This window comes from Rhamphochromis longiceps, linkage group LG16 (assembly GCF_057381845.1).
Source record: "Rhamphochromis longiceps isolate RC_006_pf linkage group LG16, R_longiceps_female_GT1.1, whole genome shotgun sequence".
NCBI lineage: Eukaryota > Metazoa > Chordata > Actinopteri > Cichliformes > Cichlidae > Rhamphochromis > Rhamphochromis longiceps.
In genome coordinates, this window is record NC_140572.1 from 28,093,137 (window position 1) to 28,164,754 (window position 71,618).

At 39.0% G+C, this 71,618-nt stretch overlaps 4 protein-coding genes and 1 long non-coding RNA gene across 8 annotated transcripts in view; 3 read left to right on the forward strand and 2 right to left on the reverse strand.

Moving 5' to 3' along the window:
- The first annotated feature begins 10,230 nt into the window (after window positions 1-10,230).
- Window positions 10,231-11,430, forward strand: htr1fa (5-hydroxytryptamine (serotonin) receptor 1Fa). Its single transcript, XM_085384470.1, has one exon. It carries the CDS (start codon window positions 10,231-10,233, stop codon window positions 11,428-11,430), a length of 1,200 nt encoding a protein of 399 aa, XP_085240596.1.
- Window positions 11,431-15,111: 3,681 nt separating this feature from the next.
- On the forward strand, window positions 15,112-30,890 carry LOC146651321 (zinc finger protein 654-like). 2 transcript variants are annotated; one of them, XM_085383687.1, is made up of 12 exons: window positions 15,112-15,295; window positions 17,308-17,453; window positions 17,983-18,064; window positions 18,276-18,411; window positions 19,129-19,331; window positions 20,520-20,656; window positions 21,524-21,665; window positions 21,927-22,211; window positions 22,349-23,686; window positions 27,616-28,391; window positions 28,560-29,635; window positions 29,752-30,890. In XM_085383687.1, the coding sequence occupies exons 1-12, from the start codon at window positions 15,170-15,172 to the stop codon at window positions 29,754-29,756; spliced, it is 4,452 nt and encodes a 1,483-aa protein (XP_085239813.1). In that variant the 5' UTR covers window positions 15,112-15,169; the 3' UTR covers window positions 29,757-30,890. The 2 variants fall into 2 exon arrangements, with proteins under 2 accessions (XP_085239813.1, XP_085239812.1); XM_085383686.1 differs by lacking the exon at window positions 29,752-30,890 and having other exon boundaries at window positions 28,560-29,649.
- A 1,322-nt stretch (window positions 30,891-32,212) lies between these two features.
- On the reverse strand, window positions 32,213-42,304 carry LOC146651322 (uncharacterized). Of its 3 annotated transcripts, none has more exons than XM_085383689.1 (11): window positions 42,161-42,304; window positions 39,415-39,662; window positions 39,164-39,281; window positions 36,035-36,187; window positions 35,725-35,901; window positions 34,882-34,955; window positions 34,374-34,571; window positions 34,144-34,281; window positions 33,972-34,061; window positions 33,614-33,757; window positions 32,213-33,486 (listed from the first exon to the last, which is right to left on the reverse strand). In XM_085383689.1, exons 2-11 carry the CDS (start codon window positions 39,652-39,654, stop codon window positions 33,358-33,360), a joined length of 1,461 nt encoding a protein of 486 aa, XP_085239815.1. In that variant the 5' UTR covers window positions 39,655-39,662; window positions 42,161-42,304; the 3' UTR covers window positions 32,213-33,357. The 3 variants fall into 3 exon arrangements, with proteins under 3 accessions (XP_085239815.1, XP_085239814.1, XP_085239816.1); XM_085383688.1 differs by having other exon boundaries at window positions 35,725-35,913; XM_085383690.1 differs by lacking the exons at window positions 35,725-35,901; window positions 36,035-36,187.
- A 488-nt stretch (window positions 42,305-42,792) lies between these two features.
- Window positions 42,793-48,582, forward strand: lg16h3orf38 (linkage group 16 C3orf38 homolog). The gene is made up of 4 exons (XM_085385409.1): window positions 42,793-42,970; window positions 43,198-43,373; window positions 44,510-44,712; window positions 44,900-48,582. Exons 1-4 carry the CDS (start codon window positions 42,844-42,846, stop codon window positions 45,261-45,263), a joined length of 870 nt encoding a protein of 289 aa, XP_085241535.1. The 5' UTR covers window positions 42,793-42,843; the 3' UTR covers window positions 45,264-48,582.
- Window positions 48,583-69,342: 20,760 nt separating this feature from the next.
- LOC146651324 (uncharacterized) overlaps window positions 69,343-71,618 on the reverse strand; it is a 9,270-nt gene continuing 6,994 nt past the window's right edge. Inside the window, exon 3 of the long non-coding RNA XR_014907824.1 lies at window positions 69,343-69,954. This is a non-coding gene — a long non-coding RNA (uncharacterized LOC146651324). The remainder of the gene's footprint in view (window positions 69,955-71,618) is intronic.

A 71,618-nucleotide genomic window follows, 5' to 3' on the forward strand; every position in this document is an offset into this window, starting at 1 on the left:
TAACTTAAACAGGCCATTCATGTTTGAAAACCCTGAAGTATGGCTGAATTAAAACAATTCTGCAAAAGGAGAGTGGGCAAAAATTCCTCCACAGAGATATAAAACACTCATTGCCAACTACTGCAAACGCCTGATTTTACGTTTTTGCTGCCAAGGTGGGAAGAACCAGTTGTTAGGTTTAGGGGGCAAACCCTTTTTCCCCCCCACATAGGGCGATTTAAGTTTGGATAGATTTAATTAAATCAACATTTAGAAACTGCATTTTGTATTTGCCTGTGTTATCTCTGTATAATATTGAAACTTGTTTGATCATCAGAAACATAAGTGTGTCATGTGTAAAAATATTTTTCAAAAACTGCAAAAAGAAAGAGAGTGAAAAGAAAAGGGTCAAATACATTTACACAGAGCCATATATGGAGTATTTTCACAGATTCACTTTGCAGCATGACAAAAATACAGCCAGAGCCACGGAGAACAAGCAGAGGAAGAGTGAGGAGTCCTGTACCAGATGGTGTGACTCCCACAGGGCCCTGATCTCCACATTACCTAGTCAGTATGGCATTAAATTAAAAGAAACTGAGGCAGGATAAATCCACAGAAGAACTGTGTTAATTGTGTTGTCAAGTATTGAGAGAAACTATTGCGATTTTAAAGGCAAAGCGGGGTCACAATAAATATTCATTTGTTGAGGTTTTTACTAATGTATGTAAATAGAAGAGCCATTATACAATACATTTAAATTTCATTGTATATTTTACACAAGTACATATCCACAATTGATTTCCCATATTACAAATTTAACACTGTTTTTTATACAAGTGCCATTTCCAGCAAAAGCAATACTTAAAACTCCAAAAGTAATCAAATTAAAAATGAGCAAAAGTCTCCTCAAATTACACCCAATTTACTTAGTACTCAGCAGAAATTAACCCTAGTAATTCACCACTCAAAACTCTGGAGACGGCAAGAATATGTGATTAAATATTGTAGTTTTTTTCCCTGACTTGCTTGAAAATTTGTTTTGAAAGCTTAACACCTTAGAGTTATATTATTAATCATAGTAATTTTTGAACCCCCTACAGTTATGTCAGCCTTTTGATACTGTATTCAGATTTTAAAGCTGCATACAAAAGAATTCAAAGCTTTTTTTCACCTTGCAGTCTCAAATCACTTGTCTGTTTTCAACAGTGAAGAACATGCAGTTTGAGTCAGCAGGATGGAAGTTTCAGTAATTTCATGTGTTTCTGACAGTATATTACTAATACACACATCAATCTCTCAAGAAATGTGTCTATAATAGTCATGTATAAAGTGTACAAATAATTTTACATTGATTTATCCACTTCTGGTACTTCAGTAATAGATTGTAATAGATCTCTTTAATTAGGAGTTAATTCATGATCTATAGGAAAAACAATAATCTTATTGAAATGATTGGTCAGTTTTCAAACCAATTCTCATGTTGTCAAAAATGTGGTTTCCATATTTTTAGTTGTGCTGTTGTATTAATGTACATTTGAAATTAAAAAGTCAATGCCTTAAATTAAAAAAAAAAAAATTAAATAATCAGTATGAAACAAGTCAAGACTGCCATTGTTAGAAAAAGGACAACATATCTTTAAATAACTTACTTCCACATGAACACTTTTTTCTCAAAGACTTCCCATCACTTTAGCCATTTGCTTCCAATCTCCCACCCGGTCCATTTAAACTGTGTCGTGTTAGAAGGTAACTCTTGCAGAATTAATGAACACCGGCGGAGGATATTAGCTCCTGCTGGTTTGAGGAACTATGAATGCACTTGGATTCATTTCATTTGGCTGATTATGCAGTATTACAGCTACTTATTAATTATCTAAATATAGTTATAGATTCAGTATGCATATGTGGCAAAGTGTTCACAAATTCATAAGCACTCTTTAAAAGCTCTATGCTGAATTTCTCACCAAATTAGCTGTGCAGTGCAGAAAATGACATGAGAGATCTTAGAAAAGGCTCACCCCCACCAGGATTCAAAATAAAAGCCTTACATGGTGTTTTACTCAAGGGTATAGGCAGGAACTGAGGTGGTGAAATTGTAGACTGATTAACTGTGGCTGTAAACTTAAACACAAACAAAATGTGTTTAACCTCTTTAACCATTAGGACTGCGCAACATTGATCGTCCCGACAACGATATATAATGACAAAAAACCCCCACATTTTCTGTAAATTCGGTGAATCTTGGGCAACTTGACTTGCGTGAAGTGTTTTCAGCTGGGCATCTTGTACCTGGAGTTTAGTGTTACATACATTGAAACAGCAAAAATTTTCTTTGTGAGTATTTATTTCACGGCTACGGGGGTTAGCACCTGATGGCTCTTTTTAGCTTCTCATCCGTAAACACTCTGCATACTATTTCACGTGATTAAGTTTATTTTGAAAAATCTCAACAGAATCTATTGTGAAAGGTTTATGTGGAAAATAAAGATGCGGACGGCGGAGCCACGCAATGGATTTACTGTCATTGTTGCTAACGACAACGCATAAAAACAGTCGCTTGTCCGTCCGTAGTGTGGTTATATTAAATATAAGAAAAAGAGAGAACTTCAAGAAATTCTACAGTGACCATCAAAACGATGAAAAAATATTGCCGTAAACAGTTTATTTTGCAACACCACGAAACAAACGGTAGCGTAATATGAAATGATAGATGTTTTTATATCGTCATCCGATATATATCGTTATATCGAACAGCCCTATTAACCATGCTGACTAACTTTAAATTTATCTGGCCTTTCATTTAAAATATTTTTTTCAAGGCTTAAATAACTAAAAAAAAAAGTCATTTAAGTCACATAAATTTTAAAATTGTGTACTGCAATAAAATATCATAATAATATGTATTTTTTAAATGTACAAAGAAGCCAAGTAGTACTAAGTCTTCTGCAGTTTGTAAATATAATCAGCACATATCATGTTTAGGATCAAGAGCTGGTGAGACGAAAGTTATCACACTTCAGTCATCAGTTACACATTAACAATCACAGTGCTGTACTTTCCACTCTAAATGGAATTAAACCAGAAAAAAAAAAGTTTAACTGCTTGCATATTCTTTGAGAGTTTTCTAATCTTGCTTTTCTCCACAGCGTGATAAGTGAAATAAGAATAACTTTTTTCCTTTTTTGTCGTAACTACTCACCAGTAATGTTTACTTTTTCAATCAATGCTCTCATCAGCTCAAATAACATTTGGCTCTTCAGCTGTAAATTGATGAGAGATAAGCACTCTTGTTTCCTGGCAGTAGCTGTAGGCAAATCCACTCACTGGCCACTTCATTAGAACCTCACCAGCACTGTGCTGGATGCCTGTTTGTCTTCAGAAATGCATTAATCCTTTGGGGCACATATTCAACAAGGTGCTGGAAACTTTCCTCAAAGATTTTGGTCCATATTGACATCATAGCATCACACGGTTGCTGCAGATTTATTGGCTCCACATCCACGATGCAAATCTGTTCTGCCACATCCCAAAGTTGCTCTTTTCTGATCTGTTGATGGTGGGCCAAAAAAAACTTTTGAGTTTATTCAAGTTTTGTGAAATTGCACAAGTTTTCCTGCTGAGAGCAGCCATTGGAAGATGGGTATGATGTGGAGAATAAGGCATGCATATCGTCAGTCAGCAACAAAACTGTAGCATTTAACTGATACTCAGCTGGTATGAAGGAAGTGTGGCAAGAAAATGTTCCCCACATCGTTCCACCACCACAAACCTAAACCACTGATTCAAGGAAGGATGGATCCATGCTTGTGTCTTAAATTCTGACTCTAAGATTCAAATTTCACATGATACATTAGAACAGACAACATTTTTTCTGTCTTACATTGTAAATTTTTAGTAAATCTATGTAAATTTTAGCCTCAGGCTTTGTGTTCTCAATAGTAATGCGTGCCACCCAGTGTCGTCTGAATTAAATCTGCTTTGAGGGTGGATGTGTTGTATGTTCTGCATATTTTGGTTTTAACAATGAGCTACAGTTGCCTTCCTGTCATCTTGGAGCAGACTGGCCATTCTTCTCCGACCTCTGGTGTCAATAAGGCATTTTGGCCTGCAGCTCACAGGACATTATCTCTTTTTTTGCACCATTCTCTGCGAACTGTAGAGATGGTTGTGTGGAAAAAATCCTAGTGGATTAGCACTTTCTGAAATGCTCAGAGCAGCGCTACTGGCACTAACACCAACAACCATGCCATGTTCAAAATCCCCATTCTTCCTCATTTTGATTCTCAATTTGACCTTCTGCAGGTCGTCTTGAGCATATCTACATACCAAAATGTTGATGCCATATGATTAGTTGATCAATGAGCAGTTGAACAGGCGTACCTAACAAAGCCGCCATTAAGTTTAGATTTCTCTGAAGTAAATACTAGTGTCAGTCTTCAGTTTCTGACATTAAATCTAGGAAAAGAAGTATTATCCCCCACTTGCTCTCCTGTTTACTTCCTGTCATTGTATTAATGAAGTGCTCAATTTAGGTATGTCATACACTGTATTTGCTTTACCTCATAAACTAATAACAGTGACAGACTCACCTAATTGTCTCCTTCAGTAGCGTTCTAATTCGGATAAGGACACCAAAGAGGAGGGTTGGGCAGACAAGGTTGTGTTGCCAGGATGTTCAGTGATGCTGACAGGAAAATGCTGTAAATTGTCATGAGGCCTTGTGTCGCTCCCCCACGCTCAGATGTTTGTGTAGTTGTTTTGTAGTATCTTTGTGAGTGGAAGATACTAGAAACATTTTAAACATTTGTTGTGCACTTTCGTCACCCCCAATAAAACGTGCTACTAGCCATGTGTTCTTCAAAGGGACTGAATCTCCTGAAATGGATTACCTTCATTCACAATAAACTGTAACTGACAGATACAGGTAGAAATGACCCATTCATTTTTAACTAAGTGCAGACAATGTTGGCATTTATTGCTACAAATACTTCTTCAGGTTCCTATGATTAGGTAGCAATCTTGCCCTTTAGGGCAGAGAGTGTATATGGCTTAAGTAGGGGCTAGTCTACAACTAGTTTTGCCTGTTTGGGTTCCTATAAGGAAAGTCTGTAGGTAACAAATTGTGAAATTTGGAGCATGCCTGTGCCCCCCATTGTAGGGCTAGAATGTGCAGTACATTTAACCATCTGTGTGCAGACCGAGTGGCCCCACATGGGCCCCAAGCTGCCATGTTTACTTGATATGGATGCTCAACAAAGTATTTCAGGGTTATTCTAAAATGTATATATAAAAGGAAGTCCATAATATACACTTTAACTTCCAAGCCAACACTTCAGAAGTTGAACCTGATCACATAATATATTTCACATATCACATATATATTCACACATACACTTAGACGTGAGTGTGTGAATTATATTTGCAAGGTCATATGTTCATGAATTGTCCAATGAAGGAGAAGGAGTAGATATATGAGGTACTTTAAGATGGTAATATCACAAATTATTGTACCTATCGGTGTATTTTGTTTGTGTTTCTAAAAAAAATGTGTGGAGGTGATCTGTAACAGTGAACACCAAATAACCAATACTGCATTACCTGCCAAATGAAATGAAAACAACAGCAACAAATGCACTACAGCAGCTATATTTGCCTCTGGTGAGTGCTGAACCAGTTCCATCAAATTAAGTCCTCAGTGGGCATCTTGCCAGGTAATACATCTATCTCCATGAAGCAGGTAGGGAGAGCTGCCGGTGACATGGTGTGTATCCGCTTGTGTACAGAAACCCACGAGACACGTGGAGGACACAGGTCAGTGAGCGAGAACACTGCTGTAAAATAGAGATGACAGTAATTTAGTGTACTCAAAAAAATAAATAAAATAAAATCAATGAATTAGATCACATTAGTAGCTGGCACAAAATGTCCTTTAGTCTTTGTCACTGTTATCCTGAATGTTACACTTTTTTTACTGGTATTCTTTATCTAAATAAAAAAGTCTCGTCACTTGATTAAAAATAAGGCTAGAGCTGTTTAGTTTAGTTCAATGCCCTAAGCTATACAGGCTGTGCCCAGCAATGCTGTCCAAAGTCTGCCGGGATAGCCCCGTCCCACACCTTAGTAAGTTACTTTATCATTATAATATTGTAGTGGAAAGTATTTTTCTGTCCCAGAATGCAGAATTAATCTTTTAATTGTACTTTTATTCAACTTAGAAACAAATAAACAAACAGCAATAAAAGCAGTAATTAACCTCCTTAAACAGTTTCCTTTGCAGCGTTACTTCTGGCTAACTCTGTCATTTACCTCAACCCCAAAATTAAACAGATACAGAACAAGAAAATAAATAAACAGACAGATACTGCTCTGCCCTCATAGTGATTTATTTAGCATCTTTCCTGAGCTGTCAGTCACACAATCTGGTTTTTCACAACTCTCATCCTTCACAACAACACTTGGCAGCTTGATGTCCAGCCTGGGCCAAACTGTGTTTTAGAGATTGTAATCCACATGGTAAATGCAGCTTCCATGAAGCTGTAAGAAGAAAACAGAGAGAGAGTGAGAAGAGAAGGATTGAATGTCAGGGGAATGACACCTTTTTCACTGATTGCCATCCTTAAAAGTTGATGTTTGTGTGTATACATATAGTATACTGCACTGACTGTTTTGGTTTGTAAATGCTTTTACCGTATGTCTTTAAGTATTACTGAAAGACTCTGGTTAAGATTGGATTATACTGATCTCTATGACATCATCTGTGAAAGTTGGAGAACGATTTTAGCGCGTTTCTGCTTTGTCAGCCTCGAGGTGACAAAGCAATCTACATCCTGAATGTAGTAGACTGCAAGAGTACAATAATCTTGGAGCACAGTTTTATATAATAATTGGGTGCTGTGTAAATCGTCCAATATTAGCAAATGTAAAGATCATTAAAAGTAACTTTGCAGTGTTTGGGTCTCTTATATCTTATCGCAACTTATTCATAATATATAGACTGAAAGTAAATAACGAAAATAATGGAGCAACAGGGCAAACAATGGATTAAAAAGTTACTATGTAATTTTGAAACAATGTGGCTGTGATACAGTAAATTAAGTTCTTTCTGCAGTTTGCTATTTCTACAGTTTGCCAAATTCAAGCAAAGGGACTGGTATTTTTTTTTTTTTTAACAAAGCAGATCAGACTAGATTCATGCTGGCTCACTGGAGCTTATCTTCAGATGACCTCGGACTGAAAGCCTGTCTTATAGAACATTTCAAGGCAAAAGCAGATGTTTTCTTTGTTGCATATAATAACTGGCTGACACTGTTTTTGCATACGTCAACCATTGTGCATGCACACAGAAATGCCCATACTCTATGTCTAAATATACATTTTTGCAAAGACACTGAAAAAAATAAACTATTTTCAGATGCACAGCTGAAAATATGGCAGTGCTGTAACACAGAGTGCGACAGAAGTGCAGCGGTAATTATCATTTATCTAACTGAGTAATCTGCATATTAAGTACTGTTAGGGTTTCTTGCAAACTCATCCGTGGGTAAATGGGAAGGAGTGTACAATTGCATCATTAAGCAGAGGAAGGAAATTTCATTGCCATTAAAGACTGATATCAAAGGTGTGAAGGAAGTAGAGACCATCTTGTAATGGGATTATACCAGCTGCGATGCAAGTGAGTTTTTAGACCACCATTAAAAAAAATATACAGTCATGTGAATAAGAATGTTTCCACAAGACCCTACGCAGTCCTGTGAAAAATTAAGAATACTCTTAATGCTTCCATAGGAATTAAGAAGAGAAGTAGCAGCCAGACTGACAATCAAATGATTAATTAATTAATTAGCAAAGGGGAGTGAGCCAAAATTCTTCCACAATGATTGATTAAAAGACTACTTCACGTTATGGTATGGTATAACCTCTTGACTGCATAGATTCCTGCGAAAATGTTGTTTTTCTCATCACTGTATGTTGATTTACTAGACAAATCTAGTTTATAGGAAAAGTATCAAGAGGACAGAGGATGAATTAAGGTTCGTACTAGTGCCTGGGGGTATTAGCTACTCTATATTAAGGAGTCAAATCGCCCACCCATCATTTTTGATATCAGCTACACACCTGTAAAGTTTCATGACTGTGTCTTACACAGTTGTGACAGTTTCGTTGGACAAAATCTGTCCATAGTTAATCAGGATTTACTTTCAGTCAGTGTGGCAAAATTTGTTTTCTCAAACTCTGTTCCACCAAAAATGAGGTGTACACAATTTGTCATAAAATAACTATAGTTCACAAGGGGTTTGTGTCAGTGTGCTTTATCAATAGAAATCTGTACTTATCTTATGCAGTAAAACAATAACACTAAGCAGCAGTGGCACAGTCTGACTAAGGGATGGCCAGTGCCCACACCTTGGAGGATGCTGCAGTTGAAGAATACTCATCGCACAAGCCTGCCTCTGCACTGTTCTTAGTGAATTTCACCTACATATTATATCTTTATGGGGATTTCACCTAGATTACATTACAGTATGGCACTAGTAAGAGCTAACTATGGACAAGGTAAAGACACATTTGAAAATATTTTGTGCTAAGTCAGTAAGACTGAGGTATTGTGAACTGAAATCTCTTATCTCATTTACTCATTATATAGTCTTGCCACCCCACTCACCCACCCACAGAGCCCCGGACATACCGCCTGGGAATCGAACAGTCTCAATAGAGACCTGACAGTTAGAGTTTGGCTGCCTCTGCTGATTACCACATTAAGTGAAAGTACTGTACTTCTTGTGTTTCTATAGCAACAGTTTCCACTCTCGTCTTTGGGATACTGAGCAATTGGTGGAGGAGAGCTGCAATGGCAGCCAAATCTATGCTTTTTAATTTAATCACAGTGGCTGTTGCTAAATTAATGGCAGACCATTACACATTGGGTGTAATGGTCATACCTGCAAATAGGCCTCCATTTGGACTGAAGTTGCTGATCGTGGTTACAACTCTCTGATCATGCTGCTGGTGCTTTTTTATGTTTTATAAAACTTTTTAATCACATTAATTTTAAAAAGCCTTGATAACAACATATACACTAACAAATCATAACATGAAACATAAATTAATCATATTAACAACCAATGAACTGAACCATATTACTGTAGTAATCATTGGTGGTACTGTTGTTGCATGTTTGTACATGATTATGAGTGCTTGATAAGAAGGCAACTTAATTTTTTTAGGTTTGTGAAGGTTCGCTTATTATCCATGAGGCTTGTTCAGTTTTAAAACAAATAGCCTAGAGTCGCAGGTATTTAAACCCTAGTCGGGGGTGTTCCCCTAGAGGGGGTCCTGAGAGTTTCTGACCTAGTATTAATCGCGTGAATTGCCACATGAGCTAAGGTGTGAAAAAAAATTTGGGTCATTCCCATCATCATTATTGTTCCAGTCCACCATCATGTGAGCTATTAAGATAGGAAAGATGTAAATGGGGGGTTGAAATGCTTAGGAATTGATTGTTAGGTACTGAGAACTACTGTATCCTGGATGACTGAGAACCTACAGATATTTTGTACATGATTATATTAAAGTGTAATTCACTGTACTTTTAAAAAGTGCAAAAAAGTGCAGTGTCTTGAAATGCATCTCTACTGTTTTGGGGTCTTTTTCTCTCTCTCTCTCTCTCTCAATATTCACCTTTTTCACATTTCCATCTCCCTCTCTTTGTGTCCCAGGTGTTGATGAGTTGATGACTGACAGAAGTGATGTGATAGCAGGTCTGCCAGGTTAGACAGATCAGAGCAGACTGTCTGCTGCACAGTGAACCACCTGGATGCAACACGTTACAGCATAGACAGGTAGGACTGGAGTAATATATATGTAATGAAAGATTTGGCCAGACTTTTGTGGGCAAGGCAGCTGTTTCTCCAAGCTTTCTCAGCCAAGTAATGTTTCAAGACCCTACCCTAGCAGACTTTAAAAGCATATTTTTAATTAAAAGAAAACTGACTTAATTCATTTTGACATCTTTAATTTATGAAGTCCAAAAAGCGAGAAAATTGACTGATAGTTCAAAAGAAAAATAATAGTGCAAGTCTTTAAACTCCGTCAGAGATTGTAGCCCTATCGCTTAATAACAATTAATACATGCAGGCAAAAAATAAATTTAGACTTGCGCAGCCTTTCTTGAAAAGGAATTTAGTAAAATACAATTTCCCCTAAGCCCCTTTGATGTCTCACTCTCTTCATTTTCTCTTTGCTTGCAGAATGGATTTCCCCAATTACACTGAAGGGGTGTTTGCCACAAGCAACGTTAGCAGGAATGACTCACTGGAGACCACTGAACTTCCCCCTAGTGAAATCCTGCTTACTATAACTCTGTCTGTGCTGGCCATCCTCACCACATTTTTCAACTGCCTGGTGATAACAGCTATTGCAGTCACTCGCAAGTTGCACCACCCAGCCAACTACCTCATCTGCTCATTAGCAGTGACCGACTTACTGGTGGCTGTGCTGGTCATGCCCTTCAGTATCATCTACATCCAAAAGAAGAGCTGGGTCATGGGTCAGGTGGTGTGTACCTTCTGGTTAAGTGTGGATGTCACCTGCTGCACATGCTCCATTCTGCATCTTGCTGCAATCGCCATTGACCGTTACCGGGCTATCACAGACGCAGTGGAGTACTCTCGCAAACGTACAGGAGCCAGAGCTGGTGCAATGGTGGCAGTGGTGTGGCTCCTGTCCATCCTCATCTCACTCCCTCCTCTACTGTGGCAACACTACAGTGGCAATAATGACCATGAAAATGAGTGCATCATCATCCATCCTCACATGGCCTTCACCCTTTATTCAACACTCGGAGCATTTTATATTCCACTGCTGCTCATCCTCATCCTCTACTATAAAATCTACCTGGCCGCTCAGACCCTATATATGCGGAGGGAGGCTAGCCGGGCTAGCCGTCACTCATGCATGACCAATGGCAGCATGATCCCCTCTACCTATCCTGCTGGAGATGGTGATGCCGATGGCGGGCCTCGAAGTCCTGAGCCTGTAAGCCCACCGGAAAAGTCTTTCTCTGAACCCTCAACAGAGGAAACTCCACGTGAACGGGTCCGTGTGTCTGTAAAGGCCTTTAAGTGCAAGTCACGACGGCACGAGTCACGCAGTGAATCACGTCGTAGTCAGTTATACCAAGGACCTCGAATCTCGGGCTCACGAGAGCGCAAAGCGGCATCCACGCTGGGGTTGATAATAGGGGCCTTTGTCGTCTGTTGGTTGCCGTTTTTTGTCAAGGAATTGATTGTCAACACCTGCGGTTCTTGCAGTACTTCAGGGGAAATGGCTGACTTCCTGACATGGTTGGGCTACCTTAATTCTCTGATCAACCCTCTGATCTACACCATCTTCAATGAAGACTTCAAAAAAGCCTTCCAAAAACTTGTGAGGTGCAGTCATTACCTCTGATGATTATTTATGCATGATCAAACCTGTACACCATCTATATATGAGAGGAAACAAAATTAATGGCTTCAGGTCAAAAATACTGACTGAATAACTGAGTTATTATGTCTGAAAAAGAATAATTTAAAAGAGCAAAAGGATTGATACTGGAAAAGAAACTTCATCAGCCACTTCAGCAGCCTAAATGGCACCGACTCAGCAATGAGATGGTGCGAGTTCCCAATTGAAAATCAAGTCCTGCTATTTATAGAAGAGCCTGAGACCTCATTGATGTTAATTGGAGTATGTAAAGGGACACTGAGAAAATGTGCCATCACTGACCTTTTTTGAGGCCTGAGTTCTGAGCATTAGTGATCAGCCCCATTTATAGGTCTTGAAATAGCTGACCATTATGTCTGTTTCATCTAATGACCTCCCTTCTGCCGAGTCCACGCTGCTGGCTTAAATATTGGACATGTGTAAAATACCACAGTATACCAAGTTGTTGCTTTTTGTCGCTGTGATGTTATGAAAGGTGACTTGTTTTCTGACTGTTGCAATGATTGTTAGCAGAACTAGTATATATTTAGCCCTGCAAAACATTCCAAAAATATTAAACCTCCATTGATTGATGGTTTGACCTTCTTGTAAGTTAATGGTACAGGTACTGGCTTCATTTACTTGACAGTCTAAAAAGACATGGGAAGATATGGTCTAACTTTCATAAGATGTCAATGCCTGAACTTAACAAATAATATTTTAAATGTTTACAATTAACAGCGTAAAATGTAATTAATATAAAGAAAAAAATTTTAACATCTAGGGCTAAGTCATACCATAAATAACAACAAAATACTGGGGTACCAACATAAACTTGACCCTAAGACTTTTGAAAAGGTCTACTGTTACAAGTTATACAAAGCACTGCCACTTTTATTGATTTTTTTTCAACATCATTTGATTATTTCCTGTGGTATTTATATATTATTTATCTAGTTGAACCAACACCCCATCTAGCTTCACTCCCACACCATAGCTAGCATTAGATTAATTGAAGGTGAGAGTCACTGGTGGAGAAATCCTCATTACACTACTCCCACTCAAGTACTTGGAATAGAACTACTATTTCTTTATTGGTTTCAAGAGGGCACATGATATGTTGATGGATGTGGATGAGTCAAGTGTGAGGGTGTACTGTATACCAATGAGATAATATAAGGCATTCCATAAACGTATATAGATCTCTGACAGTATGACCAGTCTGCTGTTTCTTCCTTTGTTTTTCACTGCCTAAATAATCAATAATAAATGGTCCACAGCTGAAATATTTGTTCCTGTTCTTCTCCGAGTTAAGTAATTGTTTAAGGAGAGAGTATCACCATATTCCCTGTATGTATGGAGAAAATGGTAGCAGGAATACCAATGATAAGCTGTATGTGTAAATTAATGTTATTATGCTATATTACATCAGTCTGCTTACTGTTTAATGTGAATAGAGTGGATATTTTCCATATTTTGATTTGATGGTGCCCCCTTGTGGCAAGAAGAAAGACACTCTGATTGGTTAGTACTGTCTTTCAATGCTACAGCAACAAGATTCATGAATCTGAAAATACTGCTCACTTACTCTCATCGGTCAAACAAATAAAAGTAATTAGAAATAAGCATTGCTGTGCAAGTTCTCTCTGTGTCAAATGTTTGTGGATAATGTTTTTACTTACATCATAAACACTGTTCATGTCATGATGAAGACCATGTTTAAATGTTGCCTAAGCATAGGAAAGAACATGTTTAAATGGCATCTTTTCGCACTTGTTTCTTCAAAATTACATGCATTTATGTTCCGGTGTGTGTGTGTGTGTGTGTGTGTGTGTGTGTGTGTGTGTGTGTGTGTGTGTGTGTGTGTGTGTGTGTGTGTGTGTCAGTCAGTGAGGAGTTGCACTGTCTCACTGGGAGAGCTGATAAAGCTAGAATTCCTGCCAGATGGACTACGTTACACTGCAAGTGGGTGTCCCAGTAGAACATCAGGGCATTCCAATTGTCAGTCCCGCCAGTTGTATTCACTTACAAGCACTATAGCATTTTCCTCAAACAGAACCTGTCGCAGGTTTGCCCAATTTATTTCAACAGGTTCCACATTAAACTTGTAGACTTGTAGGCTGCAATAACGTACCCCATGTCCATACAGACAAAGGCATTTGAAGTGCTTTTCACAAAAAGACAAAGGCCACATCTGTTGGTTATGAACAGAGCTTCTTCTAACTATAGCTGCAGCATAACAGCTGCTTCATTAAATAGGGAATACCAGTGCAGGAATAAGGCAGAGACAAGGTATAATATACTCTACTTTCATATCCTATACCTAAGCAAAAAAAGAACTATTATCAGGGGCTTTGGATTAGTGAATTTGCCCACTAATAAGGATATCAACATACTGCGCCTGACCCTCTATGGGCTTTTCTGATGTTAATGTTATTAGCAGTATTTTATTGAACAGCAATACAAGAAACATTGCCCGCCTGTCTGTGTGTGTGAGAGCAACATTGATAGGGCTTTATGGAACACTAAGTTGTTAAAAGGTGTTAAGTAGGGACCATTTATCTTATACTACATAAAATATCTTTTTTGAGAGTTCTTTTAATTTCAAAAGTACAAGTAAATTTGGCATGTTGTAGTACAAAAAGCACGAGTATACACCATAAAGGCTGAATTAAGTTTAGTTACTTTACTTCTAGTATTTTGGTACTGTGCATATTTTATGCCAGATGCCCTTTCTCATGCAATCTCCATCTGGATAATTCATCTGGGCTTGGGACAGGAGCAAGGAGTACACTGACTTGTGCTTCCCAAGCAGCTGCACCATGTGAGGTATAGTTTGAAGACTGTTACACTGACAAAAAGACAGGAGGACAAGCTGGAGGTGGCACAGCTAAATATGTTAAGATTTTCAATTGGGTTGATTGTGATGGACAGAATTTGAAATGAGTATATCAGAGGGGCAGCTCAGGTGAAGTGGTTTGGAGGAAAAGTTTGAGAGGCAAGGCTGCAATGATTTGGACATGTGCAGAAGAGGGATACTGGATATACTGGACGGAGAAAGGTGGTATGGAAAAGGGTGAAGTGAAGGCAGATGATGCCCTGTGGCGACCCCTAAAGGGAACAGCCGCAAAAAGAAGAAGTAATATTTACCTATATGTGAATAACACCTGTGCAGTAGGACTAAGTCCCATTCTGCATTCTTCCTATTGAAATAACAGGTATTATTTTAATTAATGACATTTCTCACTTCTCTTTTAATTATGAATTTCTAACCGAATTCCTCTTTGTGATTAAAGATTCACTTAATAAGCTGTAAAAATGTATTGTCTGATGATGCAGCATGCTAAGGATTAGATTAGGAATTCTAAAAAAAAAAAGAAAGATTATTGTCATAAATGTGGGTAATTGTTATTATTTAAGCCACGTTTTACAATTTTTTTTTTTGGATGAGTCTGACATGTAATATATATTATATAAGAAATACTGATTTATGCAAAGTCCCCTATTACAAGTGAATAGCTATTTAATACTATTTTAAGTCATAGTGGGTACCATCTTTCATACCGGATTTCCTATTGGCAACAGCCGTACAAGGAACGTACAAGGGTTAGTGACAAGGATAATTGCGCGGTTGCCAAGTAGTTAGTATCCTGTCGTGAGGAATCGGAGGACGCTTTCTTACCAACCTGGCAACTTTGAGTATGCGCTGGATACGGCAGACAGTATGGCGGACAACGAAAGTGATTTGGAAACAGACGGGCTTGAATTAGCTCTGGACACGTTGTGTGCTAAACACTGCAGCGGCGAATCGTCACTGAAGAGCAAAGAGTATTGCTCTGAGTTTTGTGAGGTATGTCGGGTGAATTTATATCCTGTGATTTACGGAGTCGGCGTTTGTTTATCGCTAACGATGCTAGCTTTGAGAGCTAATGCTAGCCCCTGAGCAGCTCTTTTAATGCAGTTATGTGTTTAAGGCGGAGGCATAGCACATCAGAGACAGAGCAGAATTAGTTAGTCAGAGTTTACAGGTACGAACTGGACTTTTGGGTGTCTTATTTTTGTATTAGTGTTTGTTTTTTTTGTTTGACGTTAGCTTTATAGCTAGATAGTAAAGCTAAGCTAATTAACGTTGTGGGCTTAACAAGGTTTGATGAACGAGGGAAATGGAGCAGTTTCTACCCTTGCTGCCTAGAGTTGACATCAGTTGATAAAAATGCAAAAAGACGTACGTACTGACAAATGGTAAGTTATTTTTAGGGAAAAGCAGGAGCGTGGTTTCCTTTCACAATGCAAGGTGCCCTCGAAGTGAAAAAAATACCATAGCTGACTGCCAAATCGCAACTGAATTGTTTCACTATCCAGAATAACAGTACTCTGTTTTACATATACACACTTGGAATGCGTTTATCTGGGAGCCAAACGTTTGGATAGCTAGTCGGATGAATTGGCTTTTAACTATCCTAGAGCATGGAGCTTTAATTGCGTAAATTAATCCATAAGTTCCACCAGTAGCTGTACTTAAAGTTTACAATTTAATAAAGTTGATTAACTTTACTATTATAGCACTTATACTTACAAACACGCAGTTGCGAAAATGCTTCACATTTAGGATAAAAGAAACATCCCTCAATAAAATGGCACACTGTAACTACCACATGGTACCTATACTCAAAGGTGTATGATGTATAACTGAAATTAATACACATGGTTAAAACAAAGAAAAAAAAATACGGAATACAAGTTTATAGTGTCTGCGAAATGAGTAATCTAAAACTGTGTTTTAAAGTGGACATGAAACACTAAACGTATTAAGGCTAATTTACACCATGGAATCTCACTCTACAAATGGTCATAGATTTAACACTATTTTGAAAGCGGATTTAGGAAATAAGTGTTTAAAGTTTCAGTTTTTAGATCATCTGTAGAACCACTTGTGCCTATATGTTAGCTAACTAGAGACAGAATTAATAACCTTGTACAAACTATAAAGCAGTGTATGAGGGTCACTGTTGCCTATGTCTGTAGCAATGACTTTTATTTTAAAAACAAAACATGGATATACTGTTCATTTTCACTCTCCATTTCCCACTTAGTGGTTCTTTGTTGTTGGCTAGCTGCACTGAACCAGGAAAATCCACCTGTTTGGGCTTGTGCTTTATAAATGAGCACTGTGTGGAGGAGAGCCTGTTTGATTCAGGTGCACTAGTGGTTCACTGGACCAACAAGCTAAATTTGAAAATTCAAGGATAACAGTAGTTATATTTTATCATTACAAAATATCATTTCAATTAAAGAGTTTGGCCATACTTGTGGATTAACCATTACAGAAACATTTATTTTTTTTTGATAATTATGAATACTGTTAAGTTATGAGAGCTGTGGCACAAACCTTAGATTGGGTGATGGTCTAACAAATGTGTTAGACATCCATACAATAAATGTCTAATGGAGATGTCAAATAGAAATGTGCATTCTAATGAACATTTCTATTTGATTGTGTTACAGTGTGTCTTATTTACGTTCTTATACTTTGGTTCTAAGATCCAATTTGTGTTCATATTCACACAGCACATCCACCAGCTGTCTTTATTATCTAAACAATTTCAGTTAGAATTCTTCTTGGTTTTGATCGTAGTGTATTGTTAAAACATTAGTACTCTGATGTGCAGTGTGGACGGATAATGAGTTCCACCATTTCATATCAAATCACTATTTTCTATATATTACTTGTTTTTAACTTTTGGCAGCGTAAACCTTTCTGTTGTAAACTGTGTTAGATGTGGGATGAAAAACATACAGCTTTTAGCTGTCATGCATAGGATTCATTTAAGTCTTTCACATTTCTGTTTCATTCCTGGACAGCTTGTTGAGGAGTACACAGGGCAATGGCAAGTTCCTCTCCCGCAACTGAAGGTGCTGCGGACCGCACTCTACAATTTTACCAAAGCCACCACTGCCTTTACAGATGACTGTCAGCACATCCAGTATGTTCTCAGCAGTTTGGCCTTGTAAGTGCAATGTTCACTGGAAGCTGTTTTAATGTGCTGTATTGATTGTAAATAAATTTATTTGAATAGCTGAACCCACGTATTTGGTTCGAAAATTCTTAATTGCCTAGCAGAGACACGACATAAAATGTTATTTCTAAAACAAAACTGTGAGACAGATACTGTGAAAAATCAGTGTTGAAAATAGTACAGAACATTTTCTGTAAATCAGTGTTTGTTGATGCTTTCAGATAAAATTTAAAGGCTGTAGCTTAAATAGAGGTGAACCATAAATTCATGGAACCCTTTTTTATCTGTTGGGAAGAGCTGGAGCTCCGTGTCCAAAAGGAATAGCAGAGTTGTATTTGCTGCCTGTCTTTGAAATAGAAAAAGACACATATTGTTTTAACTTGAATCATTTGGTAATGAGCAGCACAATTTTGAGTTGATCACCTCTCCTTTAAAACTAGCACTTGTAAGGCATTCATGTTCTGGTGGTTGTCACCTTGGTGTGAGATATTTTTCTAATGTCTCTGTCATTGTCTTGCAGGAGCTTCTTTGAACTCATGCTGTTTTTCAGCAAGGAAGAATTTGTGGAAGAGCCTTTAAAAGACATCCTTGACTCTTTTCAGGTGATTAAAAACTGACCTACTGTCAATTCACAGTACAATTTTGTAAAAGCCAGGTGTTTTTACAGGTGCTGAGTTTTAAACTAAAGGTAACAATACTTGTCTCAAAACTGCTGCCAGTTTCTTCTTGCACCAATGTTTTATGATTGAAAATAGTGACTAACTCAGCTTCCTTCTATAACATTAAGATTTTGAATGAACGTCTTCTCTGCAGATTTGCCACACTCGCCTCATGAGGCACAGGAACATCTACCTTCAGCATGTAAAGCAGATTATTAAAGTAGGAGGCCCATGGGAAAATCCTGTGTTACAGGGAATCCTGAAGGAGGATGATTTGCCACCAAACGACGGTAGGCATATGTGACATATAGGAAATAATACAATGCCTGTCCAAAATAAGAAGTCATACATGCTTATATTTCATTGCATTGCCTTTAGATTTGATGAGGCACACATAAGTTGTGATAAAGTTTCAAATAAGCTTGGGCAATGTCACCACATTTACAGAGTTGCATTAAGTTTTTTGCCCAGATCTTGTATTGATGGTAAAGGACCACTGCATAAAATCTTCCAAAGATTACATCAGGGTTATTCTCTGGCTCTGTGATGACCACTCCATGTATAAAAATCATTTTTCATGCATGGAGTCATTTTTCATGCAATCACTTCTTAAGAAATTAAGTGGGATGAATCTTGGTATGTCATCTTGGAATACGATAAGAAAATGGCATGTAATATCACTGAAACTTGACCTGGCCTCTTGAAGAAACCCCATTTCAACCCCTTCTTACCCCGATACACTCATTATTAAACAAATTTTGTTACTAATCTACCAAATGTTTCAGTCATCTTCTGTCATGATCATCCCCCCCCCCCACCCCCCACCCCCAAGCAAACACATTTTGTTCTCAATACACCATTATATCTATCATCACGTTTTTAATAATACATTGCACTGTCATTGCTTATATATAAATATAGGCAATGACTTTATTTTCAGCAGGTAGTTCATATTAATACCCATCCCATGAGATTTACATTAACACATGTAATTACCTTCTATGCAGTTGAGGACTACGTGAGCTCAGAATTGCCAGTGTTCTTGGAGCTGCGAGTGCGATATCTGCAGGCCTGTGAACGAATGCAGGAGGCAATGGCTCTTGCTAAAAGCTGCCTGGAAAATCGTGAGGCTGGAAAGCATCTATACTTCCATCAGGCCTACTTGACCTGCCTCTACAAAGCCTCGCTGCATGAAAACCTTTACAAGGAGGTGAGAATTGAAGAGCAGAACAAGTAACCTTGAAAGAATTAGTGATAGGCGTTTCTAAAAATGGACATGGATGAATAAGAAAGGGGGGGAAAATGCATTATTTAGTCTTATTTATTTGTTGATCTACTATGTATTTAAAGTCTATGTTCAAATCAACCCAAAACAGGAAAATAGTTAAGGCTATCCGGTTGTTCAGTGATGACGCGACGGATCCTACTTCCGGGTCTAAAGTAGTCTGCGTTTAATATGGCTTTTGTGTTGTTAACATGTTTAATGTTATGTATTTTCTTCTATTTGATCTCAAAAAGCTCCTAAAACAGTCAGTGATCACTGTTGACCTCTCTCGGCTTTTATTACCGCTAATCATTTATTTAAGCTCAGTTTTTAAAACCTTAGGATGTAACTACAGCCCAGCCCATGCAGCAGTATATGAATGACTAACCTCGTATTGTGGATGGATTATCTCAGTTGTTCTCCTGGCTGAAGGTTGGTCCTTTTACAGCATCCTGCCATGCGATTACATTTGTTCCTGACCACCGAGAACACTCACGTTAACTTTTATCGAGTGGAAAAAAAAGTTAGCTTGTTTATATTATGCTAACATAGCTGTGTCGCTAGCGGTCACGTAGCACATCATTATATACCAGCTAGCCCAACTTCAGTAACCCTACAAACGTCACTGCTGTTTAGTTTTCTGTCTTCATTGATGTTGGAAGTGATAACAGAGCTGTACGTTTTAATTTGTTTCCAAAACCCCGCAGTCAGGACATGCTATATTGTATTTAGATAGAAGCTAGCGAGCTAACTCCCTGCTAACTTCTAACTCCGTTAAATGTCATAAATTCCGTTTTCATGGATGCCTGGATGTTAAACTCAATTGTTACACCTGGTAGAGCAGAACGCTGATCATTTTATTAAAGATGAAAGACTTTAGACAGTTTTTCTACTCTCAGTAATGCCATAGTGATCGTTTGATATATGGACCTGCAGCGGAGTTTAGGTCCAGACACGGCTAGTGACGTCAGACTGAACAACCGGATAGTATATTAGTAAATATGATGTAACTGTATCACATATAATAGGTGACCATTTTGCAAATGAAAAGCTTTGTGAATGCCATACATTAACTATAATACATGTTTTATAATAAATAAATGTATATGTGTATTTTCTTAACTTCTTCCTTAGATGGCAGAGATAGATGGTCGTGATGCAGTGGAGATAATCTGCAATACAGAGAGTGTTGAAAAAGATGAGCTGTTGTTATCACTGTGTAAAGCTTTTCTTACACAGCAGCTACACAATGGAGACATGTATTACATCTGGTAAGTGTGACCTCATATAAAGGATTCAGCAAATATTCAGACCCTCTATAGGCTTATCAGGCCAGATTTCAGTAGTTTATCCCATTCCTTTTTGCAGATCCTTCCATGATCTGTCAGATTGGATGGGTACCATCTGTAAACTGCCATCTTTGGGTCTTTTAACATATGTTCTATGGGACCATGTCTCAGGTTTCTGTTACACTCAAGGACAATCAAACTTGTACTGAAAGTAAAGCTTGCACTGTTGTCTTGACTGCATGCTTAAGGTCTCTTGTGCAGGTCTTTTTTTCCAGCCCCCTTTCTGAATTTAGCTTTGTTTATTCTTTCCTTATTTTTGACCAGTCTCCTTGTATCTGGCACTAAAAAGCTCTGGAGCGCTTGTGAGGGGGAAAATCTTAAAGCTTTACATTTATTAAAAACTTTTTATTGACTGTCCCTCTCAACATCTCCGTTATAGAAGTCTTAGAGTTCTTAAGAGAGTTCCTTTGACAGAACTTTTTTTTTAGTAAATGTAAGGGATTTGATTATACATTTTGGTGTGCCACAGCAAAAAGTAGAAATATTTTAAACATATTTTTACTTTTTGGGCAGGAGGTTATTGACTATAGAGTGAAAGAAATAGCAATTTTACTACAATGGTGTGTCTCTCTCCTGTCAGTTTCTTCAGCCAGATTATGCAGGGTTGGGTATAGGGCATATCTTTGAATATGGCAGTAATGTGAGTTGTTGAAGTGATAACCCCATTACAGTGCATGACTTTATTTAATTTTTTTAAATGCTTTAGCATCTCTCTGTTTGTTGACTTAATATCATAGTTGTTGCCTGATTAAAATCATACCTGAACTAGATGTATATGTCTTTATGCAGGGACCTGGTGTTTATCTGGAGCAGACTGTATCTTAGGGCCCATCCCTCCAGACAAGGCTTCTTAGCTGAGTGCTTGCAGCTGGCCTCCTCTGCTACCAATGTCAGAGCCATCTTCCCCTTCATAAAATTGGTCACTACAGAGGTGAGATGTCATTGCAGCATCATCTTTTGTCGCCCTGTTAAATCGTAACAGTTTCTGTACACTGTCTATAGTGTACAGAAACAGTTTAAAGTTGTGTTTTTAATACTGTTAAATATTAGTTAAATGCTTTGGTTAAACTGTTAAAAATGTAAGTACTGCAGACATTTACAATTGGCAATTGAATATTTTTTTCCTTTTGATTTGATTCTTATATCTGTTTTAATCAGATTTATTCATCTGTGTTTATTTCCTTTTGAATAGCTGGGTGGTGATGGAATTCAAGTTTGCGTGGAGCTTTGCGCCAGGGCCCTGCAGCTGTGTGACATGCAGGCTGACACTGTAACCCGGTCACTCGTTTGCAAGACAATTGCCTTCCTGCTGCCCCATGACCTGGAGGTCTGTCGAGCGTGTGCCCTTCTTGTGTTTTGCCAGGAACGAAGCTTGGAGGCATACCGAACTGTCTCCCTGCTTTACATGCATCCTGATCAGGAGCCGCATCCCCACAACAACCCTGTCCGGACCTGTGTTCGCTTTCATATTCTTCAGGTTAGAGGGGGTGATGCGATATATGTTGAACTTTATCTGATATGGGCTATATTTCGATATTATAACTGTGTGATTTGTTTACAACTGTGTTTTGCATGATTGTTGTTTTTTTATTTTTTATTTTTTTATTTTCCCAGATGCTAAAGGAGCGCCTATGTTTTGACCCTGAATTTTGGAACTTCCTGACCCTTAGGACACATTGTTTAGAGTTAATGAATGATAAGGTTGTGACTGCTGCTGTTCTCGACGAGATGGAAGAGGAGAAGGCATATAGTGAAGAACTACTAAAAAGTAACTGTGTAAATGAGTCATGCACTCAAGACTCCATCTCTTGCAACTGCACTGAAGCTGGATTTGTGAACCTTCCAGAAGAGCAAACTGTAGATGGAGAGGCTGGAAAACGTGTTGCACTGTCGGATAATGATTCTCTGAAGAGGAGGAAATGGAGAAAAAGGCTACGACGGAGAAAACGGCCTCGGTCTGATGATGAGTTTGAAATAGGTGATGATCCAGAGATCAAATACAATGTCAAATCAACCTCTTTAGGTAATAACTCTGTGTACTCACTAAGGCGCAATCACACTAACAAGGAAAATTCTTCTGTAAGTCTCCCTCTGAACCGCAATAGGGAATACTTGTCTAGATGTGTTAAGAGCAAAATTTTGAAAAGAAAAGGTCAAAAGAAAAGATGGTTGCAAGGTCTTCCAAGACTGGAGCTGGTACAGGCAGTGACAGAGAAAAAGGTCAAAGTTAGAGGGAGAAAACGGGGAAGGAAGCCATTATCAAAACTGGAACTCTCATATCCCGATAATGAAATATACCTTAACAAGGAGGAGTATGGATTTGAGAAAAAAATGGACACAGAAGACAAAGAGCAGAATATGCCTCAACTGAACTGTGAGCTTGAAATGAGTGACCAGAAAGAGAACCAACTTGGGCACTTGAACAGAGAAAATGGAGAACATAATGATTTGTTTTATGAAATTAAGAATGATAGGCAGATGAAAGACCTGAAAGACAATGAATTTGAGCAGATGACAGACTTTAAGGAGAATGGAGAACATCCTGATTTGGCCTTTGAAATCAAAAGCGAACAGAGAGCGTATCAACTCGAGAAGATGATGGGCCCTAAGAAAGAAAATGGAGAACATAATGGCCTTGATTGTCATAACACTTTAAGTGAACCATCCCAAGAGGAATCTCAAACACAGGTGGAATCCAAACTTTGTGAAGGTCCACCCATTGAGAATCAAGCTGCTATCGGTATTGCTGAAGCTGATCCTGTGGACCTTGATGGTCCACTATTGGAGTTATTGGATTGTCCAGTAGAACTCTTTCACAGTTACTCCTTTAAATCCAAATCACCTGACAGTGAAAATCCTCAACCGCCAGAATCTACAGCATCTGAGGACCTTAATGGCAGCAATGAAGAGGAACCCCATCCGTCAGTTGAAACAGAAACAACAAACATTGAGGTTAGTTATTTCTCCATATTTACATTACTGTGCAAGTGTCTCAAGCCTCCCTTATTTTGTTTTTTGCTGGGATGCGAAAGAGGAAAGGGATGCAGTGATTTATTTAAACATGCACACCCATGGAAATACAGGCAGAAACAAAGTTTGTACAATTCTAGCAAGTCAATTAAAGTCAATATTTGGTATGAACACCTCTATTCTTGAACTCTCTTAGGCAAGTTTTCCTGTGGTTTCTTTAAGTAGTCTTCAGGAATAGTTCTCCCAGGACATTCAAAGCTCCTCTTTGGATGGTGGTTGCCTTTTGTTCTATTCTTTGTCAAGATGATCTACACTTCATTCAATAATGTTGAGGTCCAGGTTCTGGAGAAGGCAATCCATGATTGATAGTGTTCCACTGAGTGTTTTTTCTAGTCAGGTACACTTTTCTGCACTGACAGAGTGTTTGGGGTCATTGTCATGCTGAAAATTAAGCCACTGCCAATCAGATACTTTCTGCATGGTATTGTATGATGACTCAAACTATGACCAGACTTTTCTGCATTTATAATAGGATCAGTTTTGACAGTTAACCCAGTATCACTGGAGACCAGTGTTGGGCAAGTTACTTTAAAAAGTAATTAATTATAGTTACTAGTTACTTCTTCAAAAAAGTAACTGAGCTACAAGATTCTAAAAGTAATTAATTACTTGAAAAGTAACTATTGCTACTTTAGAAAAAAAAAAGTTTAATCCTCTGGGGTCCAGGGTATAATTAGCCATTTTAACCACTTTTGATTTTCCCTCTACATTTCACCTTTAAAAACTATTTATTTGCCTTGTTTTGTATCATTCTTTCCAGCACAACCTCACGTGTCTGAATTTACAGTTATGCTTTCATTTTGAGATACTATATTAACACAATTGATCTAAAATCAGACATAAAACATAAAATCTGAGTAGAAAAAGTTATATTTTTTATTGTAACAACCACAAACATGTTTATTGAATCATATTTCATAACTTTAAATGCAAATATAAATTGTCAGTTTTAAAAGCCTATGCACAAGTTTTGCAAACAAGTTATTTGCAGCTTTTTACCTTTTACTCTCTTTTTTTAAAATAACCATTTCAAACTATTGACAGAACAATCAGCTGTTCTGCATTCAATACGATGCCACACAAATTATTTGTGCCACTCCAAAAAAATAATTTCTGTCCATTATAAAGGAGAACATACAGCCTGATACCTGCAGGTCTGACAGCAGCAGGTGTATCACTCCTGTTTTCTACCTGGAGATAGCAGTCACCTCGTTGTTCTGACACACAACACAAAACTATCCGCAACACTACACACTAACTACACAAGACAACACATTAACTACACACTCCAAACATGCTAAATGTCAGAAATCTCAAAACTCGCTCTCTCTCTTTTTCTGCTGTCTGTCTGTCTCTCCCTCCGTCTCTCTCGCCGTCACTTGTCGGGATGAAATATTATTTTACATTCATAATCTAGGTTACTAGTCATAATCCTTATTATTACTGTTGCATCACTTATGATTTATCATTATTATCATTTCATTGACACATTTATTAATATAATGTAGTTATATTAAAGTCGGTATTTCAGGTGTTATTATTTATTAATATAATGTAGTTATATTAAAGTCGGTATTTCAGGTGTTATTATTTATTAATATAATGTAGTTATATTAAAGTCGGTATTTCAGGTGTTATTATTTATTAATATAATGTAGTTATATTAAAGTCGGTATTTCAGGTGTTATTATTTATTAATATAATGTAGTTATACTAAATGTGTCAATGAAATGATAATAATGATAAATCATAAGTGATGCAACAGTAATAATAAGGATTATGACTAGTAACTAGAGCTGGGCGATATGAGATTTTTTCATATCACGATATGTTTTTTTCATTTCAGGCGATAACGATATCTATCACGATATAAGCCAAATAACTATATTTGTAAGATTTAAATGTGCCGTTGCTCACAAGTAAAATGTGAAATAATCAGCAGCTTGTTTTTATTTAACTATTTATTTCCCATAATAAGTTCAACAGGGTAGATGTACTTAAGGAACATGAGACTTTTTCAGATAAATAAAGGCAAATATTGCAAACTACACAAAAGGCAGCCACTAAAGCGTTTAAGTTTCAAAATAGAACAAACGAAACAGACTACTAAATTGTCAATTCCACTTAGAAACAAAATATTAATTCTAAAAATAAATCTTAGTTTGTTTTACAGAAGAACAGACAAAACTGACTAACTTTTGTCAATATCAAATAAACTGAGAACTAAAAGGAAATTCTCAATCTCTCCTTGTTGTATAGCTGAGCTTTTCAAACAGTTTTAACAGTTACTTTAGTCTGACAAAAGCCGAATGACGAATTAGCGCTTCCAGTCAGAGACTGAGGCTACGTCCACACGTACACGGGTATTTTTGAAAACGGAGATTTTCCGTTTTCGTTTTAAAAAATAATCCCATCCACACATAAAGGCAGAAATGTAGGAAAACGCTGCTATGAACATGCCAAAGCAGCAGGTGGCGCTAGATTCCTAACCGTGCAGAAATGTTGGCCAATCAGAAGTCTAGAAGCCTCGGTGGGAAAAAGTAAACAAAGCTGGGGCATAGAAGCAGAACCGAGTCGTATGTGTGGACGGACAGTAACTGTGTGTATATGTAAGCATTTAAACACTGCAGAGAGTAGAATTAACAGTAACAGTATTGTAGAAATTCATTTCACCGAAACAATATGGCGCACAGTGTGACGCATGCACCAGTTTATTGTATTTCCAGACTTGCTTTCGGCACAATTTACAGTGCACGCTACTCTGTTTTTTGTCAGACTTGAAATAGCCGAAATACCTTCACACTACGGAACTTCTATGGCTCTTCCGTTCGACAATCTCTCCGGCATTGGAACCATCATCTGTTTTCTCTTCGGTCACGCTCGGTTGATTTTTCTAGTCGGCACACTCATTTCCTCCATTACGCGCTCTCTCCATTACCCGCTGTCTGCTTCCCAAACAAACACACGTGCCTTGGCACTTGTGCTGTAAGTAACAAGTCACGCGACGTGACGCTGCGGCTGTGATTGGTTCGGCTCTGTGCTACTTAATTTGGATTGGCTGACCTTTTTTTTTTTAAGAGGACAAGAGCGGCGAGGTCTATCGCGATAGCTTAATTTCTCTATCGAGTAAAAGTTATATCGCGATACATATCGTTATCGTTCTATCGCCCAGCTCTACTAGTAACCTAGATTATGAATGTAAAATAATATTTCATCCCAACACACTCCTAAAACTTCCATCTTCCTAAACCAAATGTCATTTTGCCATATCATTTTTGATTGGTCGACATGGTGCATTTTTCCACCAACACGAACGGGCTGTTTTGTTTGTTTGTTTTTTTTTGTTTTTTTGGTCTTAAGCAGAGAGTGCTTGCTAGCGCTGTCCTTAGACGTTAACGTGACGAAACTATTCAGGAAAAAACATGCATATATATTCTTTATCATGACTCAGACTTTTGCGTGGCCTATCAACACAATTTAAAAACTGGTACATATCACCTTGTTGCTTTGTAATCTTAAGCAGCTGCGCGCGCTCCCGCGGGCACCAATCACTTTCTGGTAGACGATCTGGTAGGCTTTTCTAATGACCATTAGAAACGCCGTTGCTTGTAACGCCGTTAATCCCATCACTGCTGGGGACCACAGACTTTTGCACAGTACTGTAATTTAAGAAATGTTGTTATGAAAGTCAATTATTACAGGGAGATATTTGAAGTATGTTCTCTTTTCTTCATATTAGGTTGCATTTGATTGCACATATACACTTCAGGAGAAGTACAGTTTTGCATGCAGTGAAATGTGAATTGATGCTCTGCTGCTTCCAGCTCTGATTTGACTTTTCTCTTTTTCAGGTAAAAGTTAAGAGAACATGGAAGGACAGGGCTCTCCGTACTCAACAATATTCTCATTTGTCCCACTACTGCACATTCTGTGGCAAAGACTACAAAGGCTTGAATGTTATGAGACATGCTCTCTCGCACCTCAAAAGTAGGAAACTAAAATGCATTCTCTGCGGAAAACGCTTCAAACAGCTTCCTTTTGCCAAAAAGCACATTCTTGAGCACATTGATACAATGTGCAAACAAAAATCTTCTAATAAGGAGCCATCCATTGAAAATGCTCAAGCTGCTAATGGAGTAATAGACAATGCAGGAAATAAGTGTAAGCCTTGGGATAAAAAACAGACTATTTCTGAGGGCGAAACTTTTGGACAGAGACCCGGAAGCAAAGCTAAAGTGTCACATCTCAAGAGGGAAGAACGAATCATCAGGAACCTCCGTACCCTCATCAAGAAGACATCTGTGCTTCACAAAAAATGCAAAAAACCTAACACAAATATATTCAAACAGATCGACTTTAAGGATGAGCAGGTAATCATTAAAGAAGGCCTGGTAATTGTAAGTAATCCATCTGTGATTGAAGAAGAGGGGCAGGAGACGCCTGCGGGAGAAAATGCTTGTGGTGCAGACATCACATACCACTTGTGCCCGTCTGACTCCTGCGATAGAGTATTCTTGAGGATGACCAACACACTAACAAAGCATGCTATCAAATGCCATATTACTGAAGACAAGGTGCTAGAGAAGACTTTTGTTTGGGCCAAACACAAGTGCACCCTCTGCCTCAGGTAAGAGAACTTTAAATAACTGCAGATATTTAAAAAAAAAACAAAAAAAAAAACGGTCTCTTAACTGATTGTAAAACACTAAAAGACTCCATACATGTACAGTTAAAGGGTTTGAATTTGGGAAGTTGATTCAGCATGTTGCGCACGGTTTTTTTTCTCTCTCAACAGGCAGATTCAGTTTCTTCAGCATTATAAGGACCACATGAAGAGCCACAGTAGTCCTCTTCCACACTTCTGCTACCATCTAGAGTGTAAGCAGCGCTTTGTGACACAGCAGGAATTAAAGGATCACGTAAATACCCACCAGCCCTTCCGACCTCAGTGTCCTTTCAGTGGCTGTGAGAAACTTTTCTCAAGTTATCTGGGTCTATATGACCATGAATGGAGGCACTATGTCCCAGTCCCGCAGAAAGACGAGCTAGAATTGGGACCCAGCAAACTGATAAAGGAAAGCGCTGAAGCTCCATGGAAACAGAGAGTGAAGGTCGAGGAGATATGGCTACAGAGTAAAAAGGGGCAGCAGGAGAGTCCCATTCCTGATGGTGAGGCCTCTCGTGTTGAGGATCTCACACTAATAAACAAAACTGATGGTGAGACTGGTGGAATAAATGCGCAAAACAATAATCTTCTTAAGTCTGATAACTATTCAGAGAAAACTGTTGCAGATCAGCACACAGATGATACCAAACCTACCATCAATGGATATGAAGATGTGAAAAGAAATGTTTCAGAGGGGTTCATGTCCACTTCTCACACTAACGCTGCTTCAGCGACTCCCACCAAAAGATGTCGAAAAAGACCAACTACTGTCGAGGTAGACCCTTTAAACGTCAGAGATCTTGAAGATATTTCTACTTTGGCCGAGGGAGTCCAACAGAATATAGCAGAGCCACACATTCCTGAGCACAAAACCTTCAAGCCCGAAGATCCCTCCTACGCAACTTTTGTTAAGGCCCCTTTCATCCGGCCACCTCCATCCACCTACCTGGATGAATCTGTGCTTTCAATGCGCAAAAGGAGGTCCACTGATGATGCTCCCAAGAAAATCATTTATTGGAGTCATAAGAAAAAGAAGGACCCTGATCCAGAAAAGGAGCAGCAGGTGGAGGATGTGGCCCCCGAGCATAAGATCAGACATCGCTGTGATAAATGCCTTTCCTCTTACAGCAGTCTGGAGGAGTTGCAGAAACACAAAGCCCTCAACACGTGCTCTTCCCTCTTTGGCTTTGATTCAGATGATGAAAGTAAGTTTGCTTAACTCCATTTTCTGACCCTGTGTTTTTTTTTTTTTTTTGTTTGTTTGTTTGTTTTTTATTACCTTGAACAACCAGTAACTGTTTTTCCCCTTGCTGTTTTTTAGGTTAATATTTGCAGGAGTGTGAAGAGTTGCTGCAATTGGAATGGCTATTTCTGTTACTTGGCTCAGGAAGGTCCTTCATGACAACTAAACACTAAAATCCTTTCTTAATGATCAGTCATAGTGCTTAAGGCAAAGGAGATGTAAACCAGAAAATACCTAGTACCTAAAGTACCTAAAAACCAAATTTGGGTTGAAACTACACACAATATTTATTCACCTTTTTTTTTTTTTTTTTTTTTTAAAGCTAATTTGACCTGCTGACTTTGTCAAGTCCATGTAAATTTGGGAAATACACTAATTGTCAGGTAACGGGAATCTGAATAATGGACCCATTCCCTCTGCTGTGGTGTTCACGAGTCTTTGGAGACTGGATAAGAGAATGAATTCTACACACAGTTCATCATTGGAGGTGTGAATTGCAGTGTGCAAACAACATGTATGTTCTGTGGTCTTCCAAATGAGGCATAGACCACTTAGTTTGTATCGTAGAGCACTTGAGAACTTACTAGACATGACTGTAAAGGTGGATATCAGATGGCTGCATCATCGTAACTTTTGTACACTGTAAAATCTATTTTCTAAATAAGTCCTTAAAACCCCTGTCACAAATGCACATTTTAAACTAAGAAAATCATGTGGGTAGCAGTTGGGTGGGACTGGGGTTGCCTTTATTAAATTTCTCTAGTTGCGATACAATTATGTATTAGGGCCGTGGCCAAAACATTTGAAACAATGTAAATCTGCCTTCATTTTGTCAAACTTTCTGTACAGCGTATGCATTACTCACAATTCTGTTAGTGCCAAGACTGAATCAGTGTTCACACTGTAGGATGATAAAAACCATGTAACTAATACAGTACCAGCTTGCTTTAAAGTTTTTATTCTTTTAAGTTGGTTTAAACAATGATTGTGCATTTCTTTATGTAGAGTATTTCACATTTATCATATATGAACCTTTCAGGTGGTTGATCTGTTTAATACCTTTTTGATGTAATGTTTATATAAGACGATGCACTTAAACCTGCTTATTTATATGTACAAATGTCAATAGATTGGATTTGTAAAGGTATTGATTCCCCATCTATTTTTCTTAAAGAAAAAAAGTGATGAAATTTGTTTGAATAAACAAACTAAACCTCTGCCCTCTAGTGTGATCTGCTTTAAAGCTTAGGTTGCGTGCTGTGAGGTAGTATAGTAAAGGAAAACACAAACTCAGTATACGCATATAGGTCAACATTGCATATTTATTTATTTATTCAGGGATGTAAATTTTTTTGTTGTCAATCCTAGGAAAGAGGAACAGTGATATTAGAATTGTTTAAAAAAGTTTTTTGCATCACATCTTCCTGATACATGAGGTATGTTTATTATCTTTTGGGGGGAAAAACAACAAAAAAAAAAAAAAAAAAAAAAACGGGGAACATCTATAAACAAAAATCTTGTGTTGTTTAATTTAGTCCACAAAGTGTCTCCCACTCTTAACACTAATATAGTAAAGCCAAAGGTGCACTTTGTTGCTGAAGGCTGCATTCAAAGAAAAACTACAGTCTGTTAAATAGACTGGTGTCCTCAAGTCTATACGCAGTAATCAGTGTATGCCTGACTTTTATCAGATGTGGTTTTTTACTTTGTGTACTTCGATATCTGACATTTTAGGTCCAAGCAGTTCTTATAGCCAAGCACACAGGCTGGGGGAAGAAAGAAAAAAAAAAAAAAAACACTAGCCAGCAGAGGCAGTCCTGTTATAGTTACTATTCAAGACTGAAGGGTATTCCTCTAACTCATGCAGCAAGTGTGTTCCAGCTCTGAGACTAATTTAACCATTTGCTTTGGTGCTGCTTGTAGCCTTAACAAAAACACAGCAGTGTGCAGGAATCAAATGCTGAAAATGATTTTGCAAACAAATACAAACTATACAGAAATGCTAAGACTAGAAAACAACATGCAGCATACGATGCACTGATGACATCAAACAACCTGGTGTCAGATTTTGCTTTGACCTGAGATAAGAAAATCTTAATTAAGACGATGTGACACATTATAGAAACTTAATGGAACGTTATTGCACTGCTATGCAATGTACAATGAAGCACCATACTAAAAATTAATAAAAAAAAAAAACCCCATGAAAGGCTAAGTTTAAAGAAAAGCTCAACTCCTAAATAAGAATAGTTTCTGTAAACTTGTTCAAGGTGAAACTAAATACACTAATATCCTATTGAATTAATGACCAAGTGTACATTTGGTACATTTTGGTAATGTACACTTCTAAAGACTTTTTTGTCCAGTTTCTGTAGACATGCTGAAATAAAAAGCTGGATCAACAGCACATTATTCACATACAGACAAACAGAACAGCGACCTTGTGAAAAAGTACAAATATGTCTCAGTAGCATAAGTAGGCAAAAAAAACATGCAAAGTGTCAGAGTGCATCCCGAACGGGTTTGGTTTTGATAAATGTTTCATAATTTTCTTTTTAAAACAAATAACTGTGCTAAAAAACCCAAAACACAGTAATAGCACTTCTGCAATTTACAGTGGAATACCTGGATTAAAAAGAGGGTTGAAAAGCCACATAGGCTAACATGCATAGAGGAAGAATAAGTTTACCTATGGTTGATAGGAAGACAAACTGATCCATACATTTAAATAAAGTCTAAGCAGCAGACACTGGATATGTCTGTGTGTTCTACACAGTGCACACAGAAGCTGCTCCCTTTGCTGACGTAAATCAACTACTCATTGAGTGCATCCTATGCTGACCAACTAGGACAATAAGAGCAGCACAACCAGATTTCATTTGTCCCCTTTAAAAAAAAAGCTCAGAGGTTGTTAACCGCAAACAAACTCAAAAAGGATCATTATTTACAAAATCTTCACCTTGCATTTCAGATTCTACAGCCACAAGCTGAGTTGTGACTATATAATATCCACACCTATATTCGATTTCATTTAAAAGATAAAAGGAGCAGCAGCTAATCCTTCCTTTCCCCACAGAATGGAAAACCAAACCATTTAAATATGTAGGTTGCAAAATGCTTAAATGAAGGACCAGAGAGAAGAAGGTGCAGTCTGCTGCACATGAATGAGTGTTTTTCTTTAAAGTTCAAAAGGTTTTCTTATGGCTTATAAAAGCAGTATGTTTGATAAGCCAAGTTATCGTTTCCATCTGCTATAAATATACGCACCACATGAATAGCTCAACCAGTGTTGAACTGGACAGAGAGGAATGGGATCATCTATGAGTCCTGAGTGGCTGACATGGAAAGGAGACCCACAACTATGGTTACAGATAATAAAATATGTTTAGTGTGCATTTGATGCTATCAAGCTGCTGGAGTACACCATTCATGTGTAGAAAATACTGAGATGATCTTACCAAATTCTCTAGTATTTACACAGCATCAAAAGATGGGGTATAGGAGCTTACAATGAGAGCAGAATGTGCTCCTCATGTCACAGGGACATACATTATGTTCTGTATAAAACATACGCATGGTTAAGAATAAGTGTTTTTCCATTTTGTACAGATTCAATCAGAAGACAATGGACGTAAAACATGTAGACGTACATACAGGTAGGTGTGAATGCATTTGTGTGTGAGCTCAGTGGGTGCTGTTGGAGCTCCAGTCATAAGGGAGAAAACTGACTTTGGTCTTTCCAGCAGAAACGACGCCCTGCAGGCTGGTCTTCTTTGGTGAGTCACCCATGTGATCCAGCACCCATCCCAGCAGCTATGAGATAGAAGGGGATGCAACAAAAAAAAAAAAACATTAAAAAAAACAATTCATCTATTTTTCCTACAAGAAAAATTCAGGATCCATACATGTGCACACATACAGCTATTAAACTTAAAAATACCTTCTCATCCGTGCCTCCAAAATCAGCTTTGTACCACTTAAATATCTGACTTAGGTGCACTTCTTTTTTTACAGAATCTACCACACAGGCGTAATCATTCTCCAGGAAGGCCTCGGCTGCTGTGCGGAGCTGGCTGTCAATGTCCTGAGAGGGGCGAGCACATAAGAATTAATTTCTGACCATTCAGGGTGCCGCGATTATGGGAGACATTATAAGAGGCAAGACTTGGGAAACCTGATATGAAATCTATGGGACAATTTCACAACTGTAAAAACTGTGACAGAAGAGGGAGTTTCCAAGTGTATTTATTTTAGCTAAGCCTTCTCAGAATCAAAAAAACTAAAGCGAAATCACTTACTTGTGGTGTGTATGTTTTAATAGGTGGACAGCCCTTTGCACCACAGTTCAAGGCAAAGTGAATCAGTGGCTCAGCATCTGGAAGTGCCACCTAGTGGACAACAAGAGACATGACCTTTAGTTAACTAAAGAAAACTGTCACCACATAAATTCAGCTATCAAAATGTGAATACTTGAAGTCGTGGGTCCGTTTTGGAGAAGGGTCTTCGAAGCTGTGCGACACCTTTTCTGTTCCCTCTAAGAATGCCATTCTCAATGTCCTGCAGCGTGAATACCTCTCCTCCAATCAGGTAGCTCACATAATTGAAGAACTACAATTCAAAACATTCCTAATTTCAGCACATAAGTCTTATTGATATTACAAAGGAATTCTGGGGGAGACAGTGTAGCTGTGTAGTCCTACTCTGTATCTTTGCCACATGTTGGTGGGAGCCCCTAGGCGTAGGTACCCATGGATGACTAAGGCATTGTAGATATTGATGAAGAAGGCCAGCTTCTCCTCCCGGCTAAGCGACAGCAACTCCACCCTCTGCAGCTGAATAGCTAGCTCACAGTAACGCTCAAAAACAGGATTTGCTGACATGCCTTTATAGTCCACAGACTGTGGGAGCATGGACACAAAGTACATGCATTTAATTTAACCGTTTGTACAGGGATAAAGTAACAGAGAAGCATTATCCTGTCAAAATATCTTGACAAACAACCTTGAATGTAGGTCACAAAAAGACCTGCAGTGAAAAATACAGTAGAAATGTTTGCAGACAAGTTTTTTCTGTTTGCCAAAGTGAAACTTCATATGAACACACAGCTTGCCCAGTGCAACAGTACACACTGTGTGGCACAGATCCAAATGCACTGTTGCTTTTACAAAATAGCAACATGCACTCAGTGAGCATCAGGGACAACATTACCTTGCCATCGGCAGAGAGATGCTCCGAGAACAATTTCAGAATCATCTCCCGTAAAAGCAAAGAGAGCTCAGTGGCTGGCAGGAAGACAAAGAGAGAAAAACATGAAATAAAAATCAACATAGTTCAGAGTCAAAATATTAAACAAGAGCTGGGAAAAAACAAAACAAAGAAAAAACAAAAAACAAATTGTGCTTTTTATCAGGCGCTATAGAAAAAAAGGAAGCTGGGTAAAATCCTGCTGGTATCATGGTGTGACTCTACAGGTTCTACAAGTGTGCAGCTTTCAGGTATAAACACGCCAACACAGAGCCAGCCAATATGACTCACCACCACCATTGCAGAAGTAAAGGAATATCTGACAGGAAATTAAAACCAAGTATTAATTTGACCCAAGCCCACAGCAAAGCAGGAAACTGTTGTGAAACAGCCAGCAGCTGACATTGAAATCCAGCTAGGTTCTTTGCAGCCTGATACACTTTATGCATAATATCATCATAAAGCATTATTTATGATCAAATATAGTTTATTTATTTAGTCTAAATTTGCTAAGTTATGTTAATTCACTGATGAAGACAGTGAGTTTAAGTATTTTTTTAAAATACTGCATAGATTTTCAAGACAGAGAATGCGCTCAGTCACGCAGGCGTTGCAAGCTAATGAGCGAATGATGTTTTTATTGGATACACCATATTTCAGCTCTTAAAGCCACAAACCCAGAAGGATCATATGCTAAGTTAGCAGCAAAGAAAGGACATGGGTTAGTAGAGTGCTGAAAGACACTGCTCAGAGTGAACCTGAAATGCGATACGTGCACACTCCAAGCCTTATCTGGTCCTGACGTACCCTGCATGGGACTGCAGGTTGAAGTCTGTCCTGCGTTGAGAGCTGAATCATCCTCCAGTAGCCTGTACAGTGCATCCATGGTGTCTTTTCCTTCGCCAAAATTGCCATCCTGCTGCTCACAGCCATGAACTCTGATCATGTACTTCTTCTTCAACAATGCCTGTCCAGTATTACAGGCTGCAGCCCTGGCTAGTGTACACATAGCCACAATCAAGTGCTGACAGAACTGAATTTGACTATGTTTTGTAAGGATAGGGGCGCTTGGAAAATTGCATGAGATTTTACCCATATCACTGACAGCCTTACTTACCCATGCCCTTCTCTTTTTGCAGCCAGTCAACCAGCTGACTTCCTGAGAAGCTCTTTTTGTATAAAGTCAGCCCCCTCCTATGACTGCCAATCATGCTGGCATGTTTGAGGTCTTCCACTAGGTCTGCCAACTCATCTCTCTCACACGTAAATTCTACACGCGTGGAATTTCCAGGTCACACATGTATAAACACACAGAAATATAATCATGTTCACACATGTATGAAAGAATTTGATAAACGATGTAGTTCTGCATCTGTGAAAAAATGTCTCGCTGGTGAGAAAAGGTATTGCCTGAGCTGGGTAAACTTCTGGCTTCTTTCATTTCAACACAGCAGCATTGCTTTGGTTTGTAAATGAGATTTTTGGAATATACACTACTGAAGAGGAATTAAGTAAATGTGTAACTGTGTATATATGGCACAAGCATTACTAAGATTTTTTTTAAGCATCAGACCTCAGTCCTGTCTATTATATAAAGTCTGACAGGGATCACAGAGACAAATCATGTTTCCAAAGAAATATTTACACGCACAAATGGCAATTTCATTCTTTCTTCTCCCCCCCCATTATATTGTACACTTACCTGCCACTTAATTAGGTACACCAGTTCAACTGCTCATTGATGCAAATATGGAATCAGTGAATCTCATGGCAGCAACACAAGTCTTTTAGGCATGCTTCTGCAACATTTGGATGGTTAGAATCTGGTATAAGGAACGTATTGTATAATATGGTTCTGACTGTATATGTAAAGGGTGTCATTGTTAAAAAGGCAAAACTGTAAGTACTCCAATAGTCTATACATCTGTGCAAACACTAAATAAAACTGCTCTATCAGAAGCAGCTCACCTATATTACACCGACTACAATCTGATGACTTGTTCTGCTCTTCAGTGCATTATCGTTAGGTGCCAGAGATGTACAGTGGGGCAAAAAAGTATTTAGTCAGCCACCGATTGTGCAAGTTCCCCCACCTAAAATGATGACAGAGGTCAGTAATTTGCACCAGAGGTACACTTCAACTGTGAGAGACAGAATGTGAAAAAAAAAAATCCATGAATCCACATGGTAGGATTTGTAAAGAATTTATTCGTAAATCAGGGTGGAAAATAAGTATTTGGTCAATAACAAAAATACAACTCAATACTGTTTAACATAACCTTTGTTGGCAATAACAGAGGTCAAACGTTTACTATAGGTCTTTACCAGGTTTGCACACACAGTAGCTGGTATTTTGGCCCATTCCTCCATACAGATCTTCTCGAGAGCAGTGATGTTTTGGGGCTGTCGCCGAGCAACACGGACTTTCAACTCCCGCCACAGATTTTCTATGGGGTTGAGGTCTGGAGACTGGCTAGGCCACTCCAGGACTTTCAAATGCTTCTCACGGAGCCACTCCTTTGTTGCCCGGGCGGTGTGTTTTGGATCATTGTCATGTTGGAAGACCCAGCCTCGTTTCATCTTCAAAGTTCTCACTGATGGAAGGAGGTTTTGGCTCAAAATCTCACGATACATGGCCCCATTCATTCTGTCCTTAACACGGATCAGTCGTCCTGTCCCCTTGGCAGAAAAACAGCCCCATAGCATGATGTTTCCACCCCCATGCTTCACAGTAGGTATGGTGTTCTTGGGATGCAACTCATAATTCTTCTTCCTCCGAACACGACGAGTTGAGTTTATACCAAAAAGTTCTACTTTGGTTTCATCTGACCACATGACATTCTCCCAATCCTCTGCTGTATCATCCATGTGCTCTCTGGCAAACTTCAGACGGGCCTGGACATGCACTGGCTTCAGCAGCGGAACACGTCTGGCACTGCGGGATTTGATTCTCTGCCGTTGTAGTGTGTTACTGATGGTGACCTTTGTTACTTTGGTCCCAGCTCTCTGCAGGTCATTCACCAGGTCCCCCCGTGTGGTTCTGGGATCTTTGCTCACCGTTCTCATGATCATTTTGACCCCACGGGATGAGATCTTGCGTGGAGCCCCAGATCGAGGGAGATTATCAGTGGTCTTGTATGTCTTCCATTTTCTGATGATTGCTCCCACAGTTGATTTTTTCACACTAAGTTGCTTGCCTATTGTAGATTCACTCTTCCCAGTCTGGTGCAGGTCTACAACACTTTTCCTGGTGTCCTTCGAAAGCTCTTTGGTCTTGGCCATGGCGGAGTTTGGAGTCTGACTGTTTGAGGCTGTGGACAGGTGTCTTTTATACAGATGATGAGTTCAAACAGGTGCCATTCATACAGGTAACGAGTGGGGGACAGAAAAGCTTCTTACAGAAGACGTTACAGGTCTGTGAGAGCCAGAGATTTTCCTTGTTTGAGGTGACCAAATACTTATTTTCCACCCTGATTTACGAATAAATTCTTTACAAATCCTACCATGTGAATTCATGGATTTTTTTTTCACATTCTGTCTCTCACAGTTGAAGTGTACCTCTGGTGCAAATTACTGACCTCTGTCATCATTTTAAGTGGGGGAACTTGCACAATCGGTGGCTGACTAAATACTTTTTTGCCCCACTGTATGTGTAGTACCACGTACTGTTGATTTTAATTAAACTTCACAAAAGCTAACATTAAATTTCAATATTTTTCTACAAACACTGTTTACACTGTACATATGAGGTGCTGTGGGGCAGGCCAGCACTACTAGGCTTATCCAGAGTTTCAGGTTTCCTGTATCAACTGTCCGTGTTGGCATTTGGAGGAGTAGAGGAGCATGGATGTAAGACACACACACACACACACACACACACACACACACACACACACACACACACACACACACACACACACACACACACACACACACACACACACCTGATGTTGCCTAAAAATGGCTTTTTCACTACATCAGCCAATGCTATTTCATAACCACTCTTTGCTCTTGGCTCACCTTCAGCCAACAATGACTATGCATAACCGGACACGCTGACTTCAGACCATGCTTGTCTATTTCTTGAAAGATAGGCAGTTAATATACTAAAATATCAGAAGGTATTTTACAAATATATTTAAGAACCGCATTAAAATGTGCCTTAAGAGCATTTTTGACTGTAAAGGGAAGGAAAGGAAAGTAATGATCTTAAGCAGGCAAAAACTCTTAAGAATTAATTCCTTACCTCCTTCGTTCTCTGAAGCTGTATGCTCTGACTGACTCTGTTGTGGCAGAGGTGGTGCATCTGCTGGAAGGGGCTCTTCCTTCACCAGACTTACCAGCCTCTGAAGCTCTTCAGGTGACTACAGAAATTACAGTATCAATTCAAATTAGTTTTTCTCCCCCATTTTTGGACATTGCTTGACCTCTTAGTTTACTGGTCATTAGGGACCAGTAAACTAGTGGTATCGTCAGAAATGTTTTCCTTTTCCTCACCAGTTTCTGCAGGTCGTCGTTACCTCCAACATGAATATTGTTAAAGAAGATCTGAGGGACTGTGCTGCGTCCTGTCAGCTCCTTCACCTTTGCTCTCAGCTCTGAATGACTACCGAGGTCTATGTCACATACAGGCACTCCCAAGCCAGCAAGGGTGGTCTTGGCCTGCGTGCAGTGTGGGCAACCCTGGATTGAATACACAGTTATTCGCCCAGGAGCACTGCTCTCATAGTCTCCCATCGGAAATACTAATGGAAAATCAAGAGAGAAAGATTTATACAATTTGAAGAATGTATGCAAAAATAGATAATCCCTAAGCAGAAAACATACCCAACATGAAGCACACTTTTGGCCTCCTCAATTTGTACAAAATGTAATAAACTCCTTGAAATACAATTATCTAGTTTTAGGCTTTGTGTACATATATCTAGTGTATACTGTTTATATGTCCTGCCCCTGTGACCCGGCCCCAGATAACCAGAAGAAAATGTATGGATTGTCTCTAACAACACAGAAAAGTATATATATTGAAAAGTATATATACACAGGTTGAAATATATAGATACACCGCCGCTAATATTAAGTTAAGTTTCCCTTAGCAAGTTGCACCTCAACAAGACACTTTTGATTAGGGATGGGTATCGAAAACCGGTTCTTGTTGAGAACCGGTTCCCACTGTTTCAATTCCTTGGAATCGTTTGCCACTTTTAAAAACGATTCCCTTATCGATTCCAGTCGCCCCGAATGACGTCATCACGTTGAGTAGCGTCTTTTACCCAGTAGGAAACACGGCGCCTGAGCGGCACAAACGCTCAAAAGTTTGGTTACACTTTATGAGAAAGGATGACAACAGGGCAACGTGCAATACTTGCAAAGTAGAGATTTCATCAAAGGGAGGAAACACTACGAATATGCAAAAGCATTTGCTCAAAAAACACGCGATTGCTTTCAACGAATGTCGTGTTTTTGATCCGCTCCGGACTAGCGAAGCTCAACCCAGCAGCAGCGGTAGCGTTTCCACGTCCTCTCCCGTTAATACTGCAGGTAACTAATCAATTAGCATTGCATATTATGTTAGCGCGATTTACCTTATTACAAAACCTGCTATTACTGTGCGTTGCATTTAGATAACCATGATGAGAGAGACAGAGTCTGGCTGGCTCAGATGCTGGCAGTTCTCGCTGCAGTCTACCGGTAGCGTCTCCTTTCAGGCCAGGATAGACGAATGTCACCCAGCAGTGTCTAAGTTTGTGGTCAAAGGCTTGCACCCATTTGCCACAGCAGATGCCCCCGATTTCACTTTGGTAAGTGAATGTGTTTAATTGTAGGCAGGACATTACTGGATATTCTTGTGTAATTGCTACAGAATAATTTATGTTAAACTTTGTTATTGCTACAGGAGAATATTTATTTTATTATTTTACATATACATTTTTTTCCTGGGGACCCTGTGACACCCCATTGAAGAGCCGTAGGCTGGATCTCTTAAGATCTCACTGTTGGGTTTGTAAGGCCATGTTACTCCTAAATTTCTATCTTGTTCAAAGAGAAGATATAAAACACAGTTCTAAGCTAATCGACTTTAGTGTTCTCCTTTTTAAAAAAAAAGAATCGATAAGAGAATCGATAAGGAATCGAATCGTTAAACAGAATCGAAAATGGAATCGGAATCGTTAAAATCTTATCAATACCCATCCCTCCTTTTGATATCCATTATGCTTATGGCATAACTGTGCCTAGATATTAGACCACTATTCTTGGCAGAAGTAGTCCACACATTTTCAATAAGTTTGAGGTCAGGGCTTTAGGAAAGTCAGTCCAGAAGCTTAATGTTTAATGCTTAATCCATTTCAAAACTAGTTTGAATGTAAATGGTAAATGGCCTGCATTTGTATAGCGCTTTTCTAGTCCCTAAGGACCCCAAAGCGCTTCACACTACATTCAGTCATTCACCCATTCACACACTGGCGATGGCAAGCTACAATGTAGATGTTTGTTTGGGACCATGGTGGTGTTGGGACATCCAGTTATATTCAAGTTTTAACTATCTAGCTGTTGATTTGAGGTGAAGTTGAAGAATTTGAAGGCAACCTCGTTCATTATTCCCAGCCCCAGAGCATGATACTACCACCACTAGACACTGGCAGTTTCTTCCTCCTGCTCATTTCTTAATATTTCCTTGTGTTGAAAGCTGGCCAGTGTGATGTGCATGTCCTGCGAAATGATTTTTTTTTTTTGCAATGACACAGTTCCTCATTCCTTCTGACAGCTTTAGCTTTGAAGTCTATCAATATTTGTCTATGCGACCCAGATGCTAGATAAAAACCAGCAGGAATAGGTCAATGTCTAAGGTACGTTTCTGTGTCATTGAACGTACACATGTCAAATCCCCTGATTTGCTCTCGACAGAAACCTCCAGATCTAATCGCGTTACCACGATCATACACTGATTTCAAGAAAAGTATCAAACTGTAAGATGTAAGATAGTTCAATTCAATAAGACCAAAGATAAACAGTAAATACCAACGTGTGGTTGAATGTGAATCCCGACAGAAGGGAAAATAATATTACATACCCTAAAACATTACTGTAAGTGGACCAGCAGTTTAACTGAAAAAACTAACAAGAATGCCTAAATGTTTAAGTGACATGTAAATAAGCGGCACTGCACTAACAACATACCAGCTAAGCTAAACGAATGGATAACTAGCTGAGGGTAAATTAGCAAATGATAACAGTACATTACCTTTCGGGTTCACTAGCTTCACAGTACGATATTAAACTGGAGAACGGATCCTCTTAGCCTCGTTAAAGCATGTTAATATGATAGCGTGACGCCAGCTAAACAGGCTGACCAGCTCTCCCGTCCGAGCATCGCTACTGCGCAGGCTAGCTGCTAGCTTGGTTTATGATGCCTTCAGGAGCTCACCGTACACTTCAAATTTCAACGATTGATATTTTGGTATTTATTCTAATGAGCCTCTAATAACTCAAAGAAAAATGGAGAAAACTTCCCTTTTTTTTACGTAATAATTACCATAAAACGTGTCAGTACACAGCACCAGTTTCCCTGAATGATACAGCAGAAGACACTGCACTCTCTAGCTCCTACTTATTAGTGAGAGCAAAAAGTAATGGAAAAAATGTCTTTTGTTTGTTTTGCTTTCCTAACCTAAAGGCAGCGAAAGCCCTTCTGTACTACATTCGTGTTCACTCTGTTATCGTAATTTCTAGCTCTTACGGTGACAATTGCGGTGTTGACAATACCTTAAGTTGTCTGCCCTCCGAAATATTGCGAACGCATCAACGTAACATAGCAACCAGTGTTTTGAACGGATCCCGTTCCCACTACTGCTTGTTTCCGTACGGAGAGATTTCTTGCAGGACTCGCATGGACGAAACCGCCCCAGTGTTTTCGTTTTGCCAAAAATGTCAGGACTATCAGAAACAGAGCGTGCTGGATTTACGAAGATACTGAGCCTAATGACAAAATGCGACTTACTGTCACTCAGTGATACGGTCACGAATAAGATGATAGTCGTGGAAAACATTACGGGTAAGACTTTTATTCAATTTCGTATGGCAAAGAGGAAGTCAGCTTACCTTAAGTCTTTACTGGAGCCCAGTGAGTTACATAATGTCCTTAATCAAGAGATTTGTTGTATACCTACCAAGAAATAACAAATAAATTGCATGAACAATTTCAGTGTTTTCTCACCTCTGCTGGATAGATAAATAAATGATTAGCTTATCCTACTCTGTCTGATCATTTTTCCACTGCAGAAGCTAAAGAAACCATTCTCGCCTTCACTAAAAATGCCGAAGAGCTCCTGAGGAGGAAAAAGGTTCAGCGTGACCTGATATTCAAGTACCTGGCTACAGAAGGTGTGGCGATGCCCCCAAATAGCGAGAAACACATGCTTATAAAGAGGACCCTGGAGCTGTGGTCCTCTGTAAAGGTAACTTGACACACGAGAGAAACAGAAGCCACTGCCGCCAGTAAATGTTTTATTTGGGGATAAGCCAAAGGCGACCCATCTATTTTATAAAGGATGGAAAGTATTGTTTATTGAATAGTGAAGTTCAGTGAAGTGAAGACATGGCACTGATGTTGGTATGCCTGGAAAGAGAAGACATAATTAGGGTTATTCACACACAGTGTCCTCACACACCTTTATAACAGTTTATATATTGCTTTGAAAAAGTAATCACCGAACAACAGACTGTGCCACCCTTGGCAACAAGAACTGCAATCAAGCAGTTTTGATATTGAATAGGCCATTCCAAAAACTTCATTTTATTTTTTTGAGCTATTTAGAGATGGAGTTCCTGTTGTGTTTTGGATCCCTGCACTGGTGCATAACCCTAGTGCTCTTGAGCTTCAGGGTGCAAATTGATGGCTGGACATTCTCTGGATTTTCTGGTAGAGAGCAGAATTCATGGTTCAATCAGTCAGGGCAAGGCATCCAGATCCCAAAGCAGTCCCAAATGATCACACTACCACCACAGTGTTTGACTGCTGCTGGGGTTTTTTTTGTTTTTGTTTTGTTTTTTATGAACTGCTGTGTAGTAGTTCTACACCAGATGTAACAGGATGCAAACTTTCCAAAAAAGTTAATATTTTGTTTTGTCAGTCCACAGACTATTTTCCATTGTCTTGACAATCAGAAAGATGTTTCTGTTTTTTGTTTTTTACTTAGGGCCAGGTAGGGTTGGATAGCTTTTTACTCATAATAAATGCAAACATCATTTAAAGACAGCATTTTTGTATTTACTCTGGCTATCTTTGACCAATACTAAAATGTGTTTGATGATTTGAAGCATGTAACTGTGACAAATATGCAAAAAAATAAGAAATCAGGAAGAGAGTGCTGTTTTTTTTTTTTTACAGCACTGTATATTGATATTAGAATTTGTACTTCCCAAAATTCAGGGTCAACACCAGCTCTAAAATCAAGCCTTACTCAGACTTTATATTTTAGAACCTGTTGCCATTCCATCAAAGAACTGACCTTCTAGCTAATATGGGTGTAGTGCTCTGACTTGTAGAGACTGAAGATCATATGTAACAACAACCTCTCATTTCTTTATGGAGGTGGTGGATGAAAACCCTCAAGGAGAGGCGGCTTCCTCAGATGTGAACTGTGGGATGGGCTTTGATCCGCTGGTCCTCGGCCAGCAGTTCTGTCAGTGGTTCTTCCAGCTGTTGAACAGTCAAAACCTTTCACTTGGCCAACAGCCCCAAGACTGGGGACCACAACATTTCTGGCCTGATGTGAAGTTACGTCTCCTCTCCAAGTAAGAACCTCATTAGTAGTGAAAGCAAATGAGAATTTAAATAATACTGATGTTGTTGGTTTATAATCTTATTCAGAGTAGTCCTCTGTTTCAGGTAGATTATTCCTTCTGATTTTCTTCTTACAAAGCATAGAGATGAAGGTAAAACAACCCCAAAACACTAATAACAGAGTTATGTCTTTCTCAGAGCTGGCAGTGAGCAGATGGAGGAGTTTCTGGGTGCTGATCTGGTTAGTTGTCGATTCTTGGCACTGACCAGGGATGAGCGTCTCCTCTTTAGTCCCAATTTGGATCCCCATGGCCTCAAAGCCTTGACCTCTCGTCATGGCTTGGTGTTGGTGGCTGTGGCTGGGACTATTCACAGAGATTCAGTCTGTCTGGGAATCTTTGAACAAATATTTGGCCTTATCCGCTCTCCTCTGGACAACAACAGCTGGAAGATAAAGTTTGTCAACCTGAAAATCAGAGGGCAGGATGCTCTTAGTGGGACAGATGTGCCAGCACCTGCTTTGACCTACAATTCCAGTGAACTGCAGCTTCTCTGTAGCTGACAGTCAAGATAGATTAGTTTTAGATTTATTAGTTTTATTTCCTTTCACATTATTTATCCAAAAGTGGTGGTTTGGCCTTTTGGTTCTACTCTACACTCATCTTATTTGCATGAACACTTATTTTCTGGGCATTTGGGACCTCATATTGCATCTAATAACTCATCTGATACAACCCTATCTTCTAACTTATAGGCCGTCATGCAATAATATAAAGGTAGACTCAAACTGATGCATTTAAATTGAATATTTGCATCATAACATGCAAAGCAGAATTCTCAAAGATTATCCTAGAAGGTAAATGGATGGGCTGCTTTAAATATACTGTACCTTTTTGCAAAGCATGTAGTGCTTTGGAAGCCTGTGCCTTATGTAAAATATGTTCAATGTATACATTTGTGGTATAGTAACAGTTATACTGTCACTCAAAAGATCTCTTAGAAATGTATTTTTTAGGAAAGAAAAGCACATTAAATTTTATTTCAGCTGTAAAAATGAAAAGAGTTGTAAGTGACTATGGTTTTTAATTGACTATGTTCATGCAGAGCAGCCAGCATTTCAGTGTCACAGCAGGACATTGAGATGCCTAATGCAGGTTTATAATGCTAATAGGCTTTTTTTTTTTTCTGAGATGGCACAACTGAAAGCAGTTATACTTGTTCAAAAAACAGTAAGCAAGAATAGGTATCAGCCTTTGCATGTTTTATTGTCTGAACAAAAGCAACCAAATATCTTCTGAAACTCTTCAGGTTATTCTCGTTTAAACAAATTCATGCTTTTTTCATGCTGACAGTTGTTAAAATGCATCTTCCCTCACAGAACACAGCAAACTAACACAGCAGTTTTATCCGTGCCAACATAACTGCAAAGGATTTAACATAAACTTGCATTAGGCAGCACAATGTCCCAACAGATGGTTGTAGAAAATGGGCACCTGTGTGATATGTAGGCATTTTATTCAAGTTGTTCGCAATTCCTTTAATCGGTGCCATTCACAACATTTCTCAATAATTTACTGTTGGATTAAATTTAATTTTGAATGTATGTTTTTTTTTTAAAGGAGTTTTATGAGTAACAAACTTTTGAGATGTAACGTAGCCATTTATTAACAAATAAATATCTGTCTTTATGTGACACTACAAAGTCAAGCAGTGTGCTTTCATGGCTTTTCATCCCACAATGTTTACAGATAAACAGTCTGTTAGAAATACCAACAGAGTAACATAGTTCAGAAAAAGTCTAATATTTAGACAAATGTGCATATAAAAATATTATAATTTCAGCTAATTTGTTCCTGTTCAGTGCCAGGTGTTAAGTGGTTTAATTAAATGGCTGGAAGTTGGAGATTGGAAAACATTGCTGTGAAACTGACTCTCCTTAATGAACTGAATTACAAGTCTAAATGGTGCTTTTTAATTTTGCTGTTTTAAGGATCTCCCAGAACAGACAGTTATACTTTTTTTTCTGCTGCTTCCTTTAGGGGCAATCAGAGTAGCTCATCTGCTTTTATCTCACCCTGTCCCTACCCTCCTCCGTGTCTGTCACATCAACCCTCTGCATGTCCTGCTTCCCTACATCTATTAATCTTCTCTGTGGTCATCTTCTTTAGCCCCATATTCAATGTCCTTTGTCCAGCTTATCCACTCTCTCCCCTCTGCACATGTCCAAACCCTCTCAATCTCGCTTCTCTAACTTTGTCTCCAATCCGCTTAACCTGAGCTCTCCCTCTGATGTACTCATTTCTAATCTTGCCCCAATGAAAATCTTCAACTCTGCCACCTCTCAGTGTAATGCATATACCGCTGAATCACTTGCAGGTTGACTGGTTTTTTGGTACCAAACTCGTCATCCTACTATTCCCAGCACTTGTTTAGACAAACTGGCTTTGTGGCATTTTTAAATTGTGACCAAACAGTGCAGCTGTGGGCAAAATAAAAACATGCTCCCTTTTGTCTAGGAATTGTGTTTGTCAGCACAACGTTTGCCTGATGAATCTAAGACAAATTTAGCTCAGGTTAAACCACCGCAGTGACAGTCAAACAGGTGATGCCATTGAATATTAGAGAGATAACCTCAATGATCATCTATGAGCAAGCACTTGGCAGTGGCAGAAAGGAAGACCCTGTTAAAAGGAAGAGACCTCTGGCACAGGTCTTAGGGAGGGACAGTCATCTGTTTCGGAGAGAGTAGGAGAATGTAGAGAGACCCCGACCAAACAAAGCATTTGAAAGAGTACACAAAAGTTGATGACATGCAGTAGTACTATATGAATGCATCAGGAGTAAAAAGATGAGTTGAAAATTGGTGCAATCATGTAGGCTTGCTCTGCCAGCTAGCCAGAGCCGGCTATCATAGAGTATATTATAGCCTGCCATTGCTGCTGTTCACTCGTAACTTTTAAAACTCAAATCTCCACAGGGTTAATGTCTGAGATGTTGTGTCAGCGGTTAATGTCCACATATTTAGCCACTTTCATACTCTTTGAGTAGGTTTGATTGCACACAAGCTGCCACACCACCCTAGAAGGGCTTTACTGGTTGGTCAGACATTTCATATAAAAATATACATTTACTACCTGTGGTCAGGAAAAAAAGAAAACTCAGTGCTATTGGTCTTGCCTTTTTTTTATTGGACCAAATGGCACATGACATGAATTCATCTAGACCCGCTTCAGACAGCTGGGGATTTGAAATTTTGCTGGATGGGATGAAGAAAGCAGATCGCTTTTCCACACAACGTGCCTAAGATCATTTTACACGTTCAAACTCACCTGTGCTGATATCATGTTATCAGGTATATGTGCTATATGCTAAACATGTGACCTGTATCAATGCTTCTTTGCATTTGTCTCTGAAGCTTGTTCTAGTGTGACTTTTGAAAATAGTTTGGCAAAGCTCGTTAATACTCATGGTACAAAAACTGGGTCACATTTGAGCAACACCCGAGCAGCATCCAGTTCTTGCTTTTTTTCTCATAAATGTTTTTTTTTTCAGCCATCTGTATATAAAAAATAAAGACAAACGTGACTCCTTATTAATGAAGTGGATCTGTTTTTCCATCGATTCTCCTGCGTCACTCTAGCGAGGGCATGTGGGGTCTAGTGGGGGCACAGAATATGCCAGTATGACTCTGTGGCTTTGGTGGGAAATGTTACATGTGGGAAATTATTCTTGGCAGCCTCTTTCAAAGGCCCCTGGAATACTTAATATCTGTGACTGTATGGGTCGGAGCCACACGGGTCTTTGTGCTTTATAGGGCCATAGTTGTGGCGAGGCGAAACCACTGCAGCCATTGATCTCAGCCTGTTCGCCTCTCAGAAAGAATAATAACAAGCTGCTTGCCTTCTGTCTTTATGGCACTTGGCTTCTCTGCGTTTTAATAAGCGGTTTGGCCACGGGCGCAGCTCTGACGCACGGGTTCAAAAATACCGCTGCAGTGGCGTCTGGTTAGAGTTTTGACTCCAGAGAGTTTCCCCCCCCACACTTTTCGCTTTACCCTCCTCTAATAGAGAAGTGTGTTTCTTATAAGGAAACATGCTAAAACTCAGACCCACAGTTATTTGAAATAGCTTATTGGTGGTGAACCATAGAAACTGCTTCTTGTAATTACATTTTTTTTCTCTTTTACAACTGTTGAGATATATGTTGTGCTCCTAGAAGAGACCTCATTAGGGGTGACTTTATTTATTGCTGAATGCTGATAGGCTGATAGATTTACAGATTTATTGATGCCCAGGTGTTTTCCCCTCCCTTCCTAAATGGCTTTAGCTGTAATGTTTAAAGTTGAACCCACGGACTCCCAGTGTCTTCTCAAACCATTTAACAAATCCTTGAATTGGTTCCAGGCATTTTATACATGTATAAAAATGATCTTGATATTTTACTTTACTGGAAGAGACTACAGTGCACTTGTAGTCTCATGACAACATGAGGCCAGAAGGGGGCACTCAAACTCCACAAAAAAAGGGCAAGGCTGAGCCACAGGTCACAAAAAGCAGAGGAAAAAAATAGGACTTTTAAGATCACGGAGGAAACTAATCAATTCATAAGAGCAATCTAAGCTGAGCTTATGTTACTGGGCAATTTCTATATGGCTGCATCCGTGAGGAAAACTGTAAATATTTCAAGCTTGAATTGTCCTCCATTAAAGTAATGGGGTTCTAAAAGAGAGAACTGTTGGCTTTCATAGGCAGTAATTTATCTGGACCGGTGAAGGTGTTAAGAGACAGCTTTGACACAATATTCTCTGCGGTCTGCATTCTCTGGACAACAAAGAGCAGGATTTATGAATTGAAAGCAAAAAGAAAAATCAACTAGTGGCCAATGACATTTCTCCTGCTGACAAAACACATTAGAGGAGAATTCAATCAAAGGTTGACAGTTATTTTATCATCTTGTTGGACTTGCCCTCCAACCCAGCAGTGTTTCATAAACCTGCACACACTAAAACTGCACAGAAACAGCTACATAACTTGAGGCTGAGGAAATGAGGTCAACATTGTTTGGTGTTAAAGTCTCACTCTGTCGTTCTGCAACGCCATATTTCATCCAGTTCTGTGGAAGGGTTCCATTTTTTTTTTTTTTTTGCGGGGCTGACACACAGCTGTGCAATTTATGCTGATTATTCAGCACGTTTTCTCCCACTGATAACTGCACTGAATCATCGAACGTCTTAAAGCAGGAATTGATGGATGCTGGGTCAATATGAATAATAGGATTTGGACACCTTCAAATCAAAATCTGTGATTGGTGGGAGGGGACTATGGTTAGCCAGCAGCTGTATATCTGGTGATATAAAATACAAAGAAGTCAATAAGATCAAATGAATAGAAATTGCATACTGGGTTTCGTGGTCAGAGCATATTGACAACATCATTTAGAAAATTGCGAAAGGTATAACAATGTTAATTGTTTTGCTCCCTTTGTTATAAGAATGCCATTAGCTCATCTGCAGTATTGCTGAGCGATATGGTCTGCCGCTCCTAAGAGAGACTCAGGCAGAATAAGGTATAACAACTGTCAGGTTTAGTTTTCTTGTCCACACAACAGCAGCATCACTGAAATCCACAGCAGACAGCATTGGTTCGGTGTGGAAGTTAAACTTATAGAGGAAAGCAGGTACACCTCGCTCATTTTCAAGCAAACTAACTGCTGTGGCTAATGCAAATCCAAATAAATGAAGCTAATGAGAATGTCATTAAATCCCATTTTATCCACTTACTTCTTGCTACAGTGTAATTGTAATCCCCTGGAAACATTTACATTTTAAGTACATTACACAAACGAGGAACAAGTTCAACAACATCGTCCCATCTGTAGAGTCATGTTTGACCTCGTGGCCTTTTAGCCTTTCTTGGGAATGTGCATGAGCGATTAATTGCTCTCTGCGTGCATTATAGAACAACGCTGCAGGATCTGACTTTATTACGGTATGTTTGAACTGACATCACTGCTCCGTTTTAACACAAATTGCTTTGGACCTGACGAGGCAGCCGTCACAGTTCATAACAAACCCCTCACTTGGCCTGGCAGTGTATCCTTACACATGCATCATTATCTCATGTAAACAGTGGAAATGAGAGACCGCTGGGGGAACGAACGTCATTCAAGGCAACAAAGCGAGGGCTCAGTGAAAAGATCCTGGGCCGTGACACTCTCGTTTAGCGTCAATTAGAGGAAACAACAAGCAGACCTGTTCCTGAAGGCATCTGGATCTGATGTGTTTATTTATACTTAAGCAAATATGCATACTTGAAAGAATGCATGCATTCAAGGATGTTTCAATCGGAAAAACATGGAGGCAGTGTGGGGGCAACAAAAATGTCCCTCAGATTGTACTTGATGTACTTGAGCTGAGCTTGCACACAATGCCCTCCCCACTTCTCTCTCACTTTATCTTTTTGTGTTCCTCTATCTCTCTCTTTCACACATAGTGGCTCCAATGTGCTGCTTTGCAATGAGTCCCTTTCGTATGCAGTGCAGGGGCCCCCATGAGTTCCTTCCCTTGGCTCTCAAACTACCGTAAACAGAGAAGATGGTGTTATCTAAATGCTGCCAGGAGGTTGTCAGCTTGTATTGGGCCAGGCTGACCAAGTGGCCTGTTGGCGGATGCGTGTTGATGCCAGGCTCCCAGCGCCTTCTCTCTGTGGACATCTGCTGTGTGTGGGAAAGCTGTGGAGTTTGTCTGTGGTTGCATCTTAATCCTCCATCTCTTCAGCTCCAGCCATGCCTGGCCGAGCAAACCAGCAGCCCTGCTCGCTTTGCTTGTATTAATTGCCCTTGCCTGGCTCGCTGTTTGCTTATGATTACACTCATTAATTTCAATTCCCCTGGACGCCCCTACTACAGTAGCTGCCTTCAGACAGACTCACACACACATACACAGTTATGCACTTATTCACACTTACATGTATTGTTGTGAAGCATGGCAAGGAAAGGGTCAGCTTTCACCTGCAAATGAAGGGACGAGGAGGAGACTGGAATAGGCCATTTTCAAAGCAGACGTGTCAGTGCAGCGTAAACACAGGTGTAATTAATGACATTAATTATGGCCTTGTTCCATTTAGATGGGCGAGGGCATGGTTTGTACATGCTTTCTCATCGGAATGACTGTGACACACTAAATAGAATGAGACCGTAATTTATTTTATCAGTTACCCTTGTGTTTACCCTGGGATGACATGCCAAAATGGCTGCTTTGAAAAGCCCCGGAGGCATGGCTGATGAGCAGCATATGAAAGGGATTCACGTGTGGCCTCTTTTTCCCTGATCACCAGCAGCTTGATGCTTCAATGTCGATTGCTTCAGTGTGTAAATATGAGCTCTTTTGTTCTCTGTGTTAATGTTCCATGCTTAAATGTTTTAAACATTTGTGCAAGTGTATGTGGCTGATAATGGCTTTTCAGCACTCTGTGTAATATACTTAGAACTGTACTGCCATATGTTTTTATCCCTTTGTTTAGAGAAAACAGTGAACTAACAGTCGTCATCATCCTTACTGCTCAGCGCTGCAATAAACCTGTCAATCTGATCTCTTCATCTTCTGTGTTCTTCATTTCAAAGCTCACATAGTGTTTATCCTGCCCTTGCTATTCAAACTAGTGCAAGCCTGCCAACACTGTTTCATATTTCTGTATATATGGTTATGGACAGCCAATGTGGACAGTCAGCATATTCTGATGGACACAAATTTATGTTTTAAGTGTGAATTTGTATTTAAGACCTGCATGTTCTCATTCTGCACACATACCTAATGCTGCAATTATACTGCAATACAAGGGGAAGGTCGTCATACTGTGACTGTAGTTGAGTGGGAGGAGAAGTGTGATTATGGAGCGCTCCAAACATCCACAATTAAAAGTGATAAAAGGGTTTTTTAGATCAGATGTGCGCCGCGTGTAGGTTTAAGTCTGCCAGCGTCTATCCTTGGGGAGCACAGTGATGTTTGGGTTAGCATTGTAGCCTTACAGGACAAAGGTCCTGGGTTCAGGCTCTGTTCAGGTACTCCAGCTTCTAGCTACAGTCCTGAGACATGCACATCTAAACTGGCCATAGATTTGACTGGTTATTTGTTTTTTATATTCACCCTGCAAAAGTGCAGTGACCTGTCCAGGGTGTACCTCACCACTTACCCCATGGTAGCTATACTCCAGCCCTGTCATGACCCTGACTTGGATAAGTGGAAGAAAATGAATGGAGTGTTATCTTCATAATCCGATGATCCGATATTAGAACATGAAGAACCCGTAGATGAGGGAATATTGTTGATGCTAAAGGTTTCTGGTATTTGTAGTGCACGTAGTATTAAAAAAAAAAAGATGATCTCTTTGTCCATAAATCAGTTATCTGAATATCTAGATATTGGCTGGCTACACTAGAAGCTCCCACAGGTGAGCTCTTGAGAGCACAGTTGATCAGTTCCCACATTAGTAAAAGCTAAATATGGTTACTGCTGTTGCTTTCATCTACAAATATGCACAATGGTCATATGGACAGATGCAAGCATCACCCTTCTCATTTTTATGTCATTAGTAGCTTTGTTTTATACATCCCCTCACGAAGAAAGTTACTGTGCTGCTGTTTATATGCTGAAGTCCCCATTCAAGCAGGTGGAGCACAGCCAGTAAAACCCAACATCTGGAGTCATATGGTGGCCTTGTAAGTTGCACAGACGTGGATCAGAACAGCTATGAAAATGTACCATTGGATTTTCAAGGCCATACACAATCAGGTTCCATTACATAACTATTGCATAATTAGGTTTACAGCACCTTTTAAAAATATGATCTAAATACATTCTATAAAAAAAACCAGTTTTGCTAATAACCACAGAAAATCTCCCATTCTAAAAAAAACAGAACACAGCTATTTCCTGGATGAAATGTTATCAAAATCATTGTGGCTCCATTCAGGTGCTTCCTTCTGTGTACATTATCTTCAAACTGTATTTAATCTACAGCACTCAGCTTGTTTTTTTTCCCCTGTAAAAGGAAACTAACATGCCATGCCACTCCTCAGCAGCCACTAATCTGTAAGGAGCAATAAAGCTCTCATAATACCAAGCTGTGTGGCCTTTTGCCTTCTGTCACCCTATCACCCCAGAACTTGGGATTTTCTGGGAAAGTGGGGCTTCTGGACTGACTCATCAGACAGCTGTACCTTAAAGGGCCTCGTGGGGGCATCATAACTAGAGTCGCTGCACTGGGCTGTGATTTGGTGTCCAGGCACAAATAAAAACCTCTGAAGCTTGACAACATCCTTGCTGAGCCCACGTAACCCAATTAGTGAACCAGTCCTCAGTAGGAGAAAATGAAAACATTCCGGACTCAAATTCCCAAGATGGCTGTATTGGTATATTACATTTCTTGTTTCACCTGCTTCCTGAGATTTCCTAGGACTGGCTGTAATGGTTCACCAAGGAATGACTCAACAACTCAATATCATGGCAGTGGGCTGACAAATATACTGTACTACTGACTTTTCAGAATCCTGCAGACAAGCCTGAGTACTTTACATCATTGTTAATGGGCTGCTATCTTTCTAAAGGGCACCAAGATAATGAGCACAGATTGCATCAGCTCTGTGGGTGCTGAAAAATCTACACTACCCAGTGGAAAGAGTATGCTATGGGGATGAAGATGCTGAAGGGTGAGGCAAAAGAATCAGTGCTCTAGAAGGTCATATTGATTGATAAAGCACCCTGTGGATTGAGCTGTGGCTTGCTCAACCCCCATGGTGTGTTTGTTGTGGGATACCAGACAGCTGCCTGAAGGCCCTGAACAACACAGACAGGCAGAGAAAGACAGTGAAATCAATGGCTTTCTCACCAAGGGCTCTTATAAGTTCTTCCCAATCATCTGAAGTGGCTCCCTTGGCACATCTATTTGCACCTAGCTCCAGTGAAAAAAAGTGTGATTTGTTAAAGACATTTCAAGCTAGCACCCACTGCACTGAAGTAGCTATCTGCGACAAAGAAAAATGAATTCCTCTGAAAAAATAAACATTCTGGGTATGCGGTATGTGAGACATACCACAAACTCCACCCTGAGAAATGCTTGGGAGGATGGTTACATTACCCTATTGAGACCACAAACCCTGGAGTATTCTCATTCCCTTGCGGACCCTTGACAGAGCCAGATAGGTCTCCTCAATGTACTGACAGCCAAGTGTCCTCATCCATTCTCATCCAAGAGACCTGCAGGCGTCATCAGACCCGTCGAAAATTTCCCCAGATGAAACCCTAAAGAAGAAATCTCCTGCCCCAAGCCCAGAAAGTGATAGAGCTGGGAGTATCTCTGTGGAGCCTCTGTCAATATGTCATCATCATCATAGCTGCCAGTTGGCAGCACAGTAACCCGCTGCAGATGTGTCAGCAAAACAATCTCCATTTTATTACTGTTTTTTTCCAATGAATATCCATTGCGGGATACAGTCTTTTCTGTATTCACACTTTAAGCCATAACTCAAGCACACCATGATGTGTTTCCCAATTGTTGTGAGAGAGAGGTACTTGCAATGATGTACAGACACTCGAGGAAGTGCTTGTTTTCTTTAAGAGGGAGAACTCTTAGGAGGGTGGAGCTCTGCAAGCAGACCTAAGCATTTTCTGTCCAAACCTGGCTGTGCTGACAAAATAATTATAGCCAGTTTGGAGAGCAAAGCGACTGTTTCATAGGATTATACACCTTCGATATAAATGTAGTGTATGAATTATTTAGTTTTATCTTTGTGGAGCTTCAAGGGAAAAATGTGAGGCTTTGACTATACAATAAAGAAATACTTTAAAAGTCTCCCCTTTTCTACAGAAAATATGAGGTTCATGAAAACCTTTGAGGTTTCAAGTATACAGCCCATGTGCTTACATAGGGAAGCCAGTGTGTCTTTCAAATATGTGGTGGCTGTGCTTGCTGCTCAGTAACGGTTCTGTTAAGTGATGCTATCCAAGCCACTGTGGTTTGCAATAATAGCCCACGGCGGTAACATTAATACAGAAGTGAACAATATTTATGCACTTTAGGCATTAAAGTGCAGTGTAAACACGAAACACTTTGCTAATAGCTGAAAATCACAGTAATATCATGGCCATTTGGAAAACCAAACATTTCTGGGCCTCAGATCATCAAACTGGAGACATCAATTGTCTACACTGCAGTTGGGGATTAGTCAGGAAGGAAGACAGAGAGCAAAACAGACAAATGAGGAAAGTGAAGAGGCAGAATCCGAATAAGTAGCAGGTAACTTCCATGCACAGTCCCTAGCAACGTTTAACTTCCCAGCATCTTGGACAAAGGTGCATCTCTTCATTCTGCATGACAAGAAGGAGAGTAAAACAAGTTTACACATGTTGCCTTGACCTTTCCTAGAATTTAACTAATGGAGGACAAGATGAATCTGAAATTTCATTTCAAAAGCTGCAGCGGCAATAGCAGAGATGATGACCTTGACTGAATTACTCTACATGCAATTAGATTTGAAACATTTTAGATGTCTTTTGTTTACTTCCCACAAGATACAGATACAGAAAAGTTTACAGTGGCTTGGGTTAAAAGAGAAACCTCAACTGCACAAACACATGACATCATCTTTGACATTGCCTTTTTGTTTCCTACAGTCTTGTATTACTGGTTGAAACCCTTTAAATGTAACAAGGCACTACAGAGTCCACGCAGATAGAATTATATTCGTATTGCGCCTGTCAGAATGGATTGCGTCTTGGCGGTGGTGGAAACTCCTTGTTGGGTGTTCTGTGGCCTTTGACCATGAAATGTTTTTCATAGCTGACTCATCCGTCTTCATTTTCTCATGGTGGTTGTTGTGCAGTACAGCATTAATTCAAACAGATTGAGGTGTTTGGATAACAACGCTCCATTCAAGTCAAAACACAGCCCAGAGCTTGGAAATGGCATCCATCAGTCAAACTTTGTTTCAATAAGGGATCAGGTTAACCTGTGTTTATCACTTACTGTGATTGAAGCTTTAGTGATCACATTCTTTCGCATTATAAAATGTAATCATAGCTTTTCCTTCACATGCCTTTTCTTAGTATTCTTAGAGTATCTGTGTAGTAACTTCTACAACAACTGAATACTACAGAGGTTTCAAATCACTTTATCCCAGCACCAGTCGATGCCCTGCCTCTCAAGAATGCTGACACTTTATATAGTGGTATTGATGGCTTTATAGTTAACTGCATATTCTTTTATCGTGGATACTGGCAAATGGCTCATGCTTTTAAAGGGCTCTCATCTTAACAGTCGGATGCAGAGAAAGGGAAAGAGGCACAAAGAAGGTCAGAAATAAATGATGTGATATTTCTAAAACAATTTACTGTCTTTTCACTGGGGACACAGGGTTTGGACAGTGACACATTTATTATTTTTACCTTGGAAAATAAAGTCCTTCCTGCTACTTGTATTGTGAAATGGTTTTATCTAAATCCCATGGAATTTATATTGCTGACATAATTGGAAGAAATTTTTATGATGGATTCTTCACAACATCTGCAGTGAATACAGTCCCAGCTGAAGCCTACAACCAATAGACACTTTGACAGGTCTTCACATCTTTAATTTTGCTTTCAGTCTGGTGTTGAGCAGGTAAAAAAAAGTACATATTATAAAGATGTTTACTGATCAGTAAATCTTTTCTACATTTGATGTTTTGTGGGATCAAAGCCCTTTAGCCAAAAATATTAAAAATCCTGAAAGGCAACTCTGTCCTCCTCTGACTCTCCAATCAGGTCTAGGGTGTGACATCTATTCCCAGCTATGTTTTATTAATCCATCTGCATTCCCCAAAACTAGGCCAGTTACACAAAGCTCAGACTATTCTCTTGTCCTTTGTACGGATAGTATTACATGTTTATGATTTTGTCTGCTTTTCTACTTTCGTTAAATGGCCTTATTTGAGAACTGTCTATCCGGGGAACAAGAGGGAAGTGAAGTAAGGCCTTCAGATGGGCGCTGTGATGCTGAGTATCTGCCATATGGATGCACATTCTATCAATATGAGTTTTCAACACAGTATTGCACAAACACATTTACAGTTAGTTCCCAATACTTGTGTGAAAACAACAGTAAAAAGCTGCATTAATTCATAGGAATTTTTGCTGTCCTTGTGCAGCCATCCCCTTCATAAATGCCACAGGGCATGCACTACGTCTAGACATTCGACCACACAAGGCGACACTGGCTGCCCCCTAGTCTTAGACACTGCCATCTGTGTATGTGTGTCTGTGTGCTACTGAGTCTGTGTATATCAAGCTACTCGCACAAAAGGAAAAAGAGATTCATGTGGCACACATGTGCACCACGTGGCTCTGACAGAAAACGAGTGACTGTGAGACGCCCCTCTCCCCCCATGGGTACAAGGAATCTGCGGCAGACGTGTCACCCACCCTGGCTACTGCTTTAATTAAAGCCCTAATGATAGGTTTTCAACTGAGAAGCAAGTTATCATCACACATAATCGCTCCGCGCTAGTTAGCCCTAGCAGAATTGCAACCATCTGCTCTGCTAAAAATATAGAACAGATGTAGTGCACATACAGTACTTATATTAAGGGACATCCAATATGTTAAATAACCAAAAATAGATAAATAAACAAAAGGTCCTCTTTTAGAAATAATTAATAAATTTAATTACAGCATTTCCCCATATACTGTGCATATACACTGATCAGAGATTTAAAACTCCTTAGAGGCAAAATATATAGAAAAACAGATTATACTATAGTAAAGGCACCTTTCATATGGTTGGGTAATTTCGCAGCAATTTATTAGGTTCTTGAAGTTGTGTATTTTAAGCAGGAAACAAACGCAGGATAATCAGTAAACAGAGTGATTTATGGTGCATGTGAACGGAAAAGCTTGCCCATGTGGTGCCACAGAAGAGTTACCGTAGCACAAACTGTTAAAAACTTTAATCTTGACAAAAAAAGAGTACCGCATAATGCATCATAGCTTGTATTGAGCTGTGTAGCAGCTTACTGGTCAGGATGCCCATGCTGAGCCCTGTTTGCTGCTGAATGTGCCTACAATGGGCATGCCAGTGCCAGAACTGGAGAGGAAGCAATAGAAAAGGGCTTGTCTCACGAATCGCATTTTCTTCTCCATTATGTCGATAGCTGGGTGAGTGTGGGAACAAGCTGGCATCCAGCAGGGGTGGTGTAGAGCATCACCTTTCGTTTAGCTCATGTAGTGTGGGTAGGATGACTTAGCATTTCTTGGAATGTTCAATATAATTTTTTTAACAATCTCTCAATGTCTGAAACTGTCTACATGAAACCGTAGCGAAATGTTCTTTGCTGATGTTATCCCCGTCACGGTTCTTCATACTAACAAAGAACATCGAGAAGGCAGTGTTGCAGATATTAAGATATGGTACATTTTGAGTGCACATTAAGTTTTCCTTAATATGTACCAAATGCTATGAAAGTGTGTAATTTCGTTTAATTCCAAATCTTTTCCTTAAACCAAACAATTCTGGTGCCTAAATCAAACCCTGACTCCTAATTCACTTTTTCATTCAGCAACATGCTATTCTAGAGCTCTACCTGTGCATCAGAAATGAAGCTAAATGAGTATCCATAATGTTGCAACATGACAAGAAGGGGTACTGTTCATGTGTCATTATGTGACAAGTTGGAAGTGAAAATGCAGACTTGCACTAGTATCTTTGTTGTTTGATAAGACAAGACACTTCCCGAGGTCATGTGGAGTGCTTTTTTTCCAAAAAAGAAAAAACAGACCTGTAAAACTTGATAGTTAAACAGTTTCCTAAGTGAACGGTAAGAAAATTAAAGTGGCTTTAAATTACGGCCACATAACATGCTGTGTAAAAGGGAAATACAACTCCTAGTTTAATAACTGGGGACTGCAAACATAAATAAAAAAATCGCAAAGCCAGTTTTATTGTTCATTGTTTCCATGTTTGATTTATATTTATGTTTCATTGATCATATGTTTTGATTTCTTGGCATAAACACACCTACTAAGCTACAACAGACTGCTTTTGTGCATTATAATGTTTCAATTCTCATGTGGACAGCAATGTGATTTTTTTATTATAATCAATCTGAGGTCAAATAAGGAGCAGTTATTTACTAGCGCTGAGAAACAGTCATAGTCTAGCTGACAGAAAAGCTGCACCCTAAGAGCTGATGTAATTCTCCTCCTTGTTGGGTGCCTCAAATGCTTTGCTGATAGAAAAAGCTTTGGCAGCAAAGTGCAAAGTGATGAAAGCAGCTTGCCTCCACTGATGTAAATCCTGCCCCTGTTTACTAAGGTTTCCTGATCAAAGGAAGGAGGGAGAGTTCGAGGGTCTCATGGAGAGACGTAAAATAAAGGGGAAGTAGCAGACTAGGAAAGCTGAGTCACTGTAGGTGTCTGTTTAAGGATCCGCAGGGTTAATAGAGTAAGCGCATGTGGGGGAGTTTATTGTGGGGGTCTAATGGCTCGCATTAAGCTGAAAAGCTTATAATGGTTTGGTTTTTCATGCCATTCTGAACTCATATTAAAGGTCATTTACCAAGGCCTTTTGAGTATACCACTATAAATAAGGACTTAGTTGGTCTAAACCTCCTACTTGGCACTTGCTAGTGAGAAAAAAATATTTTATGTTGCCTCTTATTCTTTTAATTCATCTTGTTTTGCAAATTTGATTGCTATTCTTGAAGTTCACCCTGTGGCACCCTGCTTTTCTGTTTTTGTATTAGTATTTTCTGTGTATCTGATGCCCCCCAGCTGAAAGTGAAAGTGAACAGAGGATGACTCAAAAAAAAAAAAAAAAAAGGTTTACTGTCTGCAGTGTTTGACAACCTCTCCCTGTGGGGCTCTTTAATCATTCATGCTTCATTAACTGCCTATCTGTTATCATTTTGCATCTTTCTTTTGAAGGGGATGAGAGAGGTGGAGGGCTATGTGGCAATAATCAATTTTCTGTACCACAGCAGTGGCATTTTTATCAAGCAAAGCAGAATGAGGTTCAATAAGGCAAACTTCTGGATTTCAAAGCAGGTCAGTGGGTCCCAGTACTTTAAAGGATGCCTGTCATTCACAGACACACGATCTTTAATAATAATAATGCTTCTAGAAAGTTCACGCCATGCTTCACTTTAGAGATCTACTTTAGTTCTTTCCCATGATTCATGGATGTAGTGAAGGAGGACATGCAGAAAAATTTTGTGACAGAAGAAGATGCCAGAGATTGGGTGAGATGGAGGAAGATGTTGTGACAAACCCTATAAGGGAACTTGTCAAGCAGAGAGGGAAACTGTTTTTTCTTGGCTCTGCTGGCATGCACGTTGCAGATAATTCAGTGATATTTGATGGTGGACTAGCTATGCCTGCTCGATGGAATACAGTTCATTCTACACATGCAAGTAAAGTTGACAAAGATAGGATCGGACAACAGTCCCTATCTTTGGGTCTTTTAACTTATTTATTTTATGCTATGATGCAAATCCATAAGCAGATAATTGGTAGTGATGTCAATAATTATATGGTCATTATTATTTTTTATTTCTATTAAGATTTTGAGGTTTGTTAGCAATAAGTTGCTCAGAAATAAGCAAGTTGAATAACATGTTTTTAGATTTTGATTACAGAATTCAAACTATAGAGTAAAAATCATTGTGATGTTTCGCTTGAACCAAGGAGGTTTTCATTAGTGACAATGCCCATATCGTGTCAGAACGTAGCAATCCTTGAGCTGTTTATGAAGCTTTTTAAACATGTATTGTGGAATTTTTAGATCTGATTAATTATTGTCATTGAAACCACCACTCTGATTTCACGCAGAGCTTCGTCCTTTGTAGGAGAAATGGCGTCACCTTTGCCATATCTGTTCATGGAGTTCGTCGTTTTGCTACATTCAGTTTAATTCTAACTGCTCACACTTCTACTTCAAGATCTCTTGAACTGATGTGAATTTGTAATATTGTCACTGCAGTAATTAGATAGCACATGCTAAGTTTTGACAAGTCATTGTGATGTAGACAGATATCCTGGATTTTATTATGACTAATCAAAGCTATCTGTTATAGAGTGTTACCGTTTAAGTGTACTCCTGCCTGGTCTAAATGTGATTACAGACATTATGATTTAGAGTTTAGATGAATTTAAATGACATAGGTGGAGCAAATGGGGAAAAGCTTTTAACAGAATGAGGTTCCCCCTCACAACAGATTCCTTAATAATAGGCTCTTTGTATTTCATGGCATTTTCTAATGATCTTTCTTTGGCCCAGCTGCTTCTGTTAATAACACCACTGTTCAAATGACTCGTTGCTTTAGATTCAATTGAAAGCTTCACAAGAAGACCACCATACACAACAAATCAGACAAGTCATAATGAAGTCCGAGATATCTGCAGATATTATTTTGAGTAGTAAAAATTAATAACGCTAGTTGGTATGATGTATATATTATGAATAGAAATTCAAAAAGTAAAAATTATGCAGGTTATATTTGTGGTCTTAATTCTTGAAAGTGACCTACTAAATATGCAGAGCAGTTTGCCATGTAACTACTGTATCTCACTAATTAATTATAACATATAATTTATTACATAAGCACATTTTACTGATGTTACTTACAAAGAAATAATTTGGAAATGGCCCCACAGTCATAGTTGCAGTGAATGTAAACTAATTTCTGATTAGATGCTCAATTAGCAGCTGGAAAGCATCATACTGCAACAGAGTTTGTTTTCTCTGCAGTTGTTGCCTCTGTGTCCTCACTAGGGCTGGGAATGGAGAGTGGGTTCTTGAACCCGTTCCCAGGAGTTGGAATTGTTAGTCTCCTTGCCTGTCGATTCAGCTTTTCAGTTCCATTTGCACTTGCGTTACAATCACGTGATTTTAGTTTTCAGGAGGAAAATAGTTGCACAGTCTACAGCGTGGATATGAAGATTACGTTTATTAATGTTGCATAAAGGACAAGAGCGCAATAGTAAACTACAAACTGCGTCCAGAACAGAAACAATGTTGACTCTTTGCAGGCATGCTAACCCATGCTAACGCTAAGTTAGCCAAGAACCCAGTGTGACGTTAAAGCCGAGTGAATGTCGACCACAGCCCAGCAGCCAGACCCTGAACAACAGGTAACAAACTGATGAGCAGTCAGGCTTGCCGCCTCCTTTTGTACCTGTTTATGTTTCTAAAATAGAATCAGTGTGGCAATTACTTTGAAGTCTCTGTTTGTTAGTTTTCATCTTTGCTTTGTGCTGTTCGGTTTATGTTCATACCTAAAACTAAGGGAAAGATCATATATATGTCCTCATTAGGATAGGAATATGTATTGATGTATGGGACTGTAGCCTATAGGTTTATACTGTTAAATGGTTATTGTGAGACAAAGCGTTCAGGTCAAGCGTACAGAAAAAAGTAATGTTACCAGTAGTTTAACAGATTAATTTCTGCTTGGAGTAATTAAGTAACTTACTGCATTGCTTTTAAGAAAAGTGTTCTGTGTAATATTTATAATACATTACTTTTTTTGAGTAACAACCCCAACACTGATGACAACAAGGAGGGGTAATACCTCCAACATGCACAAATGGTTGACCACACAGCATGCAGTTAATTTGCAGAATATAATGTTTTTGAAATGCTGCTTAGCAATGATGGTAACTCTCAAAGCGGATCCAATAAAAACCCAATGAGAATCGATTATGAATCAAATCAATAATTGATATAGATAATGCAATTGGAATTGCTAAATTCTTATCATTTACCATCCCTATTCCTCATCGTGCTTTATTGTCAACTAGGGCTGCCACAAACGATTATTTTGATAGTCGACTAGTCACCGATTATTTTTGCGATTAGTCGACTAATCAGATCATGCATCCATTGGACATAAAACGTACAGCTTATTGTACCAGCATGTATCTGCTCTTATATAACTATCATTAGCTAACAGCTTGAAGTGTTTAAGGTATGTGCTAACTAAAAAGAAAGACAAGATGATAATGAAATTTGCAGATTGTTTCAGTGGAGTTTAATAAACTCAGCCGTCTGCTCCTTGCTATCTAAAATATAACAGGACACCGGAGTATATTCTCGAGCATCTCACACTTCTGATAATCAGTTGTCTGCTCGACGTTTTTTCAGCGGTGTAAAAACTATAACTTTAATCTCAGCCAAACCGATTTACTCAGGAACAAATAAAATACTGAAAAAAGCCAAAAATAACATTTTCAAGTTATCTAAGTGACTTATATATCATGTTTAACCTGAGTATCGAAAGACGGCGGTGGGTTTGAAAACGATGTGCCGGGAGTCCGGTGTTCTCACTGGCTCTATTGAGCCTTGAACCCCGGCTAGCTATCGAGCTGGTGGGTAACAGACGTCTCTGAAAACATCGGAGCACTTTTGAAAATATGTGGTGTTTTGATAAACTGAGCAGATATTTGAAATTTACACAGCTGAAAATATGTTAAACGTTTATTTTGTGACCCAGAAAGAATAATAAGAGTAATATTAAAACTAACTAGCTGCCGCCATTGTTGGCGACTGAGCAGGGCTGCGCTATGAATTCTGGGATAGTTTGGGCCCCGAAGTATACACCCAACCCATCCTTCAAATCGGAGTCTTCGAATTTGGTTAGTCTTTGTCGTGTTGCTGTAACGTAATCGGGCTACAGATGCGGGCACAGGAGGATGTGATTCCTGAATTTGGACACAGCTACGACACTGCTTCTTCTTCTTCGGGGTTTAATGGCAGTTGGCATCCTTGTACATGCAGTGCTGCCATCTTCTGTTTCAGTCCGTTATTACACTCTTAAATCCTGCTACTTATTCCTGCGTCTTTTGGGTTCTTTTAAAGCTTCAAATGACGCGTTGACTATTAGTCGTCGATAATTTTGATAGTCGACGTAATCGTGACTAGTTGACTAATTGTGGCAGCCCTATTGTCAACAATCTTGGATGTTTTCTGGGATAGAAAATAAATTTTTTTGACAGTAAGCCAAACAAATATCAATGCCTTATTAATAGTGTTTTCAAGAAGCCTTTGTTAGTTTTAAAAGTGAAGATGATCAAAAAATGAGGGCTTAGAGCTTATTTAGGCAAATATGTATCCATCGCAGAGCATAGCTTACTCTCAATCACAAAAAGCCCTAGACAACTAGGGGGTGTCAGACAGCGTTACCTTGTGACTGTGAATTGGATTAAAAGGCAAAGCACTACTAGACAACAGAGAATGCTATATAGATTATATCTGGTTTTAATCTCAGCTCAATGAGCTTTAAAGGGAAAGCATCCATAATTGTTACTTTAAAAAAACAGTTTAAACAGTCAGTGAGTGAAATAGTAAATCCAGTAAATCCAACTTGACCTGCTCATTGCATTTATATTCCCTTAAACATCAATTCTGATGTCCTATTTGCTGACCTCCAGCATTAGCTGATTCCAACATCTGGAGGCCTGGAAGTCTTGTATGCACTAAGATTGTGTAGCTTCTCCAGCAGACAATCATGGAGGTCAGATATTAAGTTTGACACCACTCATGGTGTCAAAATAGTAGACATGAACACTAGTTGCTCTGATGTCTATGTACAATAAAAACCTAAGAAAATGAAGAGGTGCTGCCCTCTAATTCTATGTATTATATATTTACTCACTGATGAATTTTTTTGATAATAATGTGCTTATTGGCTAACCTGATAACCTCAGCTCGTTTGTAAAATCTGTTTCTGTTTCTTCTTGGAGGCATATTTATGCCTTTCGTGCTCACTACTTTGATCTCCTCTGACCACTTACCACTGTGACGCTCTGATTCAGATGTGTGCTGCTTATGAGCCATGACATACATTAAACCATTGGTCTTCACAGCTGGCTCTTAACCAATGTATCATGACAGGCAATTGACTCTATGTGATCTCTCTTTTCCTCCTGCTGAACTCTGAAGATATGATCAGAGATGGGGTGCAGATGTGAGGCTGGGAAATGGTGGCAGTTCACTTGAATTGAATTGTGCCCCGGAGAGAAGGAAGTGTAGTTTTTCTATCAGATGGAAAGATCAGAGGAGACGGATAATTCAGTTATCACATCTGCGGTGATTAGGGGGACAGGACGCAGTTTACTGATAAGGATCTGCTGGCTTCTTGGAGACTGTTTTCTGTCATTAGGTAACTGCAAAGGCACTCAGAGCCATGTCCTCATTTTGGTGTCTCTCTCTTTTCATGTCACCTTGGTTAATCTTGTTTTATTTATTGTCATCTCGCTTATTAAGGGATCAGTGAGCCTGCAGGAGATTACATCCTCTTTTGCTCTTTCATCTGATCTCATTTCATCTTGTTCTGACTCTTCTTGATTTGTCGCCTCTCATCTAGTCTAATTCTGACTTCATTCCTTTTTTTGACTCCTCAATTTTGTATATGTGATTACAAGTTGTCGGTGTGCTTTAAAAAAAAAAAAAAAATTTAACAGGGCTGCAGCCTCCGTGTTTAATTTTGTCCCATCTCATTTTGCCTCATTTAGTTTTATTTTGCAAATAGTAAGACACTAGGCACGTTATCCAACCAAGCCAAGTAAATTTCCTTTCTCATTTTAATTATCCCCATTTAATTTCTACTCCTTTGTGCTTATTATATAAACCTGTGCTTTACATTTATTTTGTCTTATTGATTCATTTCAGGACTAATGACCTGAATTGAGATTTGATTATCTGAAATCTGAGAATCACGATTTTTATACTCACTTATTTTTCTGACAACTTTTTAAAAAAAAAAAAATCTCTTTACACAAACACCTACACTTGCTACTCCTTTTTTTCAGAATAGGCTTGTTGTGTTATATTTAAGACATCTGATATGACTTTTATCCTGTCACTGTGTACCTTGAAATATTTGAACCTAAATAGAAGGACAATAACATAAAAGACAATCCTATTGATGTATCCAACACCAGAGCTTATCACAAACAACAAGATGAAATAGGCAAAAATATATGATTCATGCATCACGTTGCACTAAACACAAGAATTTCCAGAATGGCTTTTTTCCTACATATGTCCATAAGTTGTGGTCACAGTACTTGGGTATAGCTAGTGGTACAAAAAGGGAGCAAGCATAAAGGGAATAACGTACTTTAAGTGTCAGATAATTTCAAACGCAGCCTTTCAAACAACTCAAAAAATATCAGCAAGCAGGGGTTTTTTGTGCACTTTGTCACAGAGTGAGTCTGCAAGCTAAAGGTACTGCTGCTGAATTTCCCAGGGAGAAATAAGCAAGAGATAACTTCACTCAGTGATACAGAAAAATGTAAGAAAGTCAGTACAGGAGAAGAAGAAGAGAGATTATTGTTAAAGTTTAGGACTGCTCGGTGACATTTAATACTGGAAGTTAGATAAAGCCTACATATAATCCCCTCAATTACTTTAGAGTTATTTTGAACAGGTACTGGAACTATACATGATGTGTTATTGAACTATGTTTTCTTTTGTGTCTTGCAAAACAAACTTAAGTATATTAACTCTGTGCTATTCAAGGACTGGATGAAACCAGGAAGTTCAATGTAGGTTATGCTGGTTAGTTTACAGTACTGTTGTAAAGTTTACAATAATGTGGTATGTTGGACTGGTGCCGATCAGATATGGTGTTCGTGAAGGGTAGCAGACATCAAATTAAATTTAAGGTAATGATTCTGATTAGATTCACTCACATTTATATTAGATTTATATGGTCTAGGGGAGAGAAAGCAGCCATGATAGCTCATGTAATGCTCTTGTAATATCTGTTAAACCAGCTGACTAAATCCACAGCTTACCTGATCATAGTAGAAATTAATGTGACCCAGAGGCTGCACCACTATAGCCAAATGTAGGGTTCCCACACCTGCTGAATCCAACTGTAAACCCTGACACCTAAACAGTTACAATGCAGGCAACAAGAAATAGAGCATTTTTTAAAATTTACTTTATTTTTCTTTGCTTTTGTTCTACATAACAGATGTTTAAGTTGAGTACATTCAACAGAATTAGAATTTAAGTTTTGTGTAGTGTAGTACTCTTTGACTTTTATTTATGTAAAGAAGTCAAATAAGTACTTGAGCTTTTCTAAAACAAGGATCTGTACTTCTACTTAATGTAAGTGAAAAATGACTGTGCTTTTGCCACCTCTGCTCTCACTGGCTTTTCTTGGCATTTCAAAGTAATCTGTCAGCAATGCTATATTAGTGTGAAGTGCTTCATTTAGTTTGGGAAGTGGCAGTGATTGGGATCTGCACGGATGAGTAAGTTTCAGTGAAAAAGAACAGCTCAGAGTACCATTTTAAAAAATGTTTATTTTGCAAATGTAAACTTAGTTTGAAATTCAAAATTGCGAGCTCGGAGGATGCTCATTTTTATCTGTGTGAACTGAATTTTGTGTTATAGGTCTTCCAGAGTGTGAGAGTAGTGTTCCCAATGCAATGTTGTTGTAAAAGTCATTGTAACTTTTTTATCATAGCAATCAAAAACCTGGCCACTTTGCACATGGAAAAAGACACTAAAAGGAGTGTGTGTTTCTTTCATTTCCTTATATCTTAGTTCCTTTTTTTTTATCCATCTCTGGGTTTTGTACAGCTCATACTTGTCATTATCCTGACATTTTGACCATTTGATCTCATCATAGAGCAAGTAAAATAACATACCTTGGTGCTTTTGTGTATTATTGCACTGGCATGCATGGGACTTACATGGATTGTTATGGTAGTGCATTGTGTAGCAATCTGCTGAGAGCAGATTCAATTAAATTTGAATATGTAGCATTTCATCTCAAGCTCTGTTAAATCTAATAGCTGTATTATGTAAATGCTGATTAATTCCAAAGTCTGCAGAAAGTTGGGCCCATTTGTTGCTCAAAGACAGATGTTTATAGTTTTGCCTCTGTATACCACCACAATGGATTTTAAGACCTGACAATCAATGTGTAACTGAAGTGCAGGCTTTCACCTTTAATTTTTATATTTTCAGACTCAAACTAACATAATTGTATATATAAGGATTGTTTCTAATACCTGGATGAGAATCATTGCAATCAATGATTCCTAGTTAGGCAGCCATTGATATTTATCATCAAATGCACTGCCAGACCTTTACTGTAGCCACCTTCAGTGGCTGCTTATTTGTGGGTGTTTCTGCATTCAGTTTTTCATTATTGTTTTCTCTCTCTCTCTGTAAGGTTTATTTTGTTTTAGCCTAATCACTTGCACTGCCATCTCTTTGGGTGTCTTTTTAAAAATTACAGTGGAAAAAACTATAAAATACAAATTCAAGACATCAGATATCAACTCCAGAAGTTATATCTGTAATATAGTAGTAATATATTGAGGCAACAGGCCTTCACTCAATTATACAATTAATTTTGTGGGGGACAGCAATCTGCTGTGGTGATGTACAGAAGGAAAACTACAAAACTGCAAAAGTTTGTCCAACAAATTATCGATGTAACGTATTAGCATAGAATTTTTCAGCTGTGTCTTTATCGTGTATACATCATTTTTTTTATTATGTTTGCAAAGAAAAACAAACAAACAAATAAACAGCTTTTATTTGCATATGTATTCGACTACATTGTCCTAATTTACAGCAATAACACTTCCAGTTGGGCCACTATGAAATAAGTACTCTCCGAAATTTCCGTCTCTTCAGTAACTCATGAATAGAGTTTTTGTCTTCAGTGCAATACATACTGAACACATGATTAATCTTCACAACCCAGTTTAAATGCCGTGTTTGTTTGCCAGTTTTCACCCCTTGCAAATCCCCACCCTTGAGTGCTTTGAAGCGCGTACCAGATATTGATTTTTCTATGGCACAAGAAAATGAGCGGGAGTTTGTCATTATTTTAATTATAAACATCCAAAGTATCCTTTATGATGCCACACTAAGAGTCACTGAATGTTCTTCCGACCCTCACTGTAGCTAACTTTTATTATACCACCAGATGCATACAGCCCTGCATGGGGGCACATCTTCAGATCTGGCACCAAAAACAAAAGTTTCTGTGGATTCTGGCAGTTATTACTGGCATTAAATGTACAATATACCAACAGACACACAGTCGGATATGCAGAAGAGAGATGATGAAAAACAAAATGTATAGTTTGGGACTGGCTAAGCACTGCAGCTGATGGCAGATCCACAGTTGGTACACCCACCCACCACCAGGAGAGCAAAAAGTTGGCCGTTGTTGAATACAATGGATGATAGCAGCTGTAATGGGAATGAAAAAAAAAAGAAGATTCATAATAAATTCATAGACACGTTTTCTATTTCATTCTATTGTATTTCAAGTTAACACTTAAACATCACTCAGAACAATAAGGTATCTACTTTTTAAATTTAATTCACTACAAGCAAGAGAAGTTTGAATGAGTCACCAGCTGAAGACCAAAGAGAGCTGCAGCATGAGGATTTTGATGAGACGTGCATTTACAGAAAAACAAAATATATTCCATAGGTTTGGGCTTAACTGCCTTGAATAAAGGACAGACTGAAATAAAAGGTCTGATTTTTATGCAAATTCTATTCACAAACTGGAAACAATTACTATACCTCTAAACTATACACTGAGCTTCACTGATGAGTTATGTCATAAATTAGACCTGTAATAACACTTAGCACTACAGCAAAGGAAAAAGTGGATCTAGTCCAGGTTAGCAAAGACTACTATTTATAGGGATTTACATAACCCATACTCATGTACATAAGACATTACTTCAGAACTATTAAGCTTAAAGATGTTATGATGCCTAACTCGTCATGTATAAAATTCCCTGAAGTAAATCAGTTCTGCAGGACAGTCCAATTATAACGTCCCTTCATGTATTCAGTTGCTTTTTTACTCTTCAATATATAACAGTCAGAGCATATGCATGTTAACTGTCCCGTAAGCAGTAAGGAGTAAAAGAGATGGGTGTAAATTGCGCCTGTAGATGACTGTACAAATTGTTTGTCTGCATTACATAGCAATCCAAATTTGTGTCTGGTTTCCTACAGTATAAACTAATCTTTAACATACTAGAGTTGCCACAACCAATTTATACAAAAAAAAACTATTCAAAAGCTTTGGCAGTGCAGATTTAGCTGGGTTTGATATGCAGATGAACAACTTCATCCGGGCGTCTTTACATTTTTTCGGAAAATGTGTTTTGCTAATTTAAATCAGCTGCATATGAGCATAATTTAAAAAAGATAAAGGTTGGCTTGCAACTCACACAGAGCTGCCAGCTTCCCCTTGACTGTTTGTGCCTCTGTTCTTACTTGCTCTCCTCTGCCCTGTCTGCTTGTATATTTGGGCACTTCAGTGTTTATTCGAGTGCTACCAGTTCCCAGCAACCGAAACATGAATTCATCCTCAGATTCACTACTCTCACTAAAAGTAATAGAAGGTAATAAACTGTCAACACTCAAATCGTGACTGTTGGTGAGTTGGTGAGGCAGGGGAGTGATGGGACAAACTACGAAGAAGAGAGCTGTTGGGGCTGTGGTGTAATTAGAGAGCTGTAGTGCCGCTCACCTGCATGTCGGCCTTGCAGATTTGGGCCATGTTGGCTCGCTAAGTAAGTATTTGCACGCAAACTGGTGTTATACGATCCACCCCAGTGTCAAGCGCTGCCATAACTTTAAAAATTGAAGAGGAGGCGGTTCTCTCGCGGCTCTCAGCTAGCAGTTTGATTCAGATTTTATTATCTGTGCTTGGTTCTATAATAAGCAGGAACTGTCCTGTCCGATTAGGCATGCTCGGCGGCGCTCTTCGCCACCCCCTGACTTGCTCCACCTCCACCACCCACATCCAACTCCTTGCTTGGAAAAAGGAGGAGGATGCCCCCCAAAAATCTTCATTTTCTTGCTCCCTCACGCTCTTTTTGTCTGCT

Excerpts from the sequence above, each read along its gene's own strand:
- lg16h3orf38 (XM_085385409.1), top strand. The coding sequence starts at position 42,844 with ATGTCAGGACTATCAGAAACAGAGCGTGCTGGATTTACGAAGATACTG. Across the intron at positions 43,374-44,509 it reads AGCTGTGGTCCTCTGTAAAG|GTGGTGGATGAAAACCCTCA; the intron begins GTAACTTGACAC and ends TTCTTTATGGAG. Across the intron at positions 44,713-44,899 it reads AAGTTACGTCTCCTCTCCAA|AGCTGGCAGTGAGCAGATGG; the intron begins GTAAGAACCTCA and ends TGTCTTTCTCAG.
- LOC146651322 (XM_085383688.1), bottom strand. The coding sequence starts at position 39,654 with ATGGGAGACTATGAGAGCAGTGCTCCTGGGCGAATAACTGTGTATTCA. Across the intron at positions 33,758-33,971 it reads TTAAAACATACACACCACAA|GACATTGACAGCCAGCTCCG; the intron begins GTAAGTGATTTC and ends CGCCCCTCTCAG. Across the intron at positions 33,487-33,613 it reads TTGGAGGCACGGATGAGAAG|CTGCTGGGATGGGTGCTGGA; the intron begins GTATTTTTAAGT and ends TCTATCTCATAG.
- LOC146651321 (XM_085383686.1), top strand. The coding sequence starts at position 15,170 with ATGGCGGACAACGAAAGTGATTTGGAAACAGACGGGCTTGAATTAGCT. Across the intron at positions 15,296-17,307 it reads ATTGCTCTGAGTTTTGTGAG|CTTGTTGAGGAGTACACAGG; the intron begins GTATGTCGGGTG and ends ATTCCTGGACAG. Across the intron at positions 18,065-18,275 it reads ACATCCTTGACTCTTTTCAG|ATTTGCCACACTCGCCTCAT; the intron begins GTGATTAAAAAC and ends TCTTCTCTGCAG.
- htr1fa (XM_085384470.1), top strand. The coding sequence starts at position 10,231 with ATGGATTTCCCCAATTACACTGAAGGGGTGTTTGCCACAAGCAACGTT.